Here is a 71697-nt window from a genome sequence, read left to right as displayed (position 1 = left end):
CACCTGGCCTTCTGTTACCGTTGTCGCCAGAAACTTGCACTTTAATTGGTGAGCCACCGGATAAATCAAATTGGCCAGAGTTGGACTCCTGTCTTGATGCAGGCCATATATCTTCTCTACGCCCTGGAGTGTCAGGAGTGAAAATCGAGCAATCTGCGACAAATAAATTAACTTGTATTTTTTCGGAAGGGCTTAACAGAAAGTGTTAAGCTCATTTCAGTTTACAAGTGCATCAAAGACAGTGAACATTTACATAAACAAGAAATAAAATATTTTTTGGTGTAGAAATGTCTGCCTAACTCGTGTAACGATTTACCTTGTCTAAGATGATCTCTGTTGTCTATCATATTAGCTGGGTTAGAAAACAGGCCAGGTTCAGCCCTTGAGAAGAAATTGCCTGCCGGCTGGATGGCAGATCGTTTTATTGAATCGTACTCGCTTCTCAATTGATCATACATCTCATCGAGTTTCCTCTTCTGCCTGGCATTTACATAGTAAACACATGCTCTCAAGATGACAGTCAACCTGAATCTCAAGATGGCATTTACGTAGTAAACACACACACACACACACACACACACATATAGGAGATGTAAAACACTATTAAAATCTTTTACCTAGATTTCTCTGAGAATTTTTCTTGTAGCTCTTGCTTATCCTTGGACAAGTTCTCAATCTCTTGTTCCATCATCTGGCACCTTTTGGCCATTTTCTGGTACGCAGTATGGACTTGCTCTAGTTTCTCAGTGAACTTTTCTTGTATTAGCTCACATTTCTGCCTGGACTGACCAACTATTTTGTTTAACTTGAATTGCATCTCCAGTTCCCTTTGCCCAATATAGAACATTACACTTCTGTATGCACTTTTCATCACTGTTTTAGTTCAAGGAACACAAAACTTTAACTAGTCTTTTTTTTCAAATAACCCATTCAGTTTGTTCATCCCCATTAAACAGTGGGTGTACACAGTAAACTCAATATCTTTATAATGTTGTTTATTGTTTCCTCTTGAAGATGAGGTACTTCTGAAGGGGGACAAAACCACAAATAAGGAAATAACAAAGAAATAAATTGAGGATACATATTTGTGGAGATATTCCAGCCATGGCCATCTGCAGAGCAAATATGATGAAAATTACTAAGCCCGGGTTACAGTGAGAGAAAGCAAGTTGATATAAGTGGAGGCATGAATGCTTACATTTGTCCACTCATCGCTCGGATTGATATCCACAGGTTTCATATGGCTGAGGTTGGCAAAGACATAATGATAGTAAGGTAAACAGTAATCAAACCTCAGAATGCAGCATATTAAGTGAAGCACAACATTTATAATCAACAACGTATATACTAAATAAGAAGTAAAGTTTTGCTCTCTGATTCAATGTTTGTGAAGCACTGTTTCTAAATAAAGCAATGATCATGTCTGGTCACTGCAATTTCCTACACTACTATTTCACCAATGCAAAATCAAAATTACAATATGTATATATTCTAGTCCAACTATGACAATCCCTAACATTCTCATGAATCTATTCCATAACTCTAAAGGATGAGCAACTATAATGATGTACCCAAAAGCTAAATCTGCATATAAAATATATACCTTTTAGAAAGGACTTGATCACAAATAGGACATGCCCCATCATTGTTCAGGATCTTGCTCGCATCTTCTGTGCCTTAACCTGTTGTTAAGAAAAATCTTTGCAAGTGCACGAATGTACACAACTACTAGTTAAATAGAAACAAGCAATGCAAAATCACAAACAACCAGTAAACGGATACACAAGAGGTGGCCACAAGTAGTTGTAATTGCACGCCCTTCCAGCTCTCGCCAACATGCATTGCATCTCATTTCTGCCTTTCCTGCATAAATTTCACAGCACAAAAACAATCAGAGATTGTGAAGCAGGTCACAACCAGAAACAACAAATTAAAACCATGGAAACAATGAAATTTCCAAAATAATTGAATAACTAGATCTACTCATTTCAGCTAAACTAAATTTCTCTCTAAGAACAAGTAACAGAATCAACATAAATTCTGCAGTAAATTTGAAATTCGAGAACATGAAAACATTAGTCAATTAGTAAACTAGATCTACAACTTTACATCCAATAAGATGATTACCTTGAAGATTCCTTCTACCAATTGAATTCCAAACTCGTGAAATCTAAATCAGATATAAATGAATCGAGACCAGTGAAAAAAAAACGAAATCGAAACCCTAAGAGAGAGAGAGAGCAAAAAATGATTGAACTCAAAATTGAAATGAAAAGAAAAGTGAAAAAAAGGCGCTAATGCCGTTGTTATATATACTGTTTTGTGGATCCACGTGGCTTATTGAGTTGGGCTTTGGGCCTGAATATTGGGCTTAGTCCACAATCTTTTATGCTGCTGAGCATTTCATGCAATCTAACTTTTAAGTAAAGTATGAATTTCATGTTAGTAAAACGGTTCAACTTTCGAGCCTCCTATGAGTTTATGTACAAAAACTCTTGAGCAAATTGAAGCGTGAGAATTCAATTGTTTGTGTCATTTTATATATAGGATCTTTTTTTTTTTTTCAATGATGGGATAAGGATTTGTGGATGATATGAAATATATTATGGGACGACTTCTTTTCCCTGATTCAACAATAATACTTTTATGTAAGTATTTCAACCCTGACATTTGTTACAATGATTTCTCCTCTCACAGAAGATTTCAAAGTTCAAACAAAATAAAACGCTTTGATATCTTTATTATAGCAACACCTTACTCCACCAGAATTCTTAGAGATGGTGATACTGGTGATTAGGGTATCGTTTTTATAGATTAGGGTTTAAGACTAGTTTATGACTCGGGGGTTTTAAATGTTAGGAGTAAAAGGGATAAAAAGGGCTATAAGTACAACAAGTTAATTTGATGTATTTTGGGGGTTGAGAGAAAGATAAGTCAACAGCAAACTTGTTATATTATTTTTTATTTTTTTATTAGTCGGCCCATCATGAAATAGAAGGTGTACGTAGTTTATCAATAGATACATTGGGTGGTAAAATGTATACTATATATACATTGTTTGAGTTATGTTATTTTATCTTGAGTTTTATTTCACAAATATTTTTATTCCCAATGTTTCTTTGTTTCTTGATGCATGTATTTTTTAATTTTTTTTTTTCGCTATCCTCCGGATGCATGCATCGATCGTCAGTCTATTTAAAAAAACAAACTAATGATATACTTTCCTTTTTATCTTCTCTAGTTAATTGAAAATTTTGATAGGTAATTGGAATAAAGAAAAGATTGCATTGGTCAAAATGTGTTTTGATCGACTTTTGAGGAAATTGTTTGTAAGTTGGAAGATGATGGAAATTAAAATGTTCAATTATTTTGGTTTTGAAATCTCCATTTGATCGAAAAAGTACACATAGTTGCTCCATTTTAACACCCACAAGATTTGTACAAAACATGAACTCTAATTTTTTTGGTATGATATTGTAACTCTATAAGTAGTTAGTAGTTAGTAGTTAGTATATAACATTACTAGTTTTCAAACCCGTCTTACGAACGGGTGCCGTTATATTAAATTATTTTAAAAAATATTAGTAATTATACAAAGCTATAAGATATATATGAAAATTATATTAATCACTAATTTAAATTTCTTGCACAACTCTCAATAAAAAGAAAATATCAAACCTTGATAAAACCTATCTACTTCTTTTAATAATTGAAGTTTGATGAGAATGTTCAATGTGGCGAAAATGATATTGAAACTACTTGAATAACAAGACACTCTCAATCATAATAAAATAATTATGATAAACATTATTTAAAATGCAAAACTATACTTGTCGAGACATTATATTCCCTCTACAAATAATACAACTATGTTTCGAGGTTAGTTCAATGCATTTGCATCAAGTTTCCGATTTTCTGTTAATTATTCATTAAGGTTAGTTCAATGTAGTTATTGCATCTAGTTTCCGATTCCCCATTACTTATTCTTTGAGGTTAGTTCAATGCAGTTGCATCAAGTTTTCGATTTCCCGTTAATTATTCTTTGAGGTTAATTCAGTGCAGTTGTATCAGGTTTATGATTTCTCGTTAGTTATTCATTAAAGTTAATTTAGTGCGGTTGCATTTAGTTTTCGATGTTTCATTAATTAGTTTTGAGATTAGTTCATTGCATTTCCATCCAGGTTCCAATTTCTCATTAATTACTATTTCAGATTAGTTCAATACATCTGCATCCAGTTTCTGATTTTCAGTTAATTATTTTTAGAGGTTAGTTCGATGTTCAATGCATTTGCATCTAGTTTCAAATTTCTAGTTATTTATACTTTGAAGTTAGTTCGACCAGTTACATCCGATTTCTTATTTCTTGTTAACTATCCTTTGAGGTTATTTCAATGCATTTGTATCAAGTTTCTGATTTTCCGTTAAATATTCCTCAAGATATTACATCCAAATTCTGATTTACCATTAGTTAATATCTAATTTTAGTTTAATGCAATTGCATCAAGTTTCTGATTTTCCGTTAATTATTCTTTGAGGTTAGCTAAATGTAGTTGCATTCAATTTTCGATTTCTAGTTAATTGCTCTTTGAGGTTAGTTCAATGCATTTGCATCAAATTTTCGATTTCTCATTAATCATTTTTTGAGGTTAGTTTAATGTAATTGTATCAAAATTTATGATTTCCCGTTAATTATTCATTGAGATTAGTTCAAAGCAGTTGCATCTATTTTTCAATGTTTCGTTAATTAGTATTTGAGATTAGTTCATTGTATTTGCATACAGTTTCTGACTTCCCGTTAATAACTCTTTGAGGTTAGTTCAATATATTTGCATCTAGTTTTTTATTATTTATGCTTTGAGGTTAGTTCGATGCAATTACATTCGGTTTCTGATTTTTCGTTAACTATTCTGTGAGGTTATTTAATTTCAATGCATTTGCATCTAGTTTCTGATTTCCCACTAATTATTCTATGAGGTTAGTTCAACGCAGTTGCATTCGGTTTTTAATTTTCTGTTAATTATTTTTTGAGATTAGTTCAATGCATTTACATCCAGTTTCAAATTTTCCGTTAATTATTATTTGAAGTTTGTTTGATGTATTTACATATTGTTTCCAATTTCCTGTTAAATATTTTTCAAGGATTTGCATCCAATTTCTAATTTCTCGTTAGTTATTCTCTAACGTTAGTTTAATGCAGTTACATCCAGTTTTCGATTTTTAGTTAATTACTTTTTTAGTCTGGTTTATTGTATTTGCATAAAGTTTCCAATTTACTGTTAATTACTCTTTGAACTCAATTCAATGTATTTGAATCCAGTTTTTAACTTTCTTTTAATTATCCAATGTGGTGTGTAATACCAACTTCAAATAGGATATAAAAATAAATTATGTTTCATTTACTATGTGGGATCATCAAAAATTATCTAGTTCCCGATTTCCTGTTAATTATTCTTTAAATTATACACGATTCACTATGTGGGATCTTTAAATATTATCTACGAACATGTGATGTTATATTAATTATTCTGAAAAATATTTGCAACTATATATGCAGAACTATTATATATGAATATTATATTGATAACTCGTCCAAATTTCTTATAACGCGAAAAGCCCATTATCCATTAAAAAAAAAAACTCACCCTTGATAAAACCCTTCAACTTCATTTTGTTGTTTAATAATAGAAGTTTGATTAAAGTTTTGTGAGATTGCCTAATAAGGCGAAGTTCATATTAGAGCTACTTGAATAGCAAGACGTTTTCAATCATATGAAAAGAGATAAAATAAACACTATTTTAAATGCAAAACTATACTTATCGAGACATTCCCACAACATATAACACAACTATGTTTTGAGGTTAGTTCAATCCATTTGCATCTAGTTTTTTATTTTCAATTCCATTATTTATTTTTTGATGTTAGTTCAATGTAGTTGCATATAATTTCTGATTTTCCGTTATTTATTTTTTTGAGGTTAGTTCAATGCATTTACATCAAATTTACAATTTCCTATTAATTGTTCTTCGAGGTCAGTTCAATGCATTTGCATCCAATTTCCGATTGCCCGTTAATTATTCTCTGAGATTATTTTAATGCATTTGCATCCAGTTTTTTATTTCTCGTTTATTATTCGATAAGGTTGCATTGACATATAGTTTCCGATTCCCCGTTAATTATTGTTTGAGGTTAGTTCAATGAATTTGCATCCAGTTTTCAATTTTCCATTAATTATTTCTTGATGTCAGTTCAATGCATTTGCATCCAGTTTATTTTTTTAGATTAGTTCAATACAGTTGCATCCGTTTTCCGATTTCCCATTAATTATTATTTAAGATTAATTCTATTAATTTCTTGTTCCCAATTTATAGTTAATTTTTCTTTGATGTTAGTTCAATACAGTTGCATCCAGTTTTCGATTTTCCATTAATTTAATCATTGAGGGTTAGTTCAATGCATTTCCAACCAGTTTTTTATTTCCCGACAATTATTTTTTTTATGTTAATTCGATGTATTTGTATCCAAGTTTTGATTTCCTGTTAATTATTCTTTGAGGTTAGTTTAATGCAGTTGTATCCATAATCCGATTTCCCATTAATTACATTTTAAGATTAGTTTAATGTTTGCATTTGCATCTAATTTCTGATTTTCCGTTAAATATTATTTGAGGTTAGTTCGATGTATTTGCATCCAATTTTCAATTTCCCATTAATTGTTCTTTGAACTTAGTTTCATGTAGTATTATATATATTTTAAAATATTTGTCATTATTGGTTTGCCATTATTTTTTTATTTTTTTATATATATGTGAGCTTGCATTAGAATGAATGCAAATTTTTCTATTATATGTTTTGTGATGTTATTTTTTGTATAATTTAATTTTCCATTGGAATTTGTTTTGGTTTGGTATATATATATATATATATAATTGGAAATTACATTATAGTGTTGAAAAAAAAATATAAATTCAAAAATTTAATTGGAATATGCCGTAATTACTGTGGTTTTTGAAATCCTTAACGATAACTAAATGTCTAAATCCCAAAGTGGATGGTGCATTAAATCTATCCAAATTTATTTGTTTAGGCTCATATAGACATATAGTGCATACAATACAATTTTATTTGTTGTCCACTTAGTTTTGGGTGTACATTTTTACTTATTTTATGATTAGTTGACTTTTATTTTATTTTTTTTGTCTCAGTCACATGTGAGATTAACAAATGTATAAAGTAAATGTTCAAGCAACTCAATTCATTTTTTCATTCGTTATTTCATTGTCTTTTTCTAGAAAGAAATTTTATTATGTTAAACTTCACCTAAGATTAGTGTGGAAACTATTCTTTGTGGCGTAAGAGTTTGAAGAAAATCATTTTCGGTGGAAACTATTATTTTTAGCAATTTAGTTTTTGTGTCTTCTATTTTTTTCGTAATTAGCTATAGTGTTTAGGAAAAATTGGAGAATCTATGAAACTCTAGATAGGATTGTTTCTTTTTTTATATCATATTTTTTTTTGTAATTAGTAATGGAGTTTAGAAAAAACTGGAGTCTATGTGATTGTCAATTGTCTGATTTTTCTATATTAGTCTCTTACTTTTTCGTAATTAGCCAAAGAGTTTTACAAATATTGGAGACTCTGTGAATGCTAAAAAAATAGAGCCAAGAGGGTAGAGCTATAATATATAAACTAGCTTTTGAACCCGTCCCTACTTAACAGTGCCACTATATTAAATTATTCTTAAATTATTATGAAAAATATTTGTAACTATGCACAGTTATAAGATATATAAATGTTATATTGATCACATATCCAAATTTCTTGTAACGTGAAAACCCCATGCTCTATAAAAAGATAGAGCACAACTTTGCTAAAATCTTTCGACTTCTATTTGTTGTTACATAATAGAAATTTGATTAAATTTTTGTTAGAATGTCCAATAAGGCAAAGATCATACTTAAGCTACTTAAATACCAAGTCATTCCCAATCATACGAAAATAGATATATATGATAAACACTATTTTAAATACAAAATTATATTTGTTGAACATTCCAACTACATATAATACAACTATGTTTTTAGGTTAGTTCAACGCAATTGTATCCAATTTTTAGATTTCTCGTTAATTATTCATTGAGGTTAGTTCAATGCATTTGCATCCATTTTAATTTCCCCTTAATTATACTTTGAGTTAGTTCAATGCAGTTGCATCCAGTTTTCGATTTCTCTTTAATTATTATTTTCAGTTAGTTCAATGCATTTGCCTCCAGTTTTCGATTTCATGTTAATTATTCTTTGAGATTAGTTCGATGCATTTGCATCCAGTTTTTGACTTCACATTAACTATTCTTTGAGGTTAGTTCCATGCAAAAAATAATAATAAATAAATAAATAGGGTTAGTTCATTTAATGCATTTGCATCTAATTTCTGAGAATTCCCGGTGATTTTCTTTAGGTTAGTTTAATGTAATTTCTTCCAGTTCTTGATTTCTCGTTAGTTATTCTTTGAGAGTTAGGTCAATGCAATTACATACAGTTTCTGATTTCATGTTGATTATTATTTAAGTTTACCTAAACGCAATTGCATCTAGTTTCAGATTTCCCATTGATTATTTTTTGAGATTAGTTCAATGCAGTTGCATACTTGCATCCGGTTTTCGATTTTCCGTTAATTGTTTTTTATGTTAGTTTAGTGCAGTTGCATCGAGTTTTCGGATTTCCTTTAATTATTCTTTCGGGTTAATTCAAAGAATTTACACTCAGTTTTTGATTTTCTGTTAACCATTATTTGAGGTTAGTTCAATGTATTTGTATCCAGTTTTCAATTTCCCGTTAATTAATTATTCTTTGTGGTTAGTTTAACGCATTAGTATTCCGTTTTCGATTTCTCATTAATTATTTTTTGAGGTTTGTTCGTTCCATTTATATCAGGTTTCTGATTTCCCGTTAATTATTCTTTTAGGTTAGTTCGTTGTGTTTGCATCCAGTAACCGATTTCTCGTTTTAAGGTTAGTTTAATGCATTTGCATATAGTCATGATTTATAGGTTAATTATTATTATCTAAGGTTAGTTCAATGCACTTGCATTCAATTTCTGATGTCCTATTAATTATTATTTGAGATTAGGTCAATGCATTTGCATTCAGTTTTCGATTTCTTGGTAATTGCTATTTGTGGTTAGTTCGATGCATTTGTATCCAGTTTCTGATTTCATGTTAATTATTCTTTGGGGTTAGTTCTATGCAAAGAAAAAAAAATGTTAGTTCCATGCAATTTCATCCAATTTTTTATTTCCCGTTAATTATTTTTTGAGGTTAAGTCAATGCATTTGCATCCAGTTTTTGTTTTCCTGTAAATTATTATTCGAGTTTAGTTCAATGGATTTGCATCCAATTTTCAACTTTCTTTGAGGTTAGTTTGATGCACTTACATCCAGTTTTCGATTTTCCATTGATTATTCTTTGAGGTTAGTTCAATGCATTTACATCCAAACCAATTTTTCGTTAATTATTTTTTGAGCTTAGTTCAGTGCAATTGCGTCTAGTTTTAGATTTTCCGTTATTTATTATTTGAGGTTGGTTTAATGCAGTTACATTCAGTTTTGAATATCCCGTTCTATATTCTTTGTGGTTGGTTCAATGCATTTGTATCTAGTTTTCGATTTCTCGTTAATTATTATTCGAGGTTAGTTCCATGCAAAAATAATAATAATAATGTTAGTTTCATCCAATTACTGATTCCCTTTAATTATTCTTTGATGTTAGTTCAATACATTTGCGACCAGATTGAACCCGATTTCCAATTAATTATTTTTAGATATTAGTTCAATGCATTTGCATCCAGTTTCCGATTTCACGTTAATTATTTTTTGAGGTTAGTTAAATGCATTTGCATCAAGTTTTCGATTGCCCGATAAATATTATTTGAAGTTAGTTCAATGCAGTTGCATCCAATTTCTGATTTCCTGTGAGTAATATTTTGAGGTTAGTTTAATACAATGGCATCCAGTTTCCGATTTCCGTTTAATTATTTTTTGAGGTTAATTCAATGCATTTGCTTATAAATTTCGAATTCCCGTTAATTATTTTTCGAGATTAGTTAAATGTAGTTGCTTCAAGTTTTCGATTTTTTGTTAAGTATTCTTTGACATTAGTTCAATGAGTTTGCTTACAATTTTCGATTTCCCGTTAATTGTTCACCGAGGTTAGTTTGTTGCGTTTGCATCCAGTTTTCAATTTTTCATTAATTAGGTTAGTTCAATGCAGTTGCATCTAGTTTCTGATTTCCCGTTAATTGTTTTTTGAGGTTAGTTTGTTGCATTTGCATTCAGTTTCCGATTTCCCGTTAATTAGGTTAGTTCAATGCATTTGCATCCAGTTTTCGATTTCCCATTAATTATTATTTGAGGTTAGTTTAGGTTAGTTCAATGCATTTACATACAATTTCCAATTTCTCATTAATTATTTTTTGAGGTTCACTGCAATTCCATCCAGTTTACGATTTTATGTTAATTATTCTTTGAGGTTACATAGTTCAATGCATTTGCATCCGGGCCCAATTTTCCATTAATTTTTTTTAAGGTTATTTAGGTGTAGTTGCATCCAGTTTCCAATTTTCAGTTAATTATTCTTTGATATTAGTTACCCATTTTCTAATTTTAACTTAATTATTTTTTTTAGGTTAGTTCAATGTCTCGCGGCACAAATCTTAGTATGATTAAAACCTTGTAAGTAAACACTCAAAATAAATCAAACCCCTTTGTAAGACACTTCTTCTTAGAAGCTCGAAACTTTTGTGGTTATAGAGGGACTCTAAAATAGCAAATAAGTGTCATAGCTCTAGACTCTAGCCATACTCTTCTCATGTGTTTTGCTAATAAGAATTATACAAATTAAGCGTCATAAAAACCTCCCCAACTTAACAATGTCAACTTCGCACATTAGCTTTTCGGTCCCTAAATCTTAAATACCTTCTGAGACAGTTGATTCTCCAAAGCTATATCGTTTCCTCAATTCTTATATACAACTTTAAAAAGACGCCTAAATAGACAACCTCAACTGAATCATCATCTCCTTATTGAGCTTTATATATTTCCAATGCCTACAAACAATGTGGCAAAACCTCCTTATTAATCAACAATGCAACATAAACATGTGTTTTTATTATTCAATAGCGTCGGCTAATTTCCTATCATGCACACTAAGCTCGCTACTTGCACTAATTGAAGTTGTGGTATTCGTTTAAGCTGCTAGCTCATGCTGAAGCAAGTCAAGGGCGGGTTCTGATTCTAACTTTGACAATATATTGTTAGCCCTATTTAGATATCCAAAACTATCATTAAATCTATTCAAACCATAGCAAGCAAATCCCATCAAATATAAAGTCATGCATGGCCAGCGATAAAGATGACAAACATGAATCATTTTCACTATTAACTGAAGTTTATAACCAAATTATGTGTACTTGTGATGCCTTCAATTCTATAAGAGGAGAATACCAACATATAGTGCTAAAAATCTCAAGCCCGAAGAGAAAATAACGCGTGGAATGCTCTAATGTATAGCTATGCTCATAACGGTTTTTTTTAGGATAGCATACAATATACAATATACGCAGATGTAGTTACATATAGTGGGGTTGTTTCTTCTCTTGCTCAATATACTATGTCTAGTGATGTCGTGAGCATTTTCATTGACATGTTGGATCTGGGCTTGAAGCCGAATGTCGTAACCTTAGTAAGTGTCCTCCCTGCCATCAATATCTTTAGTGTAGCTTGATAATTGTAAAGAAATGATACAAAAATCTATGGCTACTCCTATAGGAACAGATTGGATCCTGAAAGAAGGATTAGAAATGCTCTTCTATCTGTTTACACAAAATGTTATTCAATTCAATATGTTGCTTTTGTCTTCGAAGATACTACGTACCGAGATGTGATTTCTTGGAGCTCAATGGTTGTAGGATACATTCAGAATGGCTATTTTTAATAAGCACATGGAACATTTAAGGAGGTGATTACTCATAAAATTCAACCAAATCCTATCTCTGTGATAAACATTATTTCATAAAAGCAATCAGCCAATGCGAAACTGAAAAGTCAATGGTCGTAGAAGTAATCAGCCCAATCAACCATCTCCCTTTAAAGAAAAAACTAAAGAGGATTGAAAACTTCATAAGAGTTATTCGTGAAATTTTCTGTTTGTGGTTTCTTATTGATGTAGGCTAATAAAGGGCGCGAGCATAAAGAGCATGTGGTTCAGATTGTTGAGTCATTTGTTGGAGAAGGAGGTTTTACATCAAGAGGACATGATTAGAGTACTGGGGGAACGTCCTTGGAAGTCAGATGAGCAAACAAACTACGATAGGTTCAGGGATGGATTTATTGTGGAAGAGAAGAGTGTAGAAACCACAGAGATTGAAAATGCAGACGATGAATCGTCACCGGCCTCTTGAACCATATTTTGTATTTTGTATATCAAATAGGGCTTTTCATCATCCCATGTAGGCATATGTACATTTCAACATGTTTTCCATAAGAGTACTACTGTAGAACGTTTATTGTTGTCGTGATTTAATATCTTGGTAATCAAACTGTCAGTAGAAGATTTTTTTTTCTCCTCCAGTATTATTATTATTATTATTATTATTATTATTATTATTATTATTATTTTGCTAAATCTCCAATATTAATTCATGTACATGTATAGTCTATTTTACGGGACTAAGGGTCTTTTTAGCAGAAGGGCATGCATAAAAATTCTTACTTACTACTTTTGTTGTGGGACATGCCTTCTCTTAAATCTATTGATGAAGATTATATAGTTATATGAGTTCATTCAAATCATATTCTCTAGCATAGAAGGGATTAAACATAGGATACCCTAGTTTAGAACATATCTCTTTTGGTCTTGAAAAGTATTTTGCTGCTTGCCTTGGTAAAAAAAAAAAAGGAGATATGCGCTTAATTTTGACAACTTAACCATCTTGAAAATCAAGGAAATAAAAAGAGTATAAGCGTCCAGCCCAAAGTTGGAAATTCCTTATTTGTCTGATTTTATCTTATTTGTCTCCAACTTTTTCGTAATTAGCCAAAGAGTTTTACAAATATTAGAGACTCTGTGAACGCTCAAAAAATATAGCCAAGAGGGTACACCTATAATATATATCTAAGGATATCTAAAAATTTGGAATTCCTTTTTTTTTCCATAATTATAGAGTTTACAAAAAATTGGAGACTATGTAAAGCTTTGAAAAATAGAGCCAAGAGGGTATAGCTATAATATATATCTAAGGATATATAGAAAAAGGAGGGGTCGAGTGAATAGTGAATGTGTGTGGAAGTAGGGACATTTTGGTCATTTCACATTTTTTTTAAATTATTTTTAAAAAAAATTAGGGGTAAAATAGTAATTTAATATTTATAAGCTTTAAAAAAAAAATTGTGAATCCGACGTGGGTACCACGTGCACAGTAGCTAGTATATATCTAAGGATAACATAGATCAAGCCCTACTTCCTGGATTTTGTGAGTTTACGCCTCTCATTGAAGGCTCTTTGCGGCCCCCTACAATATTATAAATTAGTTTCTTGTGCAATCCTTTGCTTTATTTATATCAAATAAACACAATCTGTAAGTCCGTGAGCTACCGAGCCCCCAATTCCAAAACACTATCTTTGTATTCTTTTGTAGCCTTTTTAGGCCTTAAAACATCCCAACTATATCGCCTTAATAATTTATTGAAATAAATAAATAAATAATACTATGTCCTCCAAAATGAAGAAATGGGGCTCAGCCCCTTGGTTTTAATCCGGATGAGTGTAAACCCCTTTATATCGCCCATACCACATAACCTCCCTATTTATCAATTTCATATCACAAAACTCCATGTTTTCCAATATCAAAATTTCATCCGATTTCTATTTCCTATTTTATTTTATTACCTTTTTTACCCTTCTTCCATATTTAGATCAGATCTCATTGCTTGAAGCTTCTCATAAAATTAAAAACCTCCTTCTCCATTTCACTGACCTCTTCAGCCTCAACATCATTTTTTCGCTCCAACTTCTCAACAAATTTCGCATCCAACTTCACAACAGAATCGTCATCACCACTTATGATCACTGTACTACGTGATTTGAACAAGCCAATTATAACACCAAGAAGAGAAGGCCAAGCATGAGGAGTAAGGAAAGGATGGAATGCTTAGGTGGAGTGATGTACAGAAGATGAAGTATACATGGAGAGTGGCCCAGGAGCTCATGAGAGTGACTCCTCCAGTATTTGGGAATTTTAAGAAAACTACTAAAGATACCAGCTTTGGTGGTTTTGAGATGTGTTGTGTTGAAGATGTGGTGTGCTGGAATGCTATGATTGATGGGTATGTGAAATATAGTGAAATGGAGCTAGCTAAGTTGGTTTTTGAGAGAATGGTGTCTTGGAATACTATGATTAATGGATATGCATTGGTTGGGAGTATTAAGGAAGCAAAGAGGTTGTTTGATGAGATGCCTGAAAGAAATGTGGTTTATTGGAATTCTATGTCAAGGTGGTATGTTAAATGTGGTGATTATGTATTAATCATGTTGATATGCATAAATTTGGATGCGGTGGTCACAAAACGGGCTTTGGTACACGTGATGCAAGGCTATTATTGACATGAAGGAGAAGGAGCGTCCGTCTACCCACTGTCATGAATGATGAAACCTTGCATGAACATGTGGAAATGGTTGGTGACACTTACTTTCGGTTCGAGAATGTCAAGTTGTGTAACAAGGTGTCGGGCAAGTGAAGACTTTGCTTTCTATCAAGAAGTGATTCCCCGTGTAATGTTTAGTATTGGAATCATAAATGAGGAGTTGGGTTCAGTTCACTTTCGCCACACTCCCCTTATTTTTCCTTGATGAAGATGCCCCTTCCCATCGGGTCCCGGCCATCCCTGGCAGAGATTTCTCGATTTTCATGTGGAAATTTAAATTTACATAGTAGTTTGACATATGAAAATTTAATTTTACATCGTAGTTTGATATATGAAAATTTGAATTTACATAGTAGTTTGATATAAGAAAATTAGAATTTACATATGAAAATTTAAATTTACATAATAGATTTGTGAAACAAAACATGTCCTACTTTAAAAACATTTGTACTATGCAAACTTAAATTTACATAGTCACTAGAGCTGTGAAAACTTAAATTTACATAATAACTTGATCTATGCAAATTTAAATTTATTTAGAAGAGTGTGTTTACATGCAAGTATGCAACACAAATAAGAAACTATGCATGATAAATTGTTTTCACATAACATTTCTTTGAAATTGACCAATCTAATATCGACAAAACGAACTCATGTAATTTTATACAACCTGTTAAAATGTATTTTCTGAGAACTTATCTATGTAAATTTAAATTTACACAATAATTTGATCTATGAAAAGTTAAATTTTCATAGAGAAAACGAATCATAACCTATGCAAAATTATTTTTACACAATATATATTTTTGAAACAAAACAAACCCAACTGTTTTTACCAACTAACCTAAAAGATAAAACAGTTCCCATTACATCATTTACCAACAACACATTAAGCCAAATCAGCCTTTTTACATCCGTAATTCTAACAATTGTAGTCATTACATCAAAGATCTAATAACAAATCCACCAAGAACTGATTAAAACAAAAATCAACTCATCATTTCTTGCATTCTTCTTTTAGATCCCATATTCATTGTTGAGATATGGTCCTTAGCTCTAAGCCTTTTCTTAAAATCTGCTACAACCCCAAGCGTAGGTAATGCAGAAGCTCTAAAAGTCTTGTATGACTTATTCTTTTCCTTTTCCTTACATTAAATGAGAGAAAACCAATTAATAACAAAGACTATCTATGCAAAGTTTAAAATAACATAAATTAATTAATATCGCATAAATTTAAAAAGTGCAAGAGTAAAACTACTATGCACATTTAAGAATGCTTGATAAAAACTACTATACAAATTTAAGAATACAGAGTAAAACTATCACCACATATTACACAAACATTAAAAAAACAGAGTAAAAACACTACTAAATTTAAGAATATAGAGAAAAACTACTACTTAAAAATATAAAAATGCATAGTAAAACTACTACATACACAAACATAAAAATTCATAATAAACCCAAACTTGAAATTGCAAAACTATGAAAACTATAAAATACAGAGTGAAATCACTAAACAAATGTAAATTCGTATTTACAAACTAGCTCACATATGAAAATTTATTTTTTCATACAAATTTCTTAAAATATGATTAAAAGTTGAAGATTCTCACCAGATTTGGTTTGTTTGCCGTAGTTTTTGGAGCAACCATCTTCTTAATTTAATCTTCATCTCTTCTAGAACTTGAAAGTTTGATTTTTTGTTTGCAAAATTATTGTTTTCCCAAAGAAGTCGGAGATTTTCCAATGGGTTATGGTTTAGATATGCTTTTTAAATAACCAAACTTCTTGTTTTGATTTTGGTAGTGTTTTATGACAAAGAAATTGATATTTCACATCTGAATAGCGAGATGTTTCTACACTAATTCAAAAATGACGGGGGTATTCAGGTCATTATTAGTTTTATTTTCTTATTTCGAAAAACAGGGAGGTTTTGTGGATTAGTCAGCAAGCGAGGGTTTTTTAAGTAACTGAATCAAGTTGAGGGAGATTTATCCCAAAACCTGCCTCCAAAATCCCCAAGGTAAACTGGACCGGAAAGTTGTTGGTCAAGGTAAGGGTGATATATTCTCAACAATCCCAAATGAAGGAGATCTACTATTACCAAATCCAACCTCTGCACCTTATTTGGTCACCCGAAGTCAACCAGTTAAGGATGAAGTGTAAACAGCACAAACTAGTGGAGAATCCAACCGACCTACGTAGTGCTCCGGACACTTTCCATTGTGGAGTAACCACTGCCATACTCTTTTCAGTGCCTCTATATAACTGACTCGTATCTATCCCTTCAACTCTCCTCTTGTTCTAGTCTTTCTTTGCTCGTCTTTCATACACCTTAAAGTTTGACAATAATTCCTAAACGAAGAATTCACCTTAACCGGAATTTGGTACCTAGAGTCCTAGAGATAAGTACATATCAATATGAAGGTGACAGGGGAGCTAATCTTATGGTTGTGCATTGTCGTTGCTCTAGAACTCCCTCTACATGTGGTATGTTTCCATGACTCCACACATCCATGGGAAGTATACACACACGCACGTACGAATGGTGCTAGCGATACAATCATGAATGATGAAGTTGTTGAATCACATGTAGAATATAGATGCACTGAGACTCCAAATGCTTATGTATACACTCTACAAATCCCTGGTAAAGATCCTCTTGTTAATCATTTCTAATTGTCATTTTACTTAATTTGCACAAAATCACCACCTCTTTTTGTCAATGTAGGCTCACAAAAATAAACTCATGCTATACATGGATAGGTGCTAATTAAATGGCTCTGTATAAACTCAGCACAAATTTTAAATATAATATGCATCATCCTTGATAAAAACGTTGGTACTCAGTCTACACTTATTACCAAGACAACTGTTGCCTACAACACAGCATTGTCTCTGTAAACAACATTTTTTCGCGAAATTCACTTATTTATACACCACACCTTTTATCTTAATGTGATTGTGCTTGGTACTTAAAGATCCAGAACGAAAAAAAAGAAAAATAAAGTAGTTGTTAATAGTAAATGTTTTGATGATTTGAACTGATCGATCTTCATATTGTTAGGCTTCCATAAAGAAGACGTGACCGTTGAAACAGATAAGGGAATTTTGAGAATTAAGGGTGACAATAAGAAATATGAGAATAATCAGGGTGAAGTACATTGGTCATACCGCCACTTTTGGAACCACTTCAGTCTTGCAAGTGATGCTAATGTTGATGACATTCACACAGATGTCAAAGATGGCGTTCTTACGGTCACTGTTGGAAGACTACATCATCAAGAAAAGACTTGAGCAGCAACAGTAATGCTTGGACTTTTTTATTCCTCACAATAAGAATACATGAATTTTGTAAGGTTTACCAAATTCAAGTGTTCGTGTTATGTACTTCCACTATATATGTAGATATTTAGGTGGAGCTTTTATTTCCAGTCATTACGCGCAGGCTTGCAACTACTACACTCAAATAACGCACATACACACTAAAAGAAGCAAATGATTAGTGAGTCCGATTGGCAAACCATATAGATTTTCTCCTACATATTTTGTCTAGCTAGTATCCGATTTGACCACATATATGATTAGTGGGCTCAACCTGTTTTAGCCTACGACAGAGAAAAATGACCGACCCTCAAAGGATGTTGACGTAGAAGCTCCAGATCACCAGATATGTAACTTATGGTCCCTTTCGCAGTGGTACGAGTTCAAATTCGGATATCATTTAGTGACTCGAGAAGATTCATGAAAATCAAAATCAAAGGTACACTATAGTGCCATCGATCGATCTCCACCACAAATAAGCTTATTTCTCAAGATTCTGACTGCAATGTACGCAAGTAATGACGTTTATAAAGAGTTTCGTCGTAATCAACATTTTTTTTTAATGACTGCAATAAGTTTTGGACAACTCTTTGGACAACTGCAGCTATCAATCACCGAAAAGAAAATCTGCTTAAGACTTAATTTGAGGAGTCCGGTTCCTCTATAACCGGGTACAGAGATTGGGTACAGAGATTGATCTCTGTACCACACACACACGTCTCGTATCTCGACGCACACACACACACATCTCGGAGTACACACACAGGTATCGAGGCACACACACACATCTCGATTTGAAATGAACGGTGAGATAACACGGTTACAGAGATCTCGAACCCTAATTTGAGTCGGCGAAATAACGTAAGTTTTGCTGAAGTCACAACGTTCTTGGAACTATTTGCGAAGATGGAATTTCGTAAGTCGTAACAACAATAACAATCTAGAATATCAAAAATGCCGATGAAGACATAGCTGATATGTTTTGGTTTTCATCGTACGTACCCAATGTGCAAAAAATGATGTGGATATTTTGAACCTTAGAGCATCTCTAGGTGGACGTATCCATGGTCGCATTCTTCAAATTTGAAGAAATGCGCCGAATTTCCGAATTCCAACTCTAGGTGGTCGCGATTCGGGTCGCGCATCACCGCTTGTTCGCGATTCTTGTTCATAAAATTTGGCAATTTGGATGCGGATGATTTATTAATAATAATGTCGTAGCGCCATTACTAATGTCGGCGAACTCTTTATTGACTTTGACCATTAACCAAGGGCGCCATTATTACCATCGTCGGCGCCACTACTCATCGGGCGCTACTCTCCTAATGTCGCGTGCTCCAACGGGCAAAAAACCGCCTAATTTCTACCTTTTATATCTACACTAATCTCCTTCTTCATTGTACACACACTCAACTCAAACATTTGTATCAAACAACTCAACCATTTCACATCAATCCTTAACAAACAACACACACATTGCGAAAAAATGGATCATGAAGTATATGAGATATTTCCGCTTAAGTCTTCATCTTCATCTTCATCTTCATCGCCGCTCTTCTTCTTCATCTCCTCCGCCAGAAGACTTCGGTAGATAGTCTTGATGAAGAATTTGTTAATGCCATGCCTCTTATGAAACACACTTTGGCTGTACTTGCACAAGCACAAGTACATGCTCGAAGGCACCACATGGTGGTTCAAAGAAGGGTCGAAAAATTAAACATAGAAAATATGCTCGACTTTGGAAATCTTGAAGAACAACTACTTCGCCGATCGATCCCCTGTCTTCCGAAGAGGATTTCAAACGGCGCTTTAGGTATGAAAAAATCTTTATTTGTTCACATCTTCAACGATATTCAAACTCATTTTAAGTTTTTCAGCCTAAAGTTAACAATCTTTGGTAAACCCGGTATAGATCCTCCGGTCAAGGTGGTCGCAGACTTTTGCGTATTCTTGGTTATGGCGATTAATGTCCGATCAACTTGACGATCAATTATACATTTCCGAGCAAAGTGGAAACCAGGCGTTGAGGCATTTCTGTGATGCAATTATCAAATTGTACGGTTCAGTCTACTTGCGAAGGCCAAATATTGCAGATACAGAACGCTTGCTTGCACATTCTGCCACACGTGGATGGCCGGGTATGTTGGGAAGCATTGATTGTATGCATTGGGAATGGCATAATTGTCCAACTGGATGGCAAGGTGCTTACAGTGGTCGTTCTGGAAAACCATCTGTTATTCTCGAAGCTGTTGCAACCGAAGACTTGTGGATATGGCATTCTTTCTTTGGGATGCCAGGATCACACAATGACATCAACGTGTTGGACAACTCGCCGATATTTGAGCACGTGATCAATGGTACTTCTCCACCTATTTCTTTTGATGTAAATCAGCATAACTATAATATGGGTTATTATTTAGCTGATGGTATCTATCCTGACTATGCGGCATTTATACAAACAATTTCAAACCCTAATGCTCTTAAGACGAAGTGGTTCGCAACGATGCAAGAAAGTCGCAAGAAAAGATATTGAAAGAGCTTTTGGGGTTTTGCAAGCTAAATTTAGTATTTTGGCAAAAGCTTGCAAATTATGGCATGTGGAGACAATGGATACTGTTATGAGAGCATGTATCATATTGCATAATATGGTAATCGGAGCTAAGAATAAAAATTATGAAATGAGGAGGTACATTCCTGATCCAAAAGGGCAACCACAGATTCCACCTACTCGGGAACACTACATTGAAGGGACTCTACGAGTTCAATCAAAGACTATGCATGATAGACTTAAAAGCGACCTTGTCGAGCATCTATGGAGCATTAGGGGTGACCGACATTGATTGTTGTAATCTTTTATTTATTTATTATATAATTAGAGTAACTCTAGTAGTATGTAATAAGGGTGATATGTAATAGTTATCTTTTATTTATTTATTTTTTATTTTATGTGTTTGCAATCATGTATTAGTTGTCGTTCTATTAATAAAATTGTAATTCATTTGCTAAATCAAATGAAGTAAACACATATGAATCACACAACATAATAATAATCACACAACATATCACACAACATAATAATAATGACACAACATATCAAAATGATCAAATGAACAATTCTAAATCACACAACATAATAATAATCGTTATACAACAACCTCCTAGACTATCCTACACGCCTCCTCCTCTGCGTGAACTCCTCCTCGATTTGTCCTTGTCTTTGAACTCTCCGTCTGTCCATCTTTGTGATGAACTCACCCTTGTGCGATCAATCGAGCACGTAACTCATCAATCTGGCGTTGCAAATCGTCATAATCCACATGAGCCGGGAAAAGTCTCTCTCTCTCTCAACATCGAAGCGAACACCGAGGAGCGCAAGCCATCATTTACACGAATGCTTGTCTCATATCTCTCGTGGAGGTCATCCCGAAATAATTATTCATTAATAATTTTTGACATTTTCATAATAAACCAAAATAATAAAACAAAACCAATAAAATAATTACCGAGATAGATGTCAAGGTCGCTCTAACTGTAATTTTACGCCGAGTGGCATCAATAGAAGAAATGGGTCGGTAAATCGCCCGCCACTCGGATCGCTTCAAACCGAAAACCCAAGGCCACTCGGTAGGGGATGCAGTCTTTGGAACAAATGTGTACGCAGGTCCATCTTTGAACGCGTCGGCGGATGGCGGGTGGCCAATCTGGAATTCACGTCGACACCCAAATTGCTAACCAGTATGAATGTTGCAATCGACCTACTACGGTGGGAGCAAATGACCAATAGACACCCTGAACCCGACGGTAGTCTTGCTCATAAGTCTGCAATGTAACTAGGTCGAAGCACGTAGCCAAGTCCAATGCACGCGTTACTCGATGACTTGCTCTAAGGTCATGTCTTTAGCCTCTCGATACATGGGTAGCGGATCGGGAGGGATACCAAAGCATGGTGTGTACATGCAGAACATCTATCCCCTAAATACCACTCCATATCACTCCCACAAGTGAATACCATCCTCCTATGAGAAATGAACAATGCATATCTACCGGTCATTCGCGCCCGATGTGCACTGAGATGTCCTCTAAGGCCTCCAAACAATAGAAGCACGTGTGCTAAGCTCAATCTGGGTTCGGATGAAGTTATGTTATGACCGATCTCATCGGGTCGACGCTGGCGCTTCGACAAGGTCCGTGCCAAGCCCCGAGCCTAGGCCTCTCATCGGTATACTTTCGTGAGGATAGGATTTGTAACGAAAATACTCATAAAACCATACCTCTAAGAGAATGACAAACCCTCCCATCCGGGGACTACCGACAACACCAAGATGTCGAGGCGCTTCTATCTAAACAACGCAACAAATGACAAGATATGGCTCCACCAAAATCAATAATCAATACCAACTCATGCAAGTGCTCAAAGTTAGCTAGATATCCCAAATTAATCGTGGAATGACCGGAAGGAAAAAAAAGACACCCATCAAATACATACGTAAAGCTCTTACATACTCATCAACATGTGTTTGACCATCATCGAATCAAGTGACAAATAATCTATCAAAACTGCAATCTGAATCAAGAGTCAACGGTGTAATGTATGCAGCCTTGATACCGTAAATCCTAACACCCAAGATGCCGACTCACTCGGTCGGACAAGGGAAGAAAGTCATCATTTGGGCACAACTCGAATTGATTGATTACATCTCAACGGATTACCTAATCCTATACTCAAACCAGATATCATGCAAAAATCTAATGGAGTGAAGCCCAACTCTCCCCCGAGGGAAGTGAAAAGTATGTGTACTATCCCACCATCTCTCAACTAAACCATTAATAACTCCCTGAATGTCAGTCTTATTGTAAGGGATGTCAACTAGATGAGCAAAAGGAGTCGCTAAAATTGCATCTCTAACATGGTCAAGTGCACCGACTTTCTTAATATCATCCCACCACGTCCTAAGCGCACGTGGAGTGCAATCAACCCGATACATAACACATCTCGATGTGCATAAAATGAAACTAAAATTAAAAAAATAAAAATAAAAATATACGTATTGTATTGAACTACTAAAATTAACTACTACTACTACTAATTTATGAAATTAAAATACATACATGTTGTTCAAGAACAACTCTTGAGACATGCCTTTCATGAAACCTCTTAGACACCGCCTAAGATGGTCGAAATCAATAGCCTCCGCAGAAATTCAAAATCGACTTTGTCGATATTGAAGCAAAGAATGGATGGATCGTCGACCTCGACTCCTTGATTTCCAAAACTCAGGAAGTGGTTGGTTCATCATCTAGATCACCTGGGGATTATCCCAAATGTATGCCTTTGTTTTTCTTCCTCACCGCCACCACTCCATCGTGTTTGGTTATTATAGATGGATTCGTCGTTTCCGAACTCATTTTTTCCTACTAACTAGAGTGAATGAGTTGAAAAAAAAATTGTAAAATGACAAAGTCCGACCGTCGTAGCGACATTAAAATAAAACACGACGCGACATTATTAGTCTTGGCTGCCATAATACCAATCGTCGCGATGACATTGAGAGATGCCACAAGATTAATGTCGCAAGGTGGGTCCCCAATAAATTTTGCGACCGCGAATTTGTGACTACCTAGAGTTGGTCGAAATTTGCTATCAAATTTTGTGGTAGCATTCTTCAAATTTGAAGAGTATGCTACCACCACCTAGAGATGCTCTTAGACTCTAGCTAAAATCAAATTCACAATGGTATGACACTATGCTTAGCTATTTTGGTTTATGCGTCAGATTAAAATGAGCATCGGCCAAACTTTTGCCAGAGAAAATCTTCAATTTGGTATTTGTTTGCCACCTGACCTCCATTAGATTGGTGCGTGAGACATGGATTTAAGGTTCTGTAATTCATCAATATCCAATCTGATTGTATTGTTCCAGACTTCAGATCAAGTCTTTATCCACTTGAATGAACCAATATTGCAATTATTCTAGGACCTGAATTTTGTTTCAAGTGGTCTAGCTTTTGAGTTCAAGCTCATTTTTTTTCGCTAAAGAAGTTCAAGCTCGTCTCATTCTCATATATCAATGTTTGATACTTTGATTCCATTCGAATAAACCCAGTTCCCATAAATGTATTTTCGCTATTGAATTCAGAAAAATGAGTCTTAGAAATTGGAAGTGTGAAAGATTCAGTTACCTAACACGGCTAACAGTATCATTTGTACGTAAAGAAGTGTAAAACCACAGCTAACCGTCCATTAAACTGTCAATTCGATAGCTGAACATAGATGAATCTTACACATGAAACCAAGATCATCGAAGTTATTGAACAAAACCAACCAACTGTAAATCAGTTCTATAATCTTAGATCACTATATTTAGAACAACAATAAGCCGACAAGAGCTTCTTTCAATCTCACATGCCTCAACCACACTTCCAAATACTAAAAACCATAATAAATTATAAATTGAAAAGCTATTCCGTTCTCCATAATTTTTTTATATGAATTTTTATTTTTTATTATATCGATCGATATCCACAAAACTACACTTTTTTACTACCATTAATACATTCTTAACCACACTCTTTATATATCAGCTTAAACAACACAATACCATGAATCACCATACGACCGCACATAAGCAGTTTGTGAAGACATGTCATTTATCCTAACAGCACACCTATCCATATCACCACTTTTGTCCCTACTTATGTGAAAAAAATTACGCCCATATCACCACACGTGTCCTATTAGCACCTATAAAAAAAAATCTTAATAACTATGTTAGTTTGATTCCAATATTATCTAAAAATACTATATATGTAGACATCTTATTTCTCAAGAAGAGCAACTATTTCCATCTAAACAAATACACTCCCATTTCCATTACATCCTGAGCTAAGTCATTTAGTGTAATATCTTGTTAATCTCTAAAGATAAAATAGACATTTACACAATTTAAAAGTAAATCTACACATTCTTTGAACTCAAATATCAAAGAATTGAAAAGTTAATAATTGGTCCATATGTGTTCTTTCAGTTCTACCTTGCAAATATCAGGTTTTGATTAGCCCGAAAAAAAAGAATCAATTCTTGAGAACCAAAACAATTCTCAAATGGGATGAAAGTAGAAATTATTGAAAAGAAAGCCATTGCAACTTGGTCTTCATGAATCTTAATCCTATTAGTCTATTACTTCTTATCCCAATGGCCCAATTGCAAGAGTGAAAAAGAAAGCAGAGTAGTAGAACCATCTTGCTCCTTCAAAGAAGTAGGGCACTAGGGGTCATAACAAATTATTAATGGTAGGGCAATAAGGACAACCTGATAATTGCCCCCAAGTGGGATCCCTAAGGGCCAAGGCACGACGCCATCCAACAACTTTCTTATATTGATCAAACACAATCAATTTAATCACAAGTATTTACTTCAATTCCTTTTTTTCCTCAAAACAAAAAATTAAAAGGACGTACAATTTATTTACGCACGAAGATATTTTCAAACTTTCACGAAATATTAAGAATTTCGAAAATCCGACACGAAAATCTCGGGCACTGAAAAACCACACACGTGCACCTAATCATAGACACGATCTATTGTCGGCTAAATATCAACGTAAGTATTGTACATTTACCAAACTACCCTTACCTGTTCATAAACCCCATCAACTTCTAGAAAACCAGCTGACTCCTCTTTTTTTGTTTTCTCCCCATCTTCATTTTCAGCTAAACCCTTTAAAAAAATCCAAAGATCTAAACTTTGAGTATATTTATTTGATATTTAAGATTAGAAACAAGATTTGTTGCTTGTTTTTTGGTGGTGCATGTTGTTATAAAGATGAAGATACAGTGTAATGTTTGTGAAGCAGCAGAAGCAAATGTTTTGTGTTGTGCAGATGAAGCAGCTTTATGTTGGGCATGTGATGAGAAAGTTCATGCTGCTAATAAACTTGCTAGTAAACATCAAAGAGTTCCGTTGACTAATTCTTCTTCTTCTCAGATGCCAAAGTGTGATATTTGTCAGGTAATAATAAAAATATTATCTTTTTTATTTTTTATGTTGATTGGTGTATTGAGTTTTTTGGTTTTATTGGACGGGTATTTTTTTTTTTGTAAAATTTAGTCCATTTTAAGGTTTTAAGTATCTGTTTGTTGATTTGGAGAGCTGGTTTTGGTGTATTTTATTAATTCCTTTTGATGACTGTATATAATTTTGTGAAATTTTGATTTGTTGAGTTTGCTCTGTATGGTGATATTAAAGTCCATTTTAAGGTTCTGGGTATGAATTAGTTTTACTGATCTCAATTATGAATCTCTAAGGTCGTATTAGTTTGAGTCGATTTAGTGTGTTTTTTTATATGTATTTTTTAGTGACGATGGATCATTGGATCGTATAGTGAATGGTAGGTGAAAATGATTTTGTCATCTTTGTTGATTGATTTGTGTCTGGGTTTGTTGAACTCATTCATATACTGATGAATGCTTCCGATCTTTAGTGTGATTGATTGTTATCCTCATCCAAATAGGGGATCGGCAAATTAATTTCTAGTATAGCGCGCTAATTGTGAAGGAGGTGAAGGCGTGAAGCAGATGATCCTGCGATTTATTTTTCAGTATATATTCAGTGAATTAGTCCAATTGTTTAGCTTCAGAAGAAAAGCATGTGCAGAGAAAAGTAGGCTGTTATAGGGGAAACACAACATTTAGTTTTTGACCTTGCTGAGTAATGGAAGGACCAGGGATGTGCTAGCAGCAATACTACTTGATAAATTTGCCACCAACTTCCTAGCTGTTTCATTAATGGGCCATAAGTTGTGTCTAGGTAAATGGCATACTGGTAACTAATTATGTCTGTAGCATGGTCCTCATAATAATTTGATGGTCTCGTACTTTTGAAAAAGATCATGACATGTGCATGTCTTTGTGTAATTTTTTTGTCTTGTTTCTATTTCTTTTACACACACTTTCTTCGTGTGTGTGTGGGGGTGTCGCTTGCTCAAGTACTATACCTTTTTTAGATATTAACTCTCAGTAATCCCTTTTCCTTCTTATCATGACCTAAATAATTACCTCTTCACGAGTTGTAAGCTTTATTTCAATCAGATTTATTTTAGAATTGATATGTTTGTTCTGATAATTCATGTTTCAACCAGATTTATTTCATCATGAAGGTTTACCTATACTGACGACCAAGGGCCGTGGCTCATCATATTATTTCATTCATTTCGATATGCACAGCATAGCGCATTTGTTGATCATAGAATATCCCCCTTATTTGGATTAGCTGTCAGATATATCAACCTCCCTCCCCTCCCTGAAGTCAGGCTTCTCCGTAGCATGTCATCATGCCATGGAGAAACAAAGACTGATTTGGAGTTCTATTGAGTCTGTTAGCTACTAAAATTCCTAATATTTTTTCTCTCTGCAGGACACTGTTGGTTACTTCTTCTGTCTGGAAGATCGAGCTCTACTCTGTCGGAAATGTGATGTTTCCATACACACTGCCAACACCTATGTATCTTCCCATCAGCGCTTTCTGCTTACTGGAGTTAAAGTGGGGCTTGAAACCACAGAACCAGTTGGTTCATCTACTAAGGAAATGTCAAATTCTATTGGAGCACCCGCAGAAAAACTTTCTCAATCAGTGCGTAGTAGTTCAATGTCACAGAATGGTGAAAATAACGAAGTATTATCCCGTCAAGTTGGAGTTGGGGCCATTACCAGCACCTAAGCTTTCATTCTCTGGGGAACTACAACTGGGAGCATTACTGACTGGCCCTTGGATGACTTTCTCGTACTAACGGACTTTAGTAACAGTTTTGGGTTCATGGAACATGGATCCTCTAAGGTATCTTCTAGCTGATCAGTACAATCTTTTATTTTCCATTGTTTTGTGTTTTCTCTAAAGAAAAAATCATGATACTGTTTTCTTCTCCCCTGATAGTTAGGATAATATTGCCTACACTCTTAAATCTTCTTTACTCCAGTATGTTAAACTGCTTATTCATAATAATAGTTTATTTGCATTTCCTGCTTTGACCATTTGAAAACTCTCATAGCTTTCGAGAGGTCCATCTCAAAGGTGAACAGCCTAAACCAACTTTACCTTTTTTGAGTAAGACACAGTGTGCTCTTCAATAGTTTTGGACTTTTGGTTAGAGACCATACTCTATATTATCACCATGGCACAAGGACAGTTCTTGCCTCGTTGTCATAGATAGTGATGCCTTGACAGATTTTTCATTCTCTTCCATTCAGAGTGTAGGCCCTGCTTCTGTTGTTGAAGTGGCACACCTGTGATGGGATTAGCATCCTTATTTAGTGGTCCTACTCGAACTTCTGAGCTGGAAAATTTCCAGTTGGGACAATATAATGTGTGGGTTCAAGGCTTGTCTTACCATACAATTACTCATGTCTCACATCTTAAGTATAACCTCTGATTGTTTTAATTAATAGTAGGAATTTTTGGAAGTTTATCAGTTAATGGATTGCAAAGTGTTCATTTATCACTAGTGTCTTCCAGGTCCTTGGCTGATAAATTTTGGACTCTGAATATATTTGCTGATGTATCAATGGTGACTTTTTTTCAGGCCGACAGTGGAAAGCTTGGGGGTTCTGACTTTTCCTTATCGTCACAAGGTGCAAATGAAAGATTTGATATGGATGACTATTCCGTTAAGGTGCCTGAAGTCCCATGGATAGTGCCAGAGATACCATCTCCACCTACAGCATCAGGACTCTTTTGGCCAAAAAGCTCTCGAAACTCACCGTCTGACAATTCAGTGTTTGTTCCTGATGTATGCTGCTCCTCTCCTCAAAACTTCCAACGTTACCAACCAAACCATACCATCTCAAAATACCGAAGGTGGTGACTGCAGACATCAAAAGGATAGGGCATACTTTACTGGAAGTGTTGTATAAAGTTTGTATTTTCTTTCAGTGTATTGAGTTTTGGGCTTAGCAGTCTTGATAGGCTGTTCAGGGTCTAGGCTTTTTTGAGTTGCTTCTTTTTATTTCCTTTTAATAACTAAAGAGTGTATGCAGGTTCTTTCAGTTGCTAGGTAACCTCTTGTTTGTCTCTGTTGATAGCTAACGCACTTAGGTGATGTACTGTCAAATGAAGGACGTGTGATAGTAGAGAAAAACACTCTGGTTTGCTGCGCCATTTACTGACTTGCCAAAAGGGAGTGTATCGATGATACCTGCGACAAATGTATCCAAGTCCTTTTTTGCTCATGAAATGGCTAAATTAGAGAATAATGTCAAGAAACAAACTGAGACAAGGAAGTGGTGTTTGGCAGGCAAAGTGAACTGTGATTTGGTTTGTGCATTGATGTATCTTTGGATCTATCAAATTTCATTGTCTTATTTTTTTAATACTTATTTATTGAAAATAATGATCCATCTTATTGCTTTACTGATATCGAGAACGCAATTTCAGAGACTTGTGTAGGTGGTTAGTGGTAACATGTGTTGTGTTCCAGACTTCCAGTCCATTCCACTATTATACCATGGTAACATACTAGCCTTGACTGAATACATTTGAGTCCCGATCTTAAAAGATCGATCTCTTGGCATTATGGTACATGCGGCCATCTAAACCGTTAGATAGCATGGTGATGTTCACCAGCACGTGCTCTTTATTACGTCATCCCTTTCTCTCTCGTTGGCTTTTCTTGCCCCCCTCCTAATCAATGTTACAACTACCACCTTAGAATTTATGTTGTCGTTGCTATTGAACAAAAATAGATAAAAGAACCATATATATCAACCATCTTTCGAAGAGACGTTTCTTAATAGATGTGATCGATTTCGAGCTTTAGTTGATAATTTGTTCCTCTTCTACTAGTGAGTTCATTTCTTTTCTAAACTTGCCATTATTTTATTTCACCCTAGACCTATTTTTATAGACAACCACATCAAAATGGTGATAGTCCAAAAATTTCTTGTGATGTTGTTGAAGACTATTGTAATAGTTATAATGAGGAAGACATGCTCGAATTTGTTATCGAGAATCGGGAAGACCATGGTCTATTTGAAGGAAATGAGCATCTTGAATGGGAAAATATCGGTGCAGTCGATAATGTTGAAAGCGTCGACAATGAGGACAACGAAGACATGTTAAATAGCATAATGACTCCCGTGTTGGCATGGAATTTGATTCTCCGTAAGAAGCCTATGATTTTTATAATTATTTTGCAAGGAGGACATGATTCAAAATTAGAAAATACTTAATAGGTAAATCTCAGCGTAAAAATGAAATCATAGCTGGGTCATACTATTGTTCCCTCCAAGGTTTTTGCAACGCTACTAGATCAAACCCGATTGAGCAGAGGCAGAGAAAAAGATCTAATACAAGAATTGGGTGCAAGGCTGTCATGTCGATAAGAAAAAACGAAAAGAAAAACTGGGTTGTCACTCGAGTTATTGAGGAGCCTAATCACAACCTTGCAACTCCAAGCAAACGACATAAGCTTCAGTCTTCGAGAAAGGTACCAAAAGAACAAGAACAAATGTTGGGGAACATGCAATTAGTTAGGTTTAAAGTCAATCTTATGTTGTGTTATATGGGTGTTGAAGCTAAATGAATTCGTAATATTGGCTACACTGAAAGAGATGTTATAAACGTTCTCGGTAAGGTTCGAAGACATGAGCTTTGACTTGGAGATGTGGAAGTTGTCCTTAAATTTTTTGAGCATCAACAAATGGACAACCCATCATTTTTCTACTCAATCCAAATGGATCTGGAAGGCCAAACCAAAAATTTCTTTTGGGTTGATGCACGGTCAAGGATGGATTATCACTATTTTGGAGATGTTGTTTGCTTTTATCCTACTTATGGGACAAACCGGTATAGTGCATTTCATCCCAATTGTAGGTGTCAACTATCATTACCAGACAACAATCTTCGGTGATGCATTTCTTTATAATGAATGTATGGAGTCTTTTGAATGAGTCATAAAGACATGGATGAGGGCAATGAACAGTAAGCAACCAAAAGTGATTCTAATAGATCAAGAATCTGCAATTGGGGTAGCTATTGAGAAAGTGTTACCTAGCACGCACGCCACCATCGCTTTTTTCAGTGTCATATTACAAAAATGCAATCGAGAATATACGTCCACGCGGATTAACTCAAATCCAGGTTTTTGGGATGATTTTGTTAAATATTTGTTTGGGTATGAGACTATCGAAACATTTGAGCTTGGCTGGAACGGGATGATTGGAAAGTACCAGGTAGCTAGGAGAAAATAAGTGGTTAGCAAACCTATTTGAAAAGCGAAAGAAATGGATGGGGTTCAGTTTATACGCGTTATATATTTTGTGCATCTATGTACACGACCCAATGGAGTGAGAGTATTAATGCGTACTTTGATGGCTATTTGAAGAGATCTTTGTCTTTGATAACATTTATGAAACAATTTGAAATGCTGTAGTATGCAGGCGAGATGCTGAAAATGATGAAGACTATGAAAGCAATTATACCAATCGTGCTTTGAAATTTTATATGGTAATTGAGAAGGAAGTTGCTGAAGTTTACACGAAAGAAATTTTTGCAAGGTTTCAGCAACAAATCCAATAAGGTTTTTCTTATCGCCAAAGAAAGATTGAGGAAACCGGTACAAAGTCCATGTTTCATATGTGGAGAGACAGTCATGATCATACATTTCGAACCGTGACATATGATTCTTGTGATAATACTGTCACATGCAGTTGTTTGTTGATTGAATTTGCTAGATACTTGTGCAGACATGTTATGAAGATATTTGTAGTTGTGAATGTTTTGAACCTTCCAGAAAAATAAGTGCTTAAAAAATGGACAAATGATGCAAAGTATGGATCAGTGACAACCAAAGATGGATAAGAAATGGTAGATGATTGTCATGTGTCTGTTACAGTAAGATTTAGCCAACTCTATCGCGGAAGTCGTTAATATAGCAATTAAGGTGTTTCATCACCAAAGCATTCAAGGTTGCAATGAAGGATTTCTATAATCTTTTAAAGGAAGTTGAAGCGACATTCAAAAATGTGGAAATCAGCCCCATGAAGCAAATTGGAAGTGCACCAAGTGAAAGTTGAGCCAAACGAAGTCTGAAATACGTATGCGCAAAGTCAAAACCATTGAAAGATCCACCCATTATGAAGCATAAGGGGCTTACCAAGAAGGCACAAATCATGGACTGACAATAATGGCAAGAAACAAACAAGAACCAATCCCGGTCAAGCTAAGGATGTTAAGAAACTTGTCAAGTTTAAGTTATAGGTTATGGTCATTATTTACTCATGTTTGTTAACTTGTAATTGTAGTTTGTAGTGATATGCATTCTTAGTCAACAATCTTTAAGTTTAGGAGCTAATGACTTGTCTCATGGTAGCATGAACATCAACCTTAATGATCCTAGTGAGGTGATAATCATTCTGCTTTGTTACAATTATTTATACATGTTTAAATGTTTGCAAAACAAATTCTTTTAGTACTCAGCTCATTTTATTCTTAGATTACTCTTATACTTATATTAATATTTTCATGAAATTCTATAGGTTTTGCAGATGAGTTAGAATGGACATAAATCATGCATGCATTTTGGCTATGTGAAAGTGGAAGATGGCTAATGACATTAGATATTCTTCATCACCTGCTTATTATATTTTATGAAATTGGAAATTGGAGGTGTTATGTAACTCCCCTTTTGGTACTTCGATCATGTTTGTGATCTTTTTCTTGTATTAAGCCTCACTATTTTGAATGAATAGAAAGATTGTGAAGTACATATGTGTGGTTGTTCAAGCAACTCTCTTCTGTTATTATGTATGTTGGTAAATGATAAATAATGAAGTGTGAAATTCAACTGCCTAGATAACAATGTCTATCACACTGAACTGTACCAGCAAGTTCTTTTGGTAAAGATGTACTCGTAGGTTGCGACACTGTAATATTCGATTATGATAATGTATATGTACATGTTTATCTAAGATTAAATTACATTGATAATTGGTCATATTGAATAGCAGAGTTCAAACATCTTATTACCACGACCATACTGCATAAATCTTAAAAGCTAACAACAAACGATATACTACTACATTTTATTTACTTCATTTTTCCCCCTAAGTTAGTAAGTTGTGCTCAAATGAAAAATATATATATTACGAGAAGGTTGGCTTAGTTAGGAGTACATTTCCTAACTAACCGTATTCAATAAATAAATTCCGGTGCTGAGACTTGAACTTGGTTCTATCGAAAGTGAGAGCCGATTATCCGAACCAACTAGATAGATTGATTACGCTTTTTTACTTCTTCACGCGAAAAATTGTTCATGACTTATCTCATTCCTATAAATCCCTTTACTTAATTAAACACACACATTTTAACATTATACTATATAATAATTTTTTTTTTCTTTTGAGTCGATCCCTGTTTTAATTTTCCTTTGCTTGACTTTTAACTTGCATTATATGTTCATGTTATACCAAAATAGTACTGGCAGCTTGTGGTTACATTTACAATTTCAATGTGTGAAAACGATTGTCGAAATAGCAGAATAAGTTATAGTTGCAAAACGATTGTCGAAATAGCAGAACAAGTTATAGTTGCAAAACGATTGCATGTCGAAATAGCAGAACAAGTTATAGTTGCAAAGAAATTGTCAAAAAATCCATACTATAATACAGGTTGTCTCTAAAATAGATATGTCCGTTAATGGACATGTTTGTGGGCAACTTATATAGTGTTTTTTCGTGAGCTGATACATACTGAAAGGTTAAAAAAACACAACTTATACGGACGACACCATATAAGTTGTGCAAGACACTATATATATAAGATGTCCATGAACATGTCCGTTTTAGAGAAAGTCTGCCATACTATATTATTGAAATACTACAAAAAGTTACAATTGCAAACAAATATTTCATTATTCAATACGATAGGGTACTCGGTATATTTTTGTATAATGGTTTATGTGATTGTTTTCAACAACAATCATCAGTACATTGTCGTTTTTCATTAACAGATTGTCGTTTACTATGTATATGTATGTATTTAATGTCAATATTCATAACTACTAAACGCAATCCGACACCGCAATGTACTCATGTACAAATGTCTAAAATTTGGATAATGGTAATGGTGTTAGAACTTAGAACACATGGAAATTTTTGTAGCGGTGATGGAAATCCAACTGCGCTAGATAACAATGTCTATGTCTATCACACTGTCACAGCCCGAATTTCTAAACAATAGTAAAGTGAATATTTGAAATATAAATATCTCAAACATCACTATATTCACTTGTTTAAAAAACCAGACTATTGCGGGGTGGATACAACACATGTCAAAACCTAAAACCCACATCATAAAAGAAACCACTTGAAATTCCACCATCACTTTATTAAGCTATCTTCCATCCAAACAAAACATCAAACAAACCCTCTGAATAATAGTCCTCACTACCATGTTCTCATGTCATGCTGAAAAAATATAAACTACGTTATTACATCATTTTAATAAGAATTAGACCTAATAAAAGAACTAACGGACTGCTCCAAGCAAGAATCAAAATCACACGCCGCGGTTCCACTGTCTTCCACCTATGTTCCCAAGAACCCACCTACGTTGCCAAAACAAAGCAAACATGGGTCAGCAAAATGGAATTCGCTGGTATGAGTAGACTAACCACATATAAACCTTTCCAATCTTTACTTATCCAACTAACACTTTAAATATATCATAAATTAATCATTTTCAGCTTAGAAGACAGGTAGTTCCGTCATTTCAACCGACATAGTTTCTTCCTAAGTAAGACTCCCATATTATTAACTTGTTATAATAACTTGTTTTAATAACTAAGTAATTGAATTAAAACTTACCGACATCCACTGCTGTATTAGGGTAGGACCGCGTCCCTGCACAAAATATTATTAAGTCCTACCCTCCTGCAAAAGAAAGTTAGAAATTTTATATACATATGTAGATATTCTATAGGTATTCAAATGTAAGCCCAAACACACTCGCATAATCAAATCAATTTCTCTTATCAATTAAACAATTACTTTTCTTATATACTCACCATTTAGTACCTACTCCACAATTTGCACTCCACACATTTGCCAAATCACACATTTCTGTGTGTCTCTCTCCCACCGAATACCACAATATCATAGCCATCTCTGGGCTTTCATACACATATTTCACAGCATATTTGGGCATAAAACTCAAGTCATTCATGACACATTCAATGAATACTTTAGGTTATTCCCGCCACATTCAAGGAATACCTATCATATCACTATCGGGCCATTCATAAAGACATTCAATAAATGCCTTGGGTCATTCCCGCCACATTCAAGGAATACCCAACCCTACATTCCCCATTACACTCAAGGAATACAACTAACCATAGGTGAATACCTTAGTTCCTCTCTTAGTAAATTCAAACAATCGGGTCATTCATGGCACATTCAATGAATACCAATTATAACGCTTAACGGCCATTTATGGCACATTCAATAAATGCCCACCTAACATATAACATCATCAATCATAAAACTCATTTCCAAAATTTGAGGCGTGGAGAGTTCTAAAAGGGTGCGGTAAATTGTTTACGCATTATTGAACTTTATTGCATATATTATTTCAGAGAACGAAAGCGTATCTTGTTTCTTGTATTTTTGGTTTACGCGTTATTAATTATATGAATGTCTAAGTGTCATAACATTGTATATCATAAAAAACTGAAATATCACATAGTAGTTAATACACGTACACAAGTATATATAGAAAGGTCTTAGCCTAAAGCCAAGCATGCTAATAGCCCTAGACCTATCCTAACAGACCAAATCATAATCCGAGTTAAAAATCAAATTGGGTCAATTGGTCAAAGTAAACCTTGGTCAACAGTCAAAGTCAACTATGGTCAACAATCAACTTTAGTCAATAGTTAACAGTCAACTCTAGTCAAAACCCCAAAGACTAAGGCCAAAGGGTTTAGTCTTTCCCAGGCCCAATCTAACATAACTTAAGCCCATAGAAAAAAAAAAAAAAAAAAAAAAAAAAAAACCAACAAGGCCACATACTAGCTCGGCCCAAGCCTAACAAAACCCAAAACCTCATTGTTCATCTTCTTCCCCAGCTCACCCCTTCCACCGATCAGCCACCACCACTCACCTCTCCAACTAACCGAAAATAACCTACAACAAAACCCCTACTACTTTAATTCATACAAAAACCCGGCCAATTCATTTATTCCCCAAATTCCTCCCTCAAAACTGGATATATATTGACCTCCATTAACACCTGTTCTAAAGCTTCCCCTAACACTCTCGAGCATCCAATCTCCCTTCAACAATCAACAATCAAAACTACAGTCTAACCTCACAACAAAAACCAACAAAACAAATTATTCAAACACAACAAAATCATGACGATTTGGTTTTGTTTTGGGCATTATCGCTTATTCGAGCTTCAATGACCCAATCTCACGACACCAACAATCGTCAATACAAATCAAAGAAACGCATAGATACTTATCTAGTTCCACCAAGACAATTACAGTAATCATAACCAATCTATGTATTTGTTTTATTTCAAAGGATTGGGGTAGATTTTCTGTCGACAATATCGAACTAATGATAACAGTAGTTAAACCACATAATTTTAAATGTAAAATTTATCATGTGAACACAATAGGTATTCTCCAATTCCTCCCAAGATAGATACAGAGTGAGTAAACACGTAAAACTTAACATCTTGTAATAAAAGGAGAAAAACTGATAGCATTATAACTTTGTCGGTAAACCCAACACATGCTGTAAGAGTAATAAGAGTAAGAAATTTAATGTTTAAATGAATTGAGGTATTCTCTACTCACCTGTAGCGAGCTCCGACTATCAGTTAGCTAACAGAAAAACTTCCTTTTCTCATTGCCAGTAAAACTTTTTTTTTTTTTTTTTTTTTTTTTTTCTTTCCTCTCTATAAAACTTTCAATGTGTTTTTCCCAAAAAATCTACGTGAGAATATATATATATATATATTTTTTAAAACCTCCCCGAAAAACAAGGGTTGAAACTTATCTATTTACTTATGAGACTTTTATTCCTAAGCTGATAGTTATAATATCTTTTGCTTTATCTATTATCATTATTATTATTATTTTTATTATTATTATTATTATACTAGGAAAACAAAATAAAAAGACGGGGTGTTATACATACAAAATGTCGTTACTGCAACACTAAAATATTTAATTACGACAACGTAAATGTGCGGTTCATAACATATAATAATGCATAAAATTACATTGTTCATCGATGATGCTATAAAAGTCGTGGCTTGAGCGATCTTCTTCAAAATGCAGATACATACATCAAATAAACTTTATAGGTTGAATGTGAAGTGATTTCTCACAAGTCCACCTAATATAGAGCTTGCAGCCATTGTGGTCCAAATTATTAAACCTGCTCATGACATAATCAAAGATCGGGGTTGAAAAGCATTGATTGGGGGTGCTAATTCTTCTTAAGCTTTCAAAAGCCGGAAACCACTACACATTTGAACAAAGTTAACTTTAGATATAGAGACACCAACTACATGCATTAAAAACCTATGGATAACGACTTAAAGGAGTATGAAAATAGCCAGAAACGAGAGATGTGCGTAAAGACATGGTAGGCACATGAAGTGAATGTGTCAAAGGCCACTCGAGGGTTTCATCTCCTATGCAAGCCCATATCTACATAACATTTAGGACATGTCTACAATTGATTCCACATACAAAACTGATACATATCAAGGTCATAACAAAACAATTTAAGTACACTATTTATCAATTGTAAAGAAACTCTATGAGACAATATCGATTACAAAATTCAATTTTAGTACTTACTACTCTCATAAATTCCAAAAATTTTCCCAAACATGTGCAAGACAAAAGAAGACAAGTAAAAATAACAACATTTGTAAATACACCTAAAAACTACTTCTAAGACATGGATTTTATTATTCATTACTAGTAACTACATCAAGTTCATTTAATCTTGATTAGTTCCTGGGAGCACACTATCCTGCTCTTGATCAATTGATTAAAATTGACTTTATCTTCCACTCTCTTATTAGTCTTCTCTTATAAACAACTACGTCAAATTGAATCAGGTATAGAAATGGAGTGGGCATAATAAACTCATAACCACTCAATATACTTCAGTCTACCTATTGTGTCGATACATAATAACAATATGGTGAGAGCAAGCAATTAATTCTAAAATTTGAAAACAGATTCACAACTAGCTATTCCTATTAACTTAATCTACACAATTTTCTCAAAAAACCCACTAAATAACAAGCTTCATTCTTCAAACATGACCATAACTTAACCACCTAATTAGATACAAAAACACCATACTGAGAATAAATAAGCTTAATTTTAAGAAAAATCATAAAATTGATAATACATAAATTTCATTCTTCAAACCCAAATCACATACTCAATAACACTAGGCCGGTTCAGTTCAAAAATAGCGATCCCCTTCGTATGAACAATGAAAACTACAGTCAAAGTAATTAAGTTGTTAGTTACAAAAAATGAAAATGCTTACCATCTTATGCTTAATATGAACATATATTTCCAGCTCTTCTATCTACTATAGTCTCAAGGCACACCACCACACAAAAACTGAGAAGTGTTGAGAGACAATTACGTGACAAAGCACCTCAAACGATGAAGGAGAAATGAGGTTTTTCTCCAAGCCAAAGCACGTGTTGGGTTTAGCATCACTATGCAATCTAAACCAGATTGCAGCAGATACCATAGTGCTAATTAGTATCTCCAAAACATTTTACGCTCAACATCTCCAAAACGATAAAAAGAAACAGACTATATACGCCATAAACTTTTTTACCAAAGAAAGAGTAAAAATAATGATTAGCACTCAATGCTCCGTAATTTTACTCTACTGTAATTATTAAGCTTTCTAGAATGTTCTATTTCTTTTATCTGACCTGAAATATATAAATATAAATATATATATATAAAATAGAAAACCCCTCAAAATTAGGGTTTCTCTCTTTCATCCACTTCCCTCCAAAACCCTCACTCTCTCTCGCAACCAGGTACTTTCTTTATTCCCATCTTACCCCCAATAGAAATATATGTAAAGATTCATTCTTTATCCAGTTCCATAATATATATTTATTTGTTTATTTATTGCCTTGTAGTGAAAACATGAACGGTGTGGAAAGTGCAAATCTTGATATTGCCCGAGCTGAAGAACGCAAAGTATTGGCTAATGATGCATTCAAAGGTTAAAAAAATATATATGGTCTATTAGTTTGTTGTAATGATGATAATACTTTGTCAATTGTGTTAATTATAGACTTTTATTTACAGCCCGTAAGTATTCGCAAGCTATTGATCTGTATTCCGAAGCTATTGGACTCAATAGTGAAAATGCTGTATACTGGGCGAATCGTGCATTTGCACATACTAAATTGGAGGAGTATGGGAGTGCAATACAGGATGCGACACGGGCGATAGAAGTTGATCCTAAATACTCAAAGGTGAGCCGTGAGCGTATTTGTTAGTGTTTTTCTATCTTGAATCTAAATATTTGTTGGTGTGACAGGGTTATTATAGAAGAGGGGCTGCGTATCTTGCAATGGGAAAGTTTAAGGATGCTTTAAAAGATTTTCAACAGGTATTCCATCGGTAATGAAAAAAGTGTTCAGTGGAAAATATGCTTGGATAGTAGATCAAAGTATAATTCATTCCGTATTTCTTAGACTTATATAATATTTATAATATTGTTTGAATAGTAGATTAAAATAATAAAAATCGGAATAATTTGGATTGCATGATAGATAAAATAAGTTGTACTAGAGTTTTGTTTGGTTATCTACCACATAAAGTTATTTGTTGATGTAAAATTATTCTCTACTGTTTCCAAATTACTATTGTGTGTTACTGCAGTTATAGTGTGACAACCATTATTTTACGATGAATACACAGTTCAATTTAAAGCATTTGGTTTTGTTGTTTTGATGTATGATTATTTTGATTTTTTATAACTAGAATGTGTGCTTAATCGTTGACGTGATGGATAACCGTTGTTGTAAATGTTTGTGTGTTTTTAACTTGAGTTGGAGCCCACCTTTTTGTTTTTTTTTTTATTTTGTGAGCTACTTAGTTTACTTCATTTGCAGGGGTGGAGCTAGAGGGTTACCATGGGCCTAAACCCCAGGGTAAATTTTGAAAAAAATAATTATTACCTTTAACTTAAAATTTGGCTTAAGCTCGGCTATATTTCGAGGAAAATACCCATGTCAGCCCAAAGGTAAATTCCTGGCTTCATCTTAGCCATTATAAATTCTTGGCTCCACCCCCTGTTCATTTCTCTCGTCTTCTTCTTAGTGCTAACTTACGATATGGTCAGTGTGTTCATGTCCAAACGACATATGGATTTGTAAATGCTAACGTTCTTTGATATGGATTAGGTCAAGAGAATATGTCCAAATGATCCTGATGCTGCAAAAGAAGTTGAAGGAATGTGAGAAGGCCGTGAATGAAGCTAAAATTTGAGGAAGCGATTGCTGTACACACGACTCTGAAAGACTCTCAATAGCTGACTCCATGGACTTCCATACTATAGGTATTGCATTCTCCACAAATACCAGACAATTTTTTTTTAATGTTAATACTACTACCTTTGTTTCTGATTGCTGATGTAGTTAAATTTTCTCTAAATTGCATGAAGTCGAGTATTTCTTCAATCATTGATCTTTTGGTTGGTGCTATATGCCTATAGTAACCAAATTATTTTGTTTAGTGGCTAACAGCTATCCTTGAAAACACAGTCCTCAAGATAGTTTTGCCAGTTTAATGATGCTTTTAGCTCTTTTGGTAAAGTCTTTAGGAATTTATACCAGAAACTTGATTCCAATACCTTCCAGTAGAATTACGTATTGCCTGTCTGATAAATCAACAGGCTTGTTCATCTCTTTTTAAAGTGAGTGAAAGTGAATCTTATCCTAACTCCCCAAGCATATTCAACCTCTCAGATCGAGACTGTCAGAATCATTTTTAGGTGGATCACTCCTGTGATTAAGAGGACATTGGATCTTCTCTATAGCTGAATTGTTGTAATAAGATGATTGATGATCCAGGTTCAATGACATGTCCTGAGAGTTCATTTCTTGATTACATGAACCATGTGAAACTACTTCAAATTTTTCGGTTACATCATTTGCCATTTCTAGAGCATGTGAAGTTTGGCATAGATGAATACTAGAACAGAGTTCATGTTACTGAATTCCAGTAGTTGGGATAAGTTTCTGATCCTTTGGTGATGGCCACTATTATAACTTCCATAGTGGTAACTTTAGTACTCTTGTGCTTGGGCCGAGGTTGCAATGGCTGTGCTTTTCTCAAATCTTTGTAGATGAGAAATCGAATTTCAGAGAAATCTGAGTAGACGCGGCTCCTTGTTAAAAGTGCACGAAAGGATTCTGTTTTCCTTGACACGTTAAAATTAAATGAAGGATTTTGAAGAATTTAAGTGTGGGAGAATTTTAGATTCTAAGTATCTAGCGTTTACCATAGAATTATCTCTCACCAAGCTTTTGGTAGGTTGGTCGCTGGCTGTCATCATGTCTTGGGTCACCCATTGGTGCATCCTATTGGCCAAAAGCTGTGTAGTTATTTGGGTGGTATTGTGGGCAAAATTACTTCGTCATGGAATAAAGAGAACACTCTTGACTGGGGTAAGTTAACTTGAACTCCATGCAATTCTTACAATCCTTCCTTGTCACTTTCTTTTTCCTTATGCTGTATTGGTCTTGTTAAGCTAAATGCATAAAGAAAGGGAATCCTATGAGTGATAGTGAGGGACATCCAATATTACCTAGGAGGAAGAAGAGGTAATAAATTAGCACGTGTTTAACATCTCGTATGTGCAAACATCTTCCCTAGGTGGTAATATTTGTAAAATTGTTAACAGAAGATCTGCATCCCCCTACAGCTCCATTAAAATCTTGCGTGTCAAAATAAGAAAAATTGTTTCTGCTCATTGTGCATTTATGGAAGTCAAACAATATTTTATCTTTTACTTATTGTTGGGGAGGGGCTATTAATTGGAGAGGCATCTAGATGTTCACTAGTTTGTCGAAATGGATGCAAGGATATTGATGCTTTTTTTCTGGTGGTTGTTCATTGGATGAACATACATCAGAGAATCCTTAGTAGTGAGGCCTTACTGACAATCAGTTTTCACTGTATGGAAATCCTTATGATGTTTTTTCGTGAGCCCACTTAAGGATGTAATTTTAGATGTTGAGCTGCAACAGAGTCTTACTCTGTTCATATTCTTCTGATAAAGATAGGCATTAGTACTTTCATTTCTGACAGATTCATATGTAGCTGTGGAGTTTGGTCATTCCTCGGACTTCCTTTGATGAGGACTGTCATCTGATAGTTAGGATCACTCAATTCAGTCCGTGTGTAAGAGCTCATTTAACTCAAACCATCCTTTTTTATGGTGATGTTTTGGATGAAGTTTCTTGTTTGGACAACTTGACAAAAACCATTCTGACTGATGTCTCTGGCATTCTTCCAAAGTGGGCAGTCTCTGGCTTCTTTGCCTGATCCTAAGTTGATTTGGATGACTTGTCTCTTGCATTGGGCATTATTTACGTGATTTTCTTAAGCTATTTAGTTCAACCCTCATGGATGGCTTCTTTATACTGGATTGTAATGATTGGACTTACTATTAAATGTTAAATTTAGTTATTTGTTGAGCTGTGTTGTTTATTTGGGATACAATTACTTTTTAGAAATTACGCAAAAAAAAGTTCCCTAGAAACATTAATTTATATTTTTACCAAAGTTGCTTATATGCGTGTTGAATCCTCTCTGAATAGAAGTTATGTTATTTTTCATCTCCGTAATAATTTGGAATGAAATTACAAGAGTATGTGTTAATCTGCTAAGTTTGTTCATAAAAACATACAACGTAGGTATAGGACCATAGGGGAAAAGTAATAGAAGGCAATGTATCATGCTGCTACTGTCTTTCTCGTAATTGTCTTTCCAACTGATAACATGCCCAAAAAAAGATTACCTCTAGGCTCTTGGCACATCCTGCTCCACATTGAGAGAACTAGGTAATATTGGCATTTTGAGAAATTTATTTAACTAAAACCTTATCCTCGCCCTCTATTGCTATTTAGGGGCTCTCGTGACTGCAAATAGACTTTTGCTGCATAGGAACCTTCTGTAAGAAAAAGGGTTAAAAAATTATCACTAGAAGTAAAATAGAATTTTTAATTTTGCCAAAAGTACCTATTTCCATCTTGTCTACTGGTTAACACGTTTGAGTTAAATCATATTCCTTGCTTCCTTTTTACTGTTGTATCTTGATGTAGGGTCTAATCGAAAATTTCTTCTGTTGCCTAACAGAAGTGGAGTCACAGTATACTGAGTGCGCAGATTGAGGGTGAAGTTGTGACCTTGGATTTTTTGGGAAGAAAAATGATGGAGGACTCTAAGAATCAAAAGTGCTTGTATGTATGTGCATCACTTATCGGTCAGTTCTATACACCTTTGGGCTAAGGGGCCGATTGGTCCCGCCACCCGCCTCCAAACACACACACACACACACACAACTGTGTGTTTAGCCATGGTCAATTATATATGGCGTTATCAAGATGCACTTCTTCAAAAGCGAATCGGTGTCATCCTCCTTCCTGATTCTTCAAACCACACAACTAATATTGTGTATCCTGAAGTCCTCGCTTTAGTTTGAGAGAAGGTGTATTTAATAACTTTTGAGCTTTGATGTTTATTTATCAATTTCTTTTTATGCATAGGAAATAAGGAACCCTTCATTGTTGAGAATTTGAATCTAGATCGCCTTAACCCGTTGTTATTGCATTTTGCTAGATAGAGTGAATTTGTTTTGGTTTCTAGACAAATAATATTTTAGATAAAAAATATAATATTTGATAGGATAATGACTTCTTAAATTTTTTGATAAATGAATGAATTTGATGCATATGTTTATATAACAAAGGTCATCATAATCCAAAACAATCTAAGTAGCATACACCCTCCATAAGCACTCAATATTAATTTTGTAAATAATAGTTATTAGATTTTTGTGTTTTTTACAGCTTTTTAATTTAATTAATAAAAAATAAATAACGTTATGACTCGAAAGCATGAGCCACGGGTTAATTTCTAGTAAATTATATAAAGGGTTATGTATTGAGAAACTCACCCAGAGCTCAATCGACGGGTTGTAAAACCATGGTTTTTCCTAACAATTTAAGAGTGGTCTACTTGGATCCAAAAATTGTGACATTTAGGAATAATACCTAGGATGCAAACCTCACGCAGAATACTTGTGTAAGGGCATCCAATAGGGATCCAATAGGGAGTGTAAAATTACACCTCCATATAGGCTCCACCTAAGTGCTATTAAGATTTTATAGCCAATTGCAAATTATTGGATAGTCCATAAATATCCACTCTCTAATGTTCCCCAATGGAAAAGTGTAAAAAATTCAATTTTAAACTTCGGATGGCCTCAAGTAGCGTTCGAGTTTGGCGTCGATTTTTAAGTGTCGCCGGAGTTTAAAAATTTTCAAATTATGACTTTTCGAAATAGATAGAGACGACACTTCAAGTGGCGTCTGAACATTCTTTGTTCATGTGTTCAAGTGTGCCCGGGCTATTTATCAACTGATAGCAAGATGGGGAATTTTCCACCCTCTCTATCAACTAATAGTCTAGTACATACAGTTTAACACCTCTATTGGATAGAGTTTTTTAACATTTGGAGTGTAAACTTTCCACCCTATTCAGTTTACACCCCCATTGGAGATACTCTAAAGATGAGAATCAACTTGGATTAAATTCAATAATTAGATAGACGCATCACGCAGGTGCCAACTAGCAAAGTTCATAAAATCTTTGGGTGATGATACTACCTATGTGGGGATTAACCCCGCCCATCAGCAATGAGTTACCGATCACAGGCTTGCCAAAAATATATATGGAATACGGATGATTGTGCAAAATTGAAACCATGAGGTCCCGGTATAATTCCAAATCTATATTCACTTAGTTGATATTTTATATAGCTAAAAAGCATTGGTGTTGCCGCATATATATATATACTATTATACCACATTGTAGATGGCCCGTGTCAAGGATCTATGTTGTGATGTTTTCTCCAACATACGACTAGATATACACTTTCAAAATTTTCTTATTCTCTAGAACCAATTTTTCTTCTACGAATTCTAGGAGATATTACTCCACTTTATTCATTCCGTGGGCCTTTTTATCCTGGAATGTGCTCGGGGCTATGGCTGAGATGTAAATGTTCACGTATCCTAACATATAAAGGATCCTCCAATGCCTTGCCAAAGTCCCCATCATCTCTGGCCATAGAGGTAACTGTCTGAAATATCAAGGGGTGATATATGTAAGAGAACAATTTATGTATTATGTATGAAACATATTCAAAACTATAAGAACGACGAAGCCAACACAAACCTTTTGAAAAAGCTTGCAAGCGCTGCCTAATAGTTGCCTTGACATGAAATTAATAAGTGATGGAGGAACAAATTCCAGTTTCAGATCAAGAATTCCCATAGTCCTGCAGAATGGCATATCTAGAATGAGCACAATCTGCAAGGAAACATATACCATAGAGCAACAAAACACGCAAATTAAGCAATTTTGCTCCTTTGTGAGAAATACGAATGCCATTAAGGTAGCTCCACATCCACGCTCAATGCTCTAACATATAGAGAGCTGAATGCTCTGACATTATAAATTTATCAATTGATCTTGGATCCATAAATAAAAGTCTGCCTCAACAAAAGTTCTACCAAGTACCAACTAATCATCGAATTAGGTATGTCAAAGCTACTGAACATCAATACTCTACTGCCCTTATATGGTTGCTTGAAAGCTGATGAATTAGGATTGGTTCTAGAACATGCATTTCTGCTATTAACATGGTATGAAAAGTTGGGATGTGTAAAACCCCATACATACTATGAAGTCCCCTTGTCTACACATATTGTCTATATAACACTACTCAAGCCAATTTTCAATTTCATATCAAATTATAAACAGATTAGGATGCAGGGTACATAATTACATCAATTACAAAGATTGCTCAATGACGATCCCTCCCTAAATTAGTGTCTTGATGAACTCTATTCGATAAGCCGTTTATTCACCCAAGCTATCAACCATTTGGGACACTGGATATTGGCCAGTTCATAACATGATGCAAATACAACAACTACACACTGATACCAGTACATGACCAGAGCTGCCAATACAAGGAGGATTGCACACTTAAAAATATTTTTTATTAAGATATTCAGATAAATGATACAATAAACTTATCATATCAAATCAACAATCAGAACTTACTCACTTCGGAATTACATTTCTTGGTGTAATTAAGGTGCAAAAACTGAACCGCTTCCTATACTAATGGGGGCCATCGAGACTGTAAATCAATTTTTTTAGAGTAGAACTCACCTATAGTAGCTTACTTTTTGAGGTGATTCTTTTCAGAACAAAGCCTCCTGTCATATCCATGCTTACACTATCCTTGGCTTCGGACAATTCATCATTGGTAAATCAAACAAGCGTTTATCAACATTCTCTGGGTCAGATATCTGGAAAGTGGAGACAAAGAGTTGTGTAAATGAATGTTTCAGTATCATATCGATTTAAGTACAAGAAACCAGTGCTTACCGTGTTTAGAAGCACAATGACTAGCCCATCTTCCAAACATTCCAATTCAAAATAGTTAAGAACAAGCTCTCTATTTGACAGTGGCCATGGAACCTTCATCCTTTCTTCCATATAGTTAGCAAAACAATTAATACCATAAAAGGTGAACATAATGACAGAATCAACAAAGTGACATATCGAAGCATCTTGCTTAACAAACCTAAGCAAAGATAACTGTTCATCAATTCTGACTTTTTCCAAACAACATGCTGTCAAAACTTTGAATGGGGAACTTTTATTTGTGGCCACCTGTTAAAATGATTGTTATATATTATGATGAGAATTTGAATCTCTCACACTCAAACAAAGAGAACTGTAATCCAATTAATTGAAGTTTACTCATATATTACATAAACTCATCATTTATGCATTTGTTTTGTTTTGTTTTGTCTTTTTCTTTATTTCTTCTTATTTCTCATTATCATCTTGAACTGAAGGTAATCTTATGGCATAACAAAAGTATATAGGAGAACCTCAGTAACAATCCTCACCAATTCTTGTACAGACCTACTTCCCATCCGGCGCATAGACCTGCAACACATATATCATGTTGAGGAATTTGTATGATTAGGCACTCAATAGTTAACATAGTATATAAGCACAAAGATATTAAGTAGTGTTTTCGACTCACAAAAATCTAATGGTGCATTGACATAGCCTTCGGCTAGTAATGTGTGAAAGGGGAGCCCTGTGGTCCTTCCACGATACATAACGCGGTATTCGTCATTATCCTCTTTTAACTGGGAATAAGAAAAATAAATAAAAATTTGTTTAGCAGACAATTTAGTCTCACCACGAAGATAATGCATATTGAAGGAACTTCTTTGAAGGATCTCTGTCAACTGGATAAAGATAGTATATCTGATCATAAGAAGCAATATGTTAGAACATTTGACTTGATAGCATACCTTCCAAGCAGCTTGTTGCATTCCATAAGATTTCGACGGCTTAAAATCATTTCCAGAAGCACTCCTCATTATGTCTAGAAGATGTGTCACTTCCTTGATTCGTTTTTCTACAAGACAACCGGTATTCATGCATGTTTACAAGTATAAACTTTTAACTACAAGTTCATATTCTATGGCAGACCAAGAAAACAAGTTGATCAACAATCGATAAGTCATTGAACAAAAGTAAATAGAAACATTATTTAAGGAGTAAACAACCTTGAGCTTCAGAAGGTGATGATTGCAATTGATTCTGGACAAGCCTTCTAATAAAATCCTCATTTGCAAGATTATCAGATGCCAAAGTTTTATCGAATATCCCCCGATATTCCATGATCTTTTGTTTCCTTTCCATCTTCAGATTAATAGGTTCAATATTCACAAAAACAGACTCATCGTTTGCTTGAACAATATGAACACAGGTGGCAATGTTCACTGATTTGGTTGCTTCAATAGTTAAAAAAAAAATGATCACAATCATAAAACATAAGTATCTCATTTAATTGTTAAATGAGGCAGAGTAAATAACAAAGTACTTGTACTGTGTATATAATCAAATTGTACCTGTGCTAGAAAAAAAAAATCATATCCAGCAATATAACAATAACAACTTAACATGGAGATTACCATTTGTCAAAACATCTTAATTAAAAATAGTCTTGATACTTTTGCACATTACAGATAAGTTCTCTCTGCTATTGTAGTCTGTTATTTGGCAAAGTTATTTACAAGTAAATTAAAGATGGAAGAGAAACTATGTGTGTACCTGTAAATGATAGAAACCAGAGACTGATGAGTTTCGATAGAATTCTAGAGAAAATCTAATGAAGCTTTATGCAAGTCTTTCTAGAGAAAACTACAAAGGAAAGGAATACAAGTGTAGAACTATGTAGATGATCGAAAGTGTCTCACGGGGACCCCAGTTGATAACGAACAACTGTTCAAAGTACCACAAAGGAGAGTAGACGTGGCACTTTATCGTGTATCTTTACTATCTTAAAAATCCTGCTCCCACCTCCAGAGCTACTGCAACTTAAAAAGTGTAATTTTTTTTTTTGTCACTTTTTCGTGACAGCATTGTCTCTAAATTATATATTTATATATTGACCAAGTATGCTGTATGCATAGGTTTTCTTAAGTCTCACCTACCGCTCTAGATCGATAATCAGCATGATTTTTTGGATTCTAATTATAAATCATAATTGTAATTATATCGTCTATTTATTTTTTAAAACAAAATGAGAGATAATTATGTTATTTAAGTAATATTAAAAAAGTTCTTTTAAATTATCAATAATAAAATAAGGCTTGTTTTAATTTTAATGTGGGAAATGAGAGTAATTATTTAATTTAAGTGACATTAGATAGGTGTTTCTAAATTATTAATACAAAAAAGACTTTGTTTAAATTATATTAATAAAAGTGGGGCTTATTCTAAATTTAGTGAAGGATAAATTTAATGAGAGAAGTGTTTTTAAATTAAGTAAATAAGGACATCTAAATTAGCCTACTCAATATTGGAGAGGGATTCCTCAAAACCCGGTTATCATATAGTGTAGAGATTTCTAAAAAACCATTGAAGTAAGTGTAAAAATTGTTAAATTATGGAGTTATATTTTTTTTTTAAAGAAGTTAGAGGGTTAAGACAGACCTACACCAGTTACATTGAAAGACTCTAGTTCAAAGGCTTACATTATCCGAAGGCTCATCAACCCCGAAAGGCCCGAAGATAACACATTGAAGGACCCTAGCCGAAGACTTATATTGCCGAAGGCTCATCAAGGAACCCTGGAGAAAGCTCTCGATCTATTTTTAGTAGACCCAACCGTTTTCACTTTTTTTGAAGACTTTGCTCTTTGGCCCATCTATCGTAAGAACACTTTGTCTCTAGCCGAACTCACGGCTACCAAAGGCCCATCACATAATTACATAATAAAGAAATCCCAACTAATATTTGGTGGAATTTAAACTTGCAGGATTCTCCCATAAGTTACATGAGTATTTCTCTCCATATTTTTATTTGAATTTTTTGTCCCTTATGGACCTATTACCTGTTTTCGCTAGTCCAGAAAAATTAGCAAACTCAACATATATATATATATATTTTTTGACCTTCTTAACTCAAAGGACCCACAAACAATTGGGTGTGTAATCCCAACGTGCCCCCGTACTAGTATTGATAATATCAATAATAGTCATCATTTATTCGGGTGGCTGGAGCCATTTATTCGGGTAGCTGGAGGCTGGAGCTACTCAATAACGATTTATTTGTGCCAAATCCAACATGGATTTATGAATGCAGTTGTAAGTTGTTAACGTCTAAACGATAGTCCGATACAAACGGTCCCAGCCCATTCGCAATTTTGCATTGTGTGATCTGGTCGACAAAGACTTCTCTAGCATGGAAGGAAAAATATTGAGGTGACAGCTACCTTCTCCTAGAGGGAATGCTGAATGCATAATGCAGATTGGTGATTGTGCTTTAAAACGGGTAACATTTTTTAATACGGCTTCCTTGAGATAAATACGTGTGTGTGTGTGCGTCTTAATGGACAATTAACAGTGTGGATTTGATGGGAGCGGCGCCGTTCACATCTTAACATTTTTTAGCAAAGTTCTGACGGTTCTTTAAGGGGTGTTTCACTTGAAAATGTGAACACATTCAACTAATTATTTGCCTGTCAAAGGAATAGGTAACGGTAACAAGAATAAGATGCATCTTCTTCAAATATGAACTTGTATGCTATAGGGTACTAAATTTCTAGGAACTTTCAGATTAGTTCTTCAACAATTTCGGGCCACTGTCAAACTTTTAAATGAGGATGGCTTTTTCTTTAGGATAAGGGGTGTTTGGATCCCATTTATTTATTTATGCCAAAAGTGTTTATTAGTGGAAAAACATTTTCAAAAAATAAATGTGTTTGGTTTTATTTTTTTAAAAAAATAGTTTTAAATCCAAAAAACACTTTTGGTCCCAAAACTTGTTTTTATGATAATTAGGTAAAAACTTGTTTTTAAGTTAAAAACTATTTTTTCTGAAGGAAACACTTTTGGTCTTTAAAAGCGAATGAACTCAGGATGTTTTAGACTTAAGTGATTTATCTGCCGATATATACCAAAAATATAATAAACATAGTGTGAAATCTGATTTTATAAAATAGTTTTTAAGAAAAATCACAACCAAACATGTGTTTATTGAAAAACTGTTTTTAGAATAAATACTTTTCATAAAAATATTTTTAAGAAAAATAATTTTTGAAAAAATGAGAACCAAACACCCACTAATTGGTTTTAAGTCAACAGGACTTGGATTATGCATGGGACAGAAAAATGTTGCACTTGGGTGTTATTTACAGAGTCTTCCAGATTTACGCCTTGTAGTTGGTTTTCCCTTCCAAATGAATTGATGTTCAAACTTCAAACTTTGTTTCTGTGGAAAAACGTGCTCAGGGTATGGAGTATTCGACATTATAAACATTCTTGTTTTAAACTTCAGTTCATACATAATCGTCAAAGGGCAACTTAAATTGACAAAAGCATATTCTCAAATTGTTTCAGTCGAAAATGAACTCCAGTGAAATGAACCTGCAAAAGAAGTTTTGAACCCGAAGATAGTATTTTTGATACAGATCCATATGTTCGAGAAATTGGAATGTAGACACAGCAACTCTACCCATGGAAAGACACTTAACCAAGTCCTGTCTAAATGTACAAGGAGGAAGGTGGAAAGATGTCCAAGTACACAGCAACTCTACCTGATGCGAAAAAAGATTTGTTGCTCGCTCTTAGAAGTTGCAATTATCATAAAAACTTGGTACATGTCTCGTTCAAGTCACTCCAGATCAGTTTCAATATGGAACACACCATTTTTGGCAAGCAACCTAATCTGAAAGAGAAAAGGAATAGAACAGCAAACTTACCATCTGACCTGCGAATCACATCAACCAGGTAGGTGTCTGCTCGTGATGACAGAGTTCAGAACTAGCCAACTAGGTAGGGTACAAACCCACTTCACCAACTATTGCTGCATATGTATAAAACTAGCTACCTTAGACCACGTGATAAACTGCAACAAATGGCATTAAAACACTTCCCATCCACAGCTTTCCATCTTTTTTTCTACTTCACTGATTGCCTTTACCACTTTGCCTTGACTGTCCTCCAGTACCTGAATGAGTTTTCCCTCCGGGCTGTACTTAAGAGCAGCTGCATGGAGCCATCCTCCAATTTGCATAAGGTATTGATACTTGGCCTTGATTGGGAGCTTGAGCACAAACTTCCTAAGTTTAGGATAATGGCTGTATATGTAGCTAACAACAGAGCCGACGACAGTGTAAGCGCAAACCCAGAATTCACCATTTTCATTGGTTCTCACATTGTCTGGAAATCCAGGTAAGATTGCAAATACCTCTGAGCTACCTGCCTTCTCACCTTTCAACCAATATCTCCTCAACCTGTATCAATACACCAATAAGTAGAATGGATGCTAAACTAAATTTTACAGCTTATAAGCAGCTATGCATGAGGGTGGTGTGAAATCAGCTGTCTATGAAACCTCAAAATACTTCAAAAAGGCCGCAGAACTCATATAAGCATATGATCTATCAAACTTCTAAATTGTATTTAGAACAAAGAGAAAATGAGTAACCTGCCAATTGACCCTTCACAGAAAACAAAGAAAGATTTATCCTTGCTCAGTGACACTCCATTAGGAAATTGAAGATTCCGGACAAGGACAGTAGTTTCTTTAGTAGTTGGATTGTATTTCAATACTCTCCCTGAATCGTCTCCTGAGAAAACAAGCTGCATGAAGTTCCTAAAGCAAAAGCAAGAGGGAGAGTGAAAAGTTACAGATGTAAGAAGTAATTGAATAAAAACATAAGGAGTATAATAAAATAAAATGACAAAAGTTCACACAATGCAACTGCAAGCAATTGAGATTGCATGAGAAACACCTGAATTTAAAACAGCACGAAGTACAACACAGGGTAAAAGAGATAAAGTGCAAACAATACCTTCTTTGATAATTAGTGCTGCTATCTGTGAAATAAATATTCCCTTCCTCATCGATGTCTAAATCGTTTGTGAACCTCAATGGTACTGCTTCAGCCTCGTTCACAAGCAGAGTAGCTAGTCCGCCTTCAGGTCCCACCACCATCAACCCAAAATAAGCATCAGCAATATATAAGTCCCCAGTTTTCTTGTTAAACCGGAGGCCCAATGGCCGGCCACATACGTGCTCATTTTTCATGTAACTTAGAGGAGATGGTTTCGGACTGCATAGCTCTGACCTATGATGACACAAGAAACAAAACAAAATTCAGAGGATGTTCCGATTTAACTACCAGAGCTGGGAAGATTACACTCATAAATACAAAAGCATATTCTATGGCAACAAATTATTGGGTTATATTCTAGGTTACATGGACCGCCATATTTTGAAAAAAAATCGTGGTCGGCACATATCGGACACATATTGTGTGTAATTTACCTCGAATTTTGATATTTTGCTTTGTCCGACAATTATTATCTGCGTGTCCGATACAGACACACCTACCCGTGTCAATGTAACCTAGGTTATATTGACTTAAAGTCGCCTCTTAAACACAAAAAATAAATAAATAAAATACAAAAGAATACATATAAATATAAATAAAAAAATTATGAATAAAGAGAATAACATCCTTTACCAATGTTTTTCTAATTGGACGTAAAGTAACATCGAGACGGCTATGGCTATGTATATCTTTTTTTCCCCAACACGGTGAAATACAAATATAACCTTCAATATGGCCGTGTTGTATCCCAGACAGATATCTATCCATATCCGACAGATTTTTGAAAGTCGGGAATGTCCACGTTACCTACAGTTAAACTGGTCCTAAAACGGCTACATGACTATTCTATGTCCTAGGCAACGAAGGTGCCAGTGAGTGAGACAACACCACAACCATTTAAAGAATACACAGTGCTTCAGGAAGATACACACTAGTTAGAACCGACAAAGAAGAAAAGAAAATCTCAGCTTCAGGAGCAGTATGTACCTAAGTGACCTAAGCCTCTCTTTGGACTTCTGATCAACAATGCAAGCCAAAATGCTCACATGGCGCAGGTAGTCCATCTGGACCGTGATCATATATTTTTGCTGAGTTTGACAGCCTTCATGGGTATGAGTAGATGCCAAACCCTTGGTCCTTGGACCTACATCAAGCTGCCATCTCCGTACCATGTGGGATTGTGAACTGATTTCCGTGTCACTTGGTGTGCCAAATCAAATTATGTCTAATGCCAATCACAAGACACAATAATATGCCTTTTCTTCATTTTTTTTTGTGTTTGTTATATTTTCTAACTGATCCAGTCATAGAAGGAATCAAAACGCAAAACAAGAACTCAGATGACCTACTAGAGTAAGACGGAGCACAGATGTGCAACTTCAGTAGATTAAACAAAAATATGTGCACAAATGATAAAAAGAAAAGAAAATGAATACTTAGACGTGATCATTTCCCATATCATGACTACTTGACATAAATTAAGGTACAGTATAGCCGTATAGGTGACTACTTGTGCCCCCCAATCCCCACGGCGCACCCGTTCCGATCATTTAAAATGTAATTCAAAGCTAAACCAATAACACCATACTAGTGTAGCAGAGCTAAGAATGTATAAACAAGTATATGGTATAACTAGAAGAAAGACAAACAGAATGCTAACAGATACAAAATCTAGCCATTACAACAAACCAGGAACAACAACAACAACAACAAATAGAAAAAATAAAATAAATCGATCTTAAAACAAACAATCATAAAGTTAATATATTTACACACTAAAAACACAGGAAAACAAAACACAGCCATAATTAAAGTAGAAGAAAAAACTAACCGATTGGAAGAAGTAAAAGCAAAATCAGTCCAATCCTTGCCATTCCAAAACAAAACCCTCCCATCAGCTACACCAGTATAAGGACCCTTTCCAAGTGGATCAAAAACCAAACTTTCAGGACCCTGTATCTGATTCAAGAACTTTATCTCAGATTTCTGTAACAAATTCTCAGTGTCTTTTTCCACTGGTAGTTCTGAGTATGCTGGTAAGTCTATAAATACACTTTCGAAATTTGGAAAGTCTGACATTGCACTGTGTCGGAATGGGTCCAGTCCACAGTACAATGCCAGGGCTAGAAACAATATTCCGGTTATAATTCCGGTTGGCGCCATTTTTCACGGAATTTCGATGTTGGGAAAGTGAGATGCTTAGATCTGAAATGCTTCTTCACGCACCATCGGACAATCCAACGCCATTAATACTAGCTAGCAAATATGCATATGCACGTGCTTTGCACGTGTGCATGTTAGTGAATAGTTGATGTACAAGTTCATTAGCTTCGGAACCCGCCCTACAAACGGGTGTCGTTATATTAAATTATGAGTGCTGTATTGGGCGCCACTCAAATTAGATCGGGCAGCCTCCAGCCCAAATCCAAACACCAAAGCCCAAACAAAAGCTCAGTACACCCCCCCCCACCAAATCGCGAAACTGGAAAACCTATTCTAACCGGTCATCTTTGTCGTCCAAAACCCTTCGACGTTTGTTATCGCCCTAACAAAAAAAAACCCAAAATCAACAATCGGCAAGCAATCCAATTGAACCCTTCGACAATCTAATTGAAACAATCCATAAACGAGGCGATCCAATTCAATTTTAGTGAAGTTCTTCAATCTCTGCGAGTTCTTCAATCTCTGCGAATTGGTTGCGAGTTCTTCAATCTCTGAAGTTCTTCAATTATTTGCCACAATATGTGAAGCATATGTGTACAATTTCTGCCATTCTTCATGAAGTTCTTCAATTGCTCGGGCTTTCATGTCGAACCCCGACCTCGAGAGAAAGCGTAAGTTTATCTTTTTTTTTTTTTATTATTTCCCCTCAATTATAAGTCATGTCTGCGTATCATTGAAGAAAAATTTTCTTGTTTGAGTTGTTTCAAAGAAATTATTGAAAACACCTGCATAGTGAATGCAAACCACGAAATTGGTTTGCTTTTATGGATTAGAAGGAAAAAAAACCTAAATTTGATGGATTTATGGATGCAAACACCTAAATTTGATGGATTTGATGGATTAGTTCTTCATCTTCTTCATCTTTACGCATCTTATTTTCTCTTAAATTTCCGTCAATTAGAAGGAAAAAAATTATATGTAGAATGTTTTAAAGTGTTGGTGTTTTTTTGTTTATGCGGTTTGCATTTTTTTGGGAAGAATTTTTGGCGCAACTAGAATAGTTGATCAAAAGAGGTGTAAAGAGAATTTCTCGGTGAACCCGGTGGTTGTTCGTTTTTGGTACATTACATAAATCTTAGCTTTTGTTTTCTCGGTTTTGTTGTTTGTTTATGATATTATGATGTTTGAATCTTTGTGTTAAGGAGAAGTAGTTGGGTTTCTTTGGTTCATGAACTTTTACTTTCTCTCTTTCTTTATGACCTTATTTAATCCTATATTCTCTGCGAAGAACCATATTCCAAGTGATGTTGTACACTTGTACATATTTCATGATCCCAAGTATTCCACTTTATCATGTTAGGCCATTCCAATTTGATTAGACTTAGAGATTTGTAGATGATTGTCTAGAGCATCGATGATAAGAGTATATATAAGTACCTAGAGTTACGTTATTAGGTACTTATGGTTTCAACTTTAATAACACATAAAAGATAGCAGCTATAGCATTTTGTCAATGTAACCTAGTTCAAGCAAATAAGAGAGGGAAACTTACGGTTGACATGATTGGATTGACCATGCTACCTCCATGCGAGATTCGGATTTGAGTGTTCAAATGAGGTAACAGGAAGGAAAGATGTTCTCCAAACCTTAGGAATAAATATCTTGGTAAGAGATGATATCCTTGACACAATAGACTTTTCTTGAACTCCGCAGACGACGCACACCTCTTGACAAGATGGCGGCTTTTTCTATCTCGAAGTAGTATTCTGAACTTGAAACTAAGTCGTGGCAATAAACTTTTTATGGATGATTTAGCTCTAGATGTGGAGGAGCGGGGGACTCACTTAATCTAGCGAAGTAGGATCGAGTCCGGGGCAAATTTACTCTTGTGGCATTTTGGGCTTTGGCGATGGGGGCATGTCTATTTTCATAAACTCTAGAGGCGAGACACCCAACCAGATCATAGATTCTAGGACAAGTCCGGTTGGTGAGGCATCGCCTCACACCCTCACCAACTAGCAAATCGGGGAGGCGATCCCGCGATGACTAGTACAATGACTTTATAAGTAAAAAATTAGCGAGGCATGTTTGCTTACCGATGGGGCCTTGGTGAGATAAGAATAGTAGCAACTGGGTGGAAGGAATGGAACTTGCCTGTTAAAAGCAATAAAATAAACAAATTAGCTCAAACATTATTAGGTACTAAAACATACTGAACGAGTGCATATTAGAAAATTACCTCTCCCTTAGCTTTGACTGGATTTGGTCTTTGAGTTGAAAAAAGCGGGACCAAGTCTAGTATGATGGGAGCAGCCAACAAGGAATCCTCACAAGTATTGTGCATGACAATAGTGCTCTTACCACCCATGAATATCTCTGATGTGTACTCATCCATAGCTCTCTTGCTATCCCCCACATATGGCACATACTAGAGTGCCCAATCCAATTTGATGAGTGCCCAATGGAAAAAGTCACTCCAACTTCAACTTCAAAATCACTGCCGATTGTTACTCCAACTTCAAACCGCGTCGTCAGGACTCAGACATCAATCAATTGAGACAAATTTATAAGTCATCAATCACTGTGGAAAGATATAGGTAAGTTCCTTAACAGTACTTTAAGTTTCTAATGTCAGTCAAAGTTCTTGTTAAAATATCGCATTATAATTGGTACACCATTCTATATTTCCAAGTTCGCCGCTCTCTCTCAACGAAGCGAAGCTTAACTTGGTCTATAATGAACATTCATTAAAGATGTCAAATTAATGTGTAAATCGTTAAGGTTCATTTTGTCGTTGATTTTATTTTTAGGAAACTATAATTATTGAACTATAATCATTTTTGTCGTTGTAATTGAGATTGAACAGTTGTCTTTATTATTGTAATAATTCAACATTGTGTAGAGTAGATTGTTAGTTTTTTTTTCCAAGTAGTGACAAAGTTTGACAACCAATGCCAAAGTTTGATGATCAAATTTCTTGCTAAATTTGCCTTTTGACCTGTTACCAGTGAGAACTTAAGTCACGATCTCTTTATTGTTCTTATAAGATGCATTTTACTTGATTTGTTTATATTTATATTTCACTGTGGCTAAGTTTAGGTCAGTTATATGAAGAGACAGTACTAAGCTAGATTGGCCCGAAAGTAGACAAATATTGTATGGGCTCTTCTTGTGCCATTGGCTCGACGGGAGGCTCGAGGGCACACTAACTAAAACTTATTGATTAACCGAGCTTGTATCTTGTTGTACATATTGAAGTTGGTTGGCTCGAATCGAAGTCTTGACAGTTGATACTTGATACTAGCCTTAGTCTAGGTTGGGGCCAAAGGTTATTGCATCCGTCTGTTGGTGCATGAAAGAATAAAGTAGCTCAGTAGCTCCATTAGTTAAAAAATCTCGGGACACATAATTCTTTATTTAACGTATATATAAGATAAAGAAATCATATTGCACGCAGTCATGATAAAGAAAGCACCCAATTGAATTTTTATGACGAGGAAGAGTAATGCTATTCTAAGCTGTTAAGTTAGCAGTAAGTTATACAAGCTAGTTTTCATTACCCTAGGTTTTGAGTAGTGTTATTTGTATAGTGGTTATTTAGCATTATAGTTTGTTTTTTTCGACCAATAGAAATGATATCAGTGTATATTATTATATTTTTTTATACATTTTGATGGTAATAAGTAATAACGATGATGGTATAGTAGAGTTTTTGTTTAGTTTAGCACCATTCACTGTTATGATGATAAATGGTATCATTAATTTCCCTTTATTTGCATTTAATCGAAAATCATTTGTTTTACCAATTTAAAGAATTTCGTGTATTTGGGATTTGGTATAATGTATGAGGCGATTATGATAAGGATGACTATAGAGTAAGTAAGGATTAGGAGGTATATCAACTTGTTTATCAATTGGTTTGAGTGTCTCCCTCGCATTTTCAACAGTGTGAGTTTAAAAGGATTGAAGGAATTGTGAATATGTCGTAGTCTTGATTGCATTATTGAGTGGCGTTAGAATCCTTTAGAGTTGTAGCTGATAGCTCCCTGTACTTTATTTGCTTGGGAGTTTCACCGGATAGCCATCCGCCTTTACATCTTCTCACAATCCAATCGTCTCACAATCCGTGTATGGCGACTAGATATAATCTGTTATTTTCCTCTCACATTGCACTTTCGAAGTATGTCTTCTACTCACATTTTTGTAATGTTTCTATTCTTGTCTTTGGGTTCACCAATTTTTTTGGTGTAGAAACTGAGAATCTCTTATTAGCTTCTACAAGATATTTTATTTGCTTTGAAAGATTAGTTTTTTATGTGTGAGTGGTAACGTGAAATTAAGAAATGGGTTGTTCACCATTTTGTTTTTGTTTTTGTAGTTTTATAAGTGTGTGTTAGTAATTGAGTTTGTTTGAGAAGTAGAATATTTGTTCTGAAGGTCAAATGAATTTGCAGTTTATACAAGTGACCCAACCATGTACTATAAAGCATTACATTATACATTGCATATGCCAATTAAACTAAAGAAAGCTATTGTTTTGTTTTTTCGGATGTTGATGGAATAATGACAATTGCAATTTGGCACATGCCATTGTGTTCTAAATAGTATTGTTGTGGCTGAACAGTTATATTTGAACTAGATGCTTAATCATTACGCCCATTCAGTGTGGGTTATATTGAAACAAATTTACAAATGTAGACCGGAGGACTCAGAAAGCTTAAACAGGGGAGTCCAACAAACCCACACCCACTTTCTCATGAGTTAGGACACAATGAGGTTTTCAAAGCTTTAAGACCTATAGACCATCCAACATGCTCGACCTTTAACCTCTCAAAAAGCAATCTTGCTTTCCAAGCTTTGAAGCCTTAGTCGTAAAAGCTATATCTCGTGATTTTTCCTCGAAAGGTAACTACTAACTAAACTAATAATTGAAACCGAATGTTTTAAATTATGAGGCTCATTATTTTAATTCGACCAATGGACTTCACTCACTTTGTATATTTCTCTCTTTATTGTGTTTATGAATTCTTTAGCATGCGTTTTTAAAATGTAATGGTTTGTGTTTCACATATAGGATTTAAAATGTACATATATTTAGCTAAGATTGATCTATACTTGGGTGTCGGCAGAGTAGTTGGCTTCTCTTTAAGGAGAAGTTAAGTAGCAAAAGCCGAGCTTGAGATATTATAAACACTTACCTGTTTTACTACCTCCGCCAAGAGTGTAGAATGTTAGACCCAAAAGCACATATGACAAAGATTAGGCTCACGATTCTATCCAAATTGATGTTAGCAATGCCATATAACTAGACCCAAAAGCCGAGTGTGTTATCCCAGGGCATTGTGGTGTTTTTTTGACTGTTTGCCCTTCCTTCAAACTTACTGAATGTATGTTATCAAGGTGGTTTCCCCTATGCTTGACGAGGGACAGAGTCAAGTTCATTTTGTTGCAGAGAGAGTCCAGTTATTTTGTTGTAATACTTGATGTACATAAATAACGGTTCATACAAAAACAGTCTTGTATATATATACATTTTCACTGTCGTGTAAAAGTTAGGTTATATGTACATATGGTTGTTGGAAGGATGTCATTATTGATTTCCAGGTTATGACAGGTTTAAGTATACGAAACGTTGACCAAACAAATGAAACTCTGCCCAAAATTCGATAGAATTTGGATAGCGTAACGCCTCATTCTATTTCTTCATATATACTTGGAGTTAGCATAGCAAGCTTATAAGTATATTAGTTTTATGACTAGGATGATCTCCCTTTTCTAGTGTTTTTCTTTGTACATTGTTTCTTTAAATATGGTTTACTAATACTTGTTTTATTTTTCTTTGTAGCGATGGGTCCTCGATCAAAGAATGTGAAGAATGTAGCGAAAACTACATTCAAGGGTGTTAAGAAATTGTTTGGTGGCAGTTCCTCTAGCGGTGATGCAGTTGGAAGAAAAAGACATAGGTGACGGGGCTTAATCCGGCATCGCGTAGGGGACCATTTGGAAAAAGAGGTTCTTGAGGTTCCTGAGGTTGATTCGTTTAGTGAAGATAGTGTAGATAGTGTAGATAGTGATACTAATGTAGGTTTAGATGTAGGTTTAGACAAAGGGAAGAGTATAGTAGAAGAGGAGAGTGAGGAGAGTGAGGAGGAGAGTGAGGAGGAGGATGAGCAGGATGATGATGTTGAAGAATATGTGGTAGAAGACGTACCACCAGTGGAAGAAGCACCTCCGGTATTGGATTTCGTAAGAAAATCCAATGATGATTTGGAGTTTCAAAGAGGTGTGTATGGGGGAGGCCCGTATGAGTCAGAGTTGTTGTATGACTATGCGGTGCATGTCGCTCGCGATGTTTGGGAGAGAAGGGTAATATTTTGTTTTCTTGTGTACTTTGATTTTCTTTTACAAAATCTTTTGTTTACGTTCATATATATCTAATGCGTGCTTTCGGTTGTTTCGAGGAGGATCGCTGGGCGTTGAAGTGTGTTTCACACTTAGCGAAGTTATCCCAATGGAATTTCAAAATGAATGTGAAAGGTCTCCGAGATTTGCCGATGCGGTTGAGAAGGATTGGGTTGTTTGATCTCGTGGAAGGTTATCACGAGCATATGGATCCACCATTGATCTCGGGCGTTTGTAGAGATGGCATCGAAGACCAACACCTTCCATATGCCGGTTAGGGAGATGATCGTGACTTTGGACGATGTTGTCCAAATCTGTAGTGTCACGATTAGAGGAAGAAGCGGTGCAAGGGACGGTGAAAGTGAACTTACAACAATCGATAAATCTCTTACATCTTGGTGCAGGGCTCCCTATTGATTTGATTAGGGCGGAGATGGAAGCTAGCAAGTTCACTTCAAAAGTAAGGCTAGAATTCATCCGGAAGCATTTTGCTTAACAAGATTCATGATAGCCCTATATGTGACTCTTTGAATGTGGTAGAGAAGGCCTCGAGTTTCCGGGATGTTCAACTGATTTATTAGAGCTTTTATTACGTTTTTTCTTTGGATGTGCCGTTTTTAATCGACAAGTCCGGGACTGGAGTGCCTATATGTTATCGAGGCCGTTGTTGAAATTGATTGAGATAGAAGAGTATGCATGGGGTGCGGCAATTTTGGCGTTTTTATATAGAGGTCGGGGGTCGCCACATGTAATGGGCGAAGGTGAAAGGGTTCTGAGCTATATGACTCTTCTACGTAAAATTTGAGTATTTTAGAGTTTATTTTTTTAATGTTAATTTTATTACTCTATCAATATGTTAACTATTTGTGTATATCTAGGCATGGATCTATGAGTATTTTCGGTATTCATGACGGTCCCAAATTTCAACTATATCTCGTCTCACCCCGTGCTCATAGACACATCCCATTCGCTCCACATTATTACTTAATGGCAACGTATGCATTGCAGTTTTATCGGCGATAATTGATGATTTGAATGAGTTCAATGTAAGTATTAAATTCAATGACAATTTGGTATTTAAGTTTGTTTATATTTATTTTTAGTAATTGATCATTAGAGTTGTTAATGACACATTTGATTTTGTTTGCGGGTTGTTTGGCATCCCTACAAAATATCGAGAGATACAAACCCGATCGATGACATTGCATTTTTTGAGGGATTGCTATGTTTTTCAACATTGTCGAGCTTTCTACCGTCGCAAGGGTGGTCGCGTCGGTTAGGTCACGTGCAACTTGTACCCAAAGATCCTCCAATGCCAAATTTGAGAACAAGAACCGTGGCGGGACGGGTATGAGGTGATTTGGACCAATATTGGGCCACTTTCTTCGAGGAGTCGTGGCGTAATCACGTGATCCAACTCTGCAACCGGGACCTATTTCGCCTTTATCCATGGGAGTGTCATCAAAACTACATGACTTGGTATCGAGGAATTCTCATGTAGTTTTGGTGAACCTCGAGCTTCTTCCTATTCATCCCTCCCCGGAGACTTTGCCTAACCTGTTCACCCGATTGTAAGTATTGTGATTTTTAATTGAGTTTTCTCTAAGCGTGATTTTTTGCATTCGATTGGTAACTTATCTTGATTTTTCTTTTTAATTTAATCCACGCGTCATCGATGAAACCAATCGTTTGCTAGAGAGAGGTCTGCAATTGGTTGGGAATGATATGCCGAGGAAGCAAAGGTCCTCCTTCGAACAAAGCGCATACAACTTGACTAGGTGCAAGTACATTGGTGGGCTTATAGTTGATTTGTTTCAGGTTTAGGGTTTGTAACTTTGTAATTTAGTTTGATAGATGTAATTTGTTTCAGTTTAGGGTTTGTAATTTTGTTAACTTCGAATGAATTGATGGATATGATGTTTGCATGAATGTTTGAATGGAATTTAATGTTTAGGGTTTAGGGTTTAATGTTTGAATGTAATTTGTTTCAGTTTAGGGTTTAATGTATGAATGGAATTTTATGTATGGATGAATTTGATGAATGAGAGTGTTTGATATCTGATGTTTGAATGGAAAAGTGGAATTTGATGAATGAGAGTGTTTGATATTTGATGTTTAAATGGAAAAGTGGAATTTGATGAATATGAAAGTGTTGTAAAAACAAAACGAATTTTGAAAATTTTTTCTTCCAAACGACCCAGCCATATCGTTTGGCATAAAGGCCAAACGACCTCAGCAGATCGTTTTTCCTTTATACCAAACGACCACGGCAGATCGGTCGCTTTTAATCTCAAACGACCCATGCAGATCGTTTGGTCTAAAGGCCAAACGACATGACCACATCGTTTGCCCTTTAGACCAAACGATCTGGCTGGGTCGTTTTGTATTAAAGCCAAACGACTTCACCGTGTAGTTTCGGGTCATTATTGACAACATACTTAACGTTATTTCAAATCACTTTCGATTGCGGTCCGAATCAACTAGTCGATCACTCGATTGCCATCCGAATCAACTTAGTCGATCATTCGATTTCAAAATCACTTTCGATTGACGTCCGAATCAACTTAGTCGATCGCTCTATTTCCAAATCACTTTCGATTCTTTGTCGAATCAACTTAATCGATCACTTTCGATTTCCAAATCAAATCAAATAAAAGCCCTAACATTATTTCCAAATAACAAAAATAAAATAAAATTACATTTGTTCCAAATTACATCAAAATATCAAATTACATCAATATATCACTTAGTCGATAATTTCGATTTCAAAATCACTTTCGATTGCCGTCGAATCAACTTAGTCGATTACTCGATTTCCAAATCAAATCAAATAAAAGCCCTAACATTGATAACATAAAAATCAAATCAAATTACACTTGTTCCAAATTACATCAAAATACAAATTACATCAAAATATCATATCGACAACATACAAACAACTTAGTCGATAACATGTACTGTTGGGTCTTCAACGAGCTCATTTTCCCATATTAAATTGGGAATGTTCAATGCCATAAATTGCAATTGCCTTACTGTCAAGGCCAAATTCCAACTTTCAGCAATATCATATCGAGCTCTAAGCCATTGGCGCATTACTGGAGGAACCGGACAATCTTCAACAAGTTCAACATTGACAAAATGATTTCCACCAACATGTGCGCTACCCAACACTTGGGTCACTCTCTCAGGATTTGCTTGGGTTCTCAGCGGCATGAGAAGGAAGCACTGACGAGCTCCTAAATGCATAAGGACAACATTAAATCTTGAAGCAAATAAGTATCCAGCAAAAGGCATGCTCATCCACTTATTTAAGGGTGCGTAACCTTCTTCATGTAGGATTTCCTTCATCGAATAAAAAACCTCACTTTGATTGTACAAAGTACAATAAAGGGGGAGGTTGTCAGTAAGCTCTTCGTACAACTCCCTTCTCATCTGTGGCCATTCTTCTTGACTTCTTCCTAATGCAATGCAGAAAGCTCTATAACCATGAGTTGCCATCGCCAATGGTGGTCATGGACTCTAACAATGTATTTATGCATTTCTTCAGGGAATATCCAACCCGTAATCCTTAGGACCCTCGTCTTTCCAAAGTCTAAGCCATCTCTCATTTTCGTGGTGTATTTTTTTGGAGAAGGCTTATTTCGTGGTGTGGTTGTTTTAGTGTTTTGGGAGAAGGTTTATTTCTTGGTGTGGTTGTTTTGGTGTTTTGGAGAAGGCTTATTTGTTGGTGTGGTGTGGATGTTTTGGGTTGGTAGTTTTGGAGAAGACTTCTTTCTTGGTGTATTGTGGGTGTTTTGGGTGGGCGTAATGTTTGGTTGTGGACGAGACCCACTCTTCATGGTCACGTTGAGAATGTTCAAAATGAGATGGATCTCGCTTTGAAGAGTTATCATCTCGGTTTGAAGCTTTCTGCTGCAGCTACCTTCGGCCGACCTTTGGTTTTGCTTCCTCACAAGGCGGTACTAGCCATGTACTTTTCGGTGCGGCAATCTCCATAAGCTTCCTAATCATAACCCTTTGCTCTTCTTCGTAAAACCATTGCAAACCTATTCATGAACAAGTCCATGAAGGTGCAACATCGGGACCAACACCCACCGACACATTGGGAGAAGCGGACAATGTTTTCCAAAAGGGTCGATAGCGATCAAAGGGATGGACCTCTTTGCTCTTCAAACTCAATTAATTCATGAGCACATGGCGGTCCATGGCTCGATGTAAATAGCACCAACACTTTATCTCTCCATCTTTAACACGCTTTTACGCGGGTATCTATTTCTTCAAATAACAAGTCTAAACACTTGCGTGAGACAAGGCCTCTCGAGTTCACGAAACAAAGGAATCCGATGGTGGTGCTTTGAGTTACAATCATACTTCTCGAAGGTAGCTCTAATATCGGACATCTGGATCTCTAGAATCGGGTGGATTAAGCTAAACATACTCAAAAAATCATGACAGTTTGCATTTCCTAGTACACGCTTCACCTGAGCATGAGACCCTTCAACTCTATTGGTCGTTGTACTCCCAAAGTGAATGTGTTGGTCGAGTCCAACAACATACGAATCGATCCCCGTGAGGAAACCAAGTCTCGCGAAATAACAAACAAAATTGGAGTACTTCAACCTCGTAATATTTTTCCAAATCATCCCATCTACGCTGGAAAATAACCTCTTCGATTTGACTACGGTGTTCCACGAGAACTGGGCCTTCTCTAAGTTTCTGTAGTTGGAAAAATATCGTAACATTTTGAAAGGACGCACGTAGCGATATGCCATCTACATAGATGCTTGTGTGCGTTAGGAAAAACTCTGTCAGCGGCACTCATCAGGGCTAAGTCCTTGTCAGACACGATCACAGATGGGCTTATGTCACCAAGCAAGCCACTAAAATGATGCGGGGCCCACTCATAGTCGTTTGTTGTTTTGGTGAGGCGCAAGACACGACACCGCGGTGAAAGATTTCCACGTTGAAGTCACCCCAACAAACCTGTATGCGAAAGGCCACCGATACGTTAGTTTTGTAGGTGGCGTCTAACATGAAAAGCGGTTGGAAAAGTCCGAGCCAACTTAACACCTTCCGGATGGGCCCATAACAATCCCGTTATCTCCTCGGTATTCTCATCTGTCCTCAACTCCTCAAAATAATGTTCTTTTTGCTAACAACTCACGCAATCTCTCAGAATTGTGTGAGACCGTTCATATCCATTTCCTCACCTTACGCCTTTTGGTGTAGACTTGGGATATACTAGAGATGTTATCATGATACCTATTCTTGATGGAATCCAATATTTGTTTAGGTTTTATTCCACACTTCATCATCTCGACAAATACCGAACTCTAGAACGGTTAGTCGAGTAGCAAATACATGTCCTTCAAGGGTCTTCGCCAATGGATGGTTGTGAACACCATTAAGAGCGACAATTTTCCAACTATCGGCAGATTGGCGTTGGAAAATACCTTTTAACTTAAATAGACATCCGATTTCTTGGTTCCGACATTCTCTTATTAGCCTTCTCTTAGCCTTCCTTCTTGTGTGACCGATACACACCCGAGCACTCACAAGCCAAATTCAATCTTGCTACTTTCGGTTTCCTTAGGCACACTCCGACTTTTCAATGACCACAACAACATTAACTTGTCTTCCTCTAGCGGTTGCCCAATCGATTGCCTCGCCACGTGTATGAAAGACCTAAACACATAAAAACAACAACTATTATTAATACACTAATAAAATTATATTTAGAAAATTAAAAAAAAAAAATGAAATCAATGCCTACTCAATCATACCTCTTCCGTAGTAAAATTTATGTTGTATCACTTAAAATCGGTTGACAATCCACATCATTCGAGTTTGCGAGAAGATCGGTTCCCGGATAGCTGCAAAAGAATTCTACATATAGAAGAATAAAACAAGAGTCTCAAATAATTTGCATTTAGTTTCAAAACGACCCAACCATGTAGTTTCATCAAGAGTCCAAACGAACCGGCCATGTAGTTCTATAGTGTAATGAAACGACACGGCCATGTAGTGCTATAGTGTAATGAAACGACCCACCATGTCGATTCGTAGTGTTCTCAAACTACACCGCCATGTCGTTCGTAGTGTTCTCAAACTACAGGCCCATGTCGTTTGATAGTGTTCCCAAACGACCAAACCATGTCGTTTGGGCTCGGTTTTGCATTCATTCATTTTGCATCCATTCATTCATTCATTCAATCAATCAAGTGTTTTGTATTCATTTTAATCAAGTGTTACCTCATTATTTAGGTTTGCATTTTGTCGTCGTCGACGATTTCTCGGAATTTCATTTGCTCGACTTGTCGCATCTTCAAATTCTTCACCTTGACCTTCAACATTTTGTTCCACTTCTTCACTTTCAACATATCTTCTATTTTCTCCTTCTCTAATTTGTTGTTCTTCTCTAATTTGTTGTTGTACCTCAAACATTACCTCAAATACTTCTTCTTCATCTTCATGTTCCATTTAGAGAAACTTGAGTGTGTAGAGAAACTTGAGTATGTAGAGAAACTTGAGTATTCTATGTAAACCCTAAACTCTAAACTGAGTGAATGAGTATTCTATATATATTTGAAATTTTGATATATTTCGAATAATTGAGTGAAATATATTTGTAAACCCCCCAAACTAGTTTATTATTTACAATTGAATAAAAAAAAATGGAAAATAACAAGTTTAGATATAAAACAAATTATTATTTTAGATTTGGATAATTTAGTGAAATATGTTTGAAATTAAATTTTTTTTTTTATGTCGGTACGAAATTTGTAAACCCTAAACCCTAAACCCTAAACCCAAACCCCAAACAGTGGCGGAGCCAGGGGGGCCCAGGGTACGCCCTGGCTCACCCTCAACTTTCGCAAACAATTTTTTTTTTACTATTCACATATTCACATAAACCAAAAAGCTAGCTAGATCCTAAAAAAACTGAACAGTCTCCGAAAAAGCTAACTGTGTGTTGTGTGGAATTATCGTTGTGTAAAAAGCTAACTGTGTATTGTGTGTTGTGTGTTGTGTGTTGTGTAAAGTACTAAAGTACTAAAGTATTGGAATTAATGAAACGTGGAATTATCGAAAAAAAAAAGCTAACTGTGTGTTGTGTGTCTATGTAAAGTACTAAAGTACTTGGGTTAACACTACGTACTTAACAGTGTTGGCTTCGAAGTCTAAGTGTCTAACTAAAAACCCACGACCTATAACCGACCAAAAGACAAAATAAAAAGCAGGCACACAAACCGAAACCAAACAATTTAAACAAACAACGAAACAAAAATATCTTACTCCAGTTTGATTTTTTATCAAAAATTTAAGCAAAACTCACTACGCAGGTACTTACTTTTCCACAGTTTTACCTTTCTCTCTATTATTTTAATTAGTTATCTATAATTTCTAAAATTTTATAGGTAAGTCTAATATTATTAAATTTCTTGTCTTATTTTTTTATCTTTTCATATTAAGTTGATTCCTAAACTATGTTTTTTAATTTTTTTTTATTCTTTTTGTGAATTTATTAAACCACATATTTTTATTTAATTTTATTTTGTGAATATCATAATGACATTGGTAGTTTATTTTAATTAGTACAATTTCAATTCAGTTGATTAATAGTTTATTTTAATTGTTTAAACAGATATGTTAAAGTATTTGATCAAAGGAAAGTCGTTACCCACTCAACCTACTCAACCACCTAATAAAACAAATAATGTTGCCAATGTTGAAGTAGGATCCTCCTCAAAGGGAAGTCACCAAGAAATTGAGGATGGTGGTATTGAGCAACCCACGTCAAAGCGGGTTCAACGTGAAAATCGTGAAGAACTTGACTTGTCTAGTCTTCAGGGAGACCCTGCACTGAGGAAAAAGATTTCAGATTATCATCCTAATGATCAAGACTCGGTGAGAAGAGCATATTTGCTTAGGGGTCCTTGCCAGCCTAATCATGCTTTTCCTCCAAGAACAAGATGCAAGAGAATTCGACACTTTCAGATTGAGTGGTATGAGGAGTTTAGTTGGTTGGAATATAGTATTCACGAGGATGCCGCATTTTGTCTATATTGTTATCTCTTTAAACCTAATAAGGGGCACAAGGAGGTGGGGATGTTTTTCTCACGGGGGTTTACTAATTGGGAAAGAAAAACCAAATTAAAGGAGCACGTTGGAGGACCAAATAGTGCTCATAATATTGCTTATAGGGCAGCGAGGGCTTTGTTAAATCAAGAGCACAAGATATCGAGACATTTCTTCACGCACAATCGACCAAGTTCGGCGGATTATCGAATACACCTAACCGCAATAACCGATTGCATTAGGTTTCTTTTTGAGACAAGGTTTAGCTTTCCGTGGTCATGATGAATCAGATGAGTCGATCAATAAAGGTAATTTTCTTGAACTTATACGGTTTCTGAAAGATCATAATAAAGTCATTAAGAAAGTTCTTGATAATGCTTCTAAAAATTGGAAATTGACATCGCCTGATATCCAAAAAGATATTGTGAATTTGGCTGCTGTGGAAACTACAAATGCTATTCTAAAAGATTATGGAAATTCATTGTTTGCTATTTTAGTTGATGAAGCACGTGATATATCAATTAAAGAGCAAATGGCAGTTGTTTTGCGTTATGTCGATAAGAAAAAAGTGATTGATTGAGAGATTTTTGGAGTTGTGCATGTTAAGGAAACTAGTGCATTAACACTTAAAAAGACAATCGATGAGTTGTTCTCCAAGCATGGGTTGAGCATATCTAGACTGCGTGGACAAGGGTATGATGGGGCCAGCAATATGCAAGGTGATTTGAATGGCCTAAAAACACTTGTAATGAAGGAGAATGAGTCTGCATTTTATGTTCATTGTTTTGCCCATCAGCTTCAGTTAGCCCTTGTAGCAGTTGCAAAGAACCATGAGTCAATCGCTATCCTTTTTAGTATTATCTCTAATGTGGTAAATACTGTTGGAGCATCATGTAAGCGACGGGATATGTTGCGCGATGCAATGAAGGCTAAAGTTGTTGCAGCGTTACAAAGTGGAGAAATTTCAAGTGGCAAAGGGTTGAATCAAGAGACTAGTCTTAAACGATCTGGTGACACTCGATGGGGCTCACACTATTATACACTTCTTGGCATGATAACCACTTATGGTTCAGTAGTTGATGTGCTTGATAATGTAGCGGAAAATGGTTCAAGCTCGGAACAAAGAGGTGAGGCTTACGGATTATTAGATTCAGTGCAGTCTTTTGAATTTATCTTCAATTTGCATTTGATGAAAGCGATACTAGGAATTAGCAATGATTTGTCAAAGGCATTGCAGCGTGAAGACCAAGACATTGTCAATGCCATGGCTCTTGTTAAAATAACAAAGGTACTTTACTTTACGGTGATGAGAGATGATGGGTGGGATAGTCTCCTGACTGAAGTTTCTTCACTATGTGTCAAACATGATGTGGTTGTTCCAAATATGGAAGAAAGGTATATGGCTCGAGGGAGGTCTCGACGAAGAGCAGAAGAAAACACCAATTTACATTACTATCGTGTTGGATTATTCTATCACTGTATTGATTTGCAAATTCAAGAGTTAAACGACCGGTTTAATGAAGCAAACACAGAATTACTTCTTTGTATGGCATGTCTTGACCCTAGTGAATCGTTTGTTGCTTTCGATAAGCAAAAGTTGATCCGTTTTGCTCGACTTTATCCCGATGATTTTTCAGAGATAGATCAGATGGAATTAGCGGATCAGCTTGAGAATTATATCATTGATGTGCGTTCCGATACTAAGTTTGGTGAAGTAAATGGAATTAGCGGCCTAGCCAAAAAAATGGTTGAGACGAAGAAATACATTGTGTACCCACTTGTTTACTTGTTGATTAAGTTGGCGCTGATTTTACCTGTTGCTACTGCCACTGTGGAGAGGGCATTTTCTGCTATGAGTATCATAAAGAATTGTTTGCACAATCGGATGGCGGATGAGTGGTTGAATGATTGTTTAATAACATACATTGAAAAAGAAGTTTTTGATAGCATTGATATGAATTGATTTTACAACGCCTTAAGATGAAGAAGGATGACTAAAAAGAAGGCGCCGAGGACAACTATGAACAAGTACTTGTTTAGATTTGATTTTTTTCTAATACATTAATATATATAATATATGTTTTTTTTTTTTTTTTGTATGCTTGGTTTTGTCCTGGCTGGCTCACCCTCACTTACTTTCCTAGCTCATGGCGACCCCAAACCCCCAAACTAGTTTATGATTCAAAATTTGAAAAGAAAATAAAAATAATAAGTTTATAAATAAAACAAATTA

General features: G+C 35.2%; 5 protein-coding genes, 2 long non-coding RNA genes and 2 pseudogenes across 12 annotated transcripts in view; 5 read left to right on the top strand and 4 right to left on the bottom strand.

Moving 5' to 3' along the window:
• The window catches only part of LOC147478400 (E3 ubiquitin-protein ligase CCNB1IP1 homolog), a 2279-nt gene extending 360 nt beyond the window's left edge, over positions 1–1919 (bottom strand). The window contains exons 1-7 of one of the 4 annotated variants that reach the window (XM_086583320.1): positions 1783–1919; positions 1604–1676; positions 1199–1244; positions 1082–1112; positions 618–873; positions 317–525; positions 1–153 (exon numbers count right to left, since the gene is read on the bottom strand). The exon at positions 1–153 is cut by the window's left edge and continues 130 nt beyond it. In XM_086583320.1, the coding sequence (XP_086439446.1) occupies positions 1–153; positions 317–525; positions 618–873; positions 1082–1112; positions 1199–1244; positions 1604–1676; positions 1783–1852 (838 nt within the window). In that variant the 5' untranslated portion in view covers positions 1853–1919. The remainder of the gene's footprint in view (positions 154–316; positions 526–617; positions 874–1081; positions 1113–1198; positions 1245–1603; positions 1677–1782) is intronic. The other 3 variants (XM_086583321.1, XM_086583322.1, XM_086583324.1) reach the window with 3 other exon arrangements.
• Positions 1920–16800: 14881 nt separating this feature from the next.
• Positions 16801–18133, top strand: LOC147478399 (uncharacterized). Its single transcript, XR_015207893.1, has 2 exons — positions 16801–17347; positions 17765–18133. It is a non-coding gene; the product is annotated as an uncharacterized LOC147478399 (long non-coding RNA).
• Positions 18134–19987: 1854 nt separating this feature from the next.
• LOC147478398 (uncharacterized) lies at positions 19988–21753 on the top strand. The gene is made up of 2 exons (XM_086586240.1): positions 19988–20447; positions 21683–21753. Exons 1-2 carry the CDS (start codon positions 19988–19990, stop codon positions 21751–21753), a joined length of 531 nt encoding a protein of 176 aa, XP_086442366.1.
• A 3927-nt stretch (positions 21754–25680) lies between these two features.
• LOC147478397 (B-box zinc finger protein 22-like) lies at positions 25681–29425 on the top strand (annotated as a pseudogene). The gene is made up of 3 exons (XR_015208670.1): positions 25681–26028; positions 27433–27852; positions 28595–29425. The product of XR_015208670.1 is annotated as a B-box zinc finger protein 22-like (transcript).
• Positions 29426–38875: 9450 nt separating this feature from the next.
• LOC147478396 (serine/threonine-protein phosphatase 5-like) lies at positions 38876–40558 on the top strand. Of its 2 annotated transcripts, none has more exons than XM_086584085.1 (5): positions 38876–39111; positions 39217–39302; positions 39389–39558; positions 39624–39695; positions 40492–40558. In XM_086584085.1, exons 2-5 carry the CDS (start codon positions 39224–39226, stop codon positions 40546–40548), a joined length of 378 nt encoding a protein of 125 aa, XP_086440211.1. In that variant the 5' UTR covers positions 38876–39111; positions 39217–39223; the 3' UTR covers positions 40549–40558. The 2 variants fall into 2 exon arrangements, with proteins under 2 accessions (XP_086440211.1, XP_086440212.1); XM_086584086.1 differs by lacking the exon at positions 40492–40558 and adding an exon at positions 40201–40227 and having other exon boundaries at positions 38878–39111.
• A 4536-nt stretch (positions 40559–45094) lies between these two features.
• Positions 45095–47493, bottom strand: LOC147478395 (uncharacterized). The gene is made up of 7 exons (XM_086583185.1): positions 47448–47493; positions 47308–47347; positions 46977–47065; positions 46778–46877; positions 46559–46698; positions 45554–45656; positions 45095–45458 (listed from the first exon to the last, which is right to left on the bottom strand). Exons 2-5 carry the CDS (start codon positions 47341–47343, stop codon positions 46621–46623), a joined length of 303 nt encoding a protein of 100 aa, XP_086439311.1. The 5' UTR covers positions 47344–47347; positions 47448–47493; the 3' UTR covers positions 45095–45458; positions 45554–45656; positions 46559–46620.
• A 16-nt stretch (positions 47494–47509) lies between these two features.
• LOC147478394 (uncharacterized) lies at positions 47510–48702 on the bottom strand. Its single transcript, XR_015208078.1, has 4 exons — positions 48530–48702; positions 47983–48210; positions 47725–47831; positions 47510–47556 (listed from the first exon to the last, which is right to left on the bottom strand). It is a non-coding gene; the product is annotated as an uncharacterized LOC147478394 (long non-coding RNA).
• Positions 48703–51534: 2832 nt separating this feature from the next.
• On the bottom strand, positions 51535–55114 carry LOC147478393 (protein STRICTOSIDINE SYNTHASE-LIKE 3-like). Its single transcript, XM_086584411.1, has 4 exons — positions 54652–55114; positions 52779–53054; positions 52412–52579; positions 51535–52217 (listed from the first exon to the last, which is right to left on the bottom strand). Exons 1-4 carry the CDS (start codon positions 54981–54983, stop codon positions 51845–51847), a joined length of 1149 nt encoding a protein of 382 aa, XP_086440537.1. The 5' UTR covers positions 54984–55114; the 3' UTR covers positions 51535–51844.
• A 13918-nt stretch (positions 55115–69032) lies between these two features.
• Positions 69033–71427, top strand: LOC147478392 (uncharacterized; annotated as a pseudogene).
• The last annotated feature ends 270 nt before the right edge of the window (positions 71428–71697 follow it).

This window comes from Coptis chinensis, chromosome 9, assembly GCF_015680905.1.
Source record: "Coptis chinensis isolate HL-2020 chromosome 9, ASM1568090v1, whole genome shotgun sequence".
Classification (NCBI taxonomy): Eukaryota; Viridiplantae; Streptophyta; class Magnoliopsida; order Ranunculales; family Ranunculaceae; genus Coptis; species Coptis chinensis.
This window is presented reverse-complemented; position numbering and strand designations above follow the sequence as displayed.

Coding starts and splice junctions, on each gene's coding strand:
- LOC147478396 (XM_086584085.1), top strand. CDS start 39,224: ATGAACGGTGTGGAAAGTGCAAATCTTGATATTGCCCGAGCTGAAGAA. Junction 39,559..39,623: donor TTGATCCTAAATACTCAAAG/GTGAGCCGTGAG, acceptor TTGGTGTGACAG/GGTTATTATAGAAGAGGGGC. Junction 39,696..40,491: donor CTTTAAAAGATTTTCAACAG/GTATTCCATCGG, acceptor GATATGGATTAG/GTCAAGAGAATATGTCCAAA.
- LOC147478393 (XM_086584411.1), bottom strand. CDS start 54,983: ATGGCGCCAACCGGAATTATAACCGGAATATTGTTTCTAGCCCTGGCA. Junction 53,055..54,651: donor GCTTTTACTTCTTCCAATCG/GTTAGTTTTTTC, acceptor GTGTCATCATAG/GTCAGAGCTATGCAGTCCGA. Junction 52,580..52,778: donor AGCACTAATTATCAAAGAAG/GTATTGTTTGCA, acceptor CTTTTGCTTTAG/GAACTTCATGCAGCTTGTTT.
- LOC147478395 (XM_086583185.1), bottom strand. CDS start 47,343: ATGCGCCGGATGGGAAGTAGGTCTGTACAAGAATTG. Junction 47,066..47,307: donor GTAGGTCTGTACAAGAATTG/GTGAGGATTGTT, acceptor TCATTTTAACAG/GTGGCCACAAATAAAAGTTC. Junction 46,699..46,777: donor TCATTGTGCTTCTAAACACG/GTAAGCACTGGT, acceptor TCCACTTTCCAG/ATATCTGACCCAGAGAATGT.
- LOC147478398 (XM_086586240.1), top strand. CDS start 19,988: ATGTCCGATCAACTTGACGATCAATTATACATTTCCGAGCAAAGTGGA. Junction 20,448..21,682: donor GGGTTATTATTTAGCTGATG/GTATCTATCCTG, acceptor ATGTGTACGCAG/GTCCATCTTTGAACGCGTCG.